A 72,089-nucleotide genomic window follows, 5' to 3' on the forward strand; every position below is an offset into this window, starting at 1 on the left:
GGGAAAGACAACACACAATACAGGCGAGGTCAGGACAACTGGACTAAACCAAAAGCAAAGCAATTTCCTGAATAAACTGAATGCTTCGAAGGCCAGTGAAGCAGGGGCAGGGGTTTGGGGACCATGGTTTCAGGGGACATCTAAGTCAATAAGCATAATAAAATCTATTAAGAAAACATTCTGCATCCCACTTTGGAGAGTGGCATCTGGGGTGTGAAATGCTAGCAAACAGCCATCTAAGATACCTCACTTGGTCTCAACCCACCTGGATCAAAGGAGAATGAAGAACACCAAGGACACAAGGTAATTATGCGCCCAGGAGGCAGAAAGGGCCACATGAACCAGAGACTACATCATCCTGAGACCAGAAGAACTAGATGGTGCCAGGCTGCAACCAGTGACTGCTCTGACAGGGAACACAACAGAAAACCCCTGAGGGAGCAGGAGAGCAGTGGGATGCAGATCCCAAATTTTCATAAAAAGAACAGACTTAATGGTCTGACTAAGACTAGAAGGACCCCGGGGGTCAGGGACCCCAGACCTTTTGTTGGCCCAGGAGAAGAACCATTCCCGAAGCCAACTCTTCAGACAGGGATTGGACTGGACAATGGGTTGAAGAGGGATGCTGGTGAGCAGTGAGTTTCTTGGATCAGGTGGACACTTGAGACTATGTTGGCATCTCCTGCCTGAAGGGGTGATGAGAGGGTAGAGGGGGTTAGAAGCTGGTGGAATGGATACAAAAAGGAAGAGTGGAGGGAGGAAGCAGGCTATCTCATTCGGGGGAGAGCATTTTTTTTTTTAGCAAGGTGTATATAAGTTTTTGTGTGAGAGGCTGACTTGATTTGTAAACTTTCACTTAAAGCACAATAAAAATTTAGAAAAAAAAAGAATTAGATTGGGGAGGCAGGGACAAGATGGCAGAGGAGTCAGACACTTTCTGTGATTCCTCTTACAACAAAGGCCTGAAAAAACAAGTGAATCAATTATATATGTGACAAGCCAAGAGCTCTGAACATCAAAGGCAAAGTTAAGAAATTGGACTATGCAGCAGGGGAGGTAGAGACAGCTCAGAAGCAGCAAGGAGTTGCTGGACCTCACTCAATGGGAACTAGAGTCTTGCAGGCCAGATCCTCCAGTGTGACCATGGCAGGCCTAGCGGTAGAGTCCAAAACGCGTTTTTCACAGTGGGAGAGAGCAAGCGGTACAGAGTCTACTCATGCCTCCAGAATCAGTGAAGGACAGCACTCTTGGCAAAAGATAAGTACATGTGTCAAATTTACCACAAGGACCAAAAAGCACCCCTTTCGAAAGAACCCTCTCCCATTTATCTGATCCCTCCTCCCTCTGCTCCAGCCCCTAGGCCAGCTTCAGTGGTGGCTGCTTTCCATGGGCCTGAGATAGGCCTTGCTGCATTCCCTGAGCTATTCTCCCAGCCTTGGGGAAGGATGGGGAAAAAATAACCTGCCAGCTCCCCTAAACTGGAAACTCAGGGCAGAAGGGCTCCATTGCCCAGGCTCTGGCACAAGCAGTCCATGGACTTAAAAGACTTTCACCTCTACATGGACCTGTGTGGGCCCATTTCAGCAGCTTAGGGCCTCCTTGGCACAGTACAATGATGTCAGTATCTGAGGTCTGACTTCAACTGTTTCACCTGTGTGGTGGAGAGATGGGGTTTTTGACATTTGACACCGCTCTGCCTATTAAGCAGGGTCCTTGCCTACCCACATCAGGGACCTGAGGACTGGTGGCTCCACCCATGCCATGTAGCCACCCATAACAGGGGTCCAAGGACAAGTGGTGCCTCCCAGTCCTTACAGCCAAAACACTGGATGTCCATGGTCCAGCTGCAGAGCCTACCTACCTGTGTGCTCTAGGGAACAGGGATGTGCTTTCCTCACAGACACTCAGGGATAGCTGTCAGCCCCCTGCCTTGCTCATGGCGTGACCCCCTACTACAGCCAGATACCTGTGCCTTCACAAATAACCCCTGCTCCATTAAGAGTGTAGAGCAGAGCCTACACCACACACTTGGTGACTGACTACTTGGATACCTAAGCTGAACCTTGCAAGAACAGTGAATGGACTCCTGGTCTCATATACCTGTGAACAGCTCTAGCCATGTGGTGACAAGACGTTAGAGCTTCAAAGGCACCAATAATAAAAATAGCCCACTTGAGCAGATATTTGCACAAAGCAAGACACTAGGACACAGTAAGCAAACATAAAATAATTTAATACAATAACTTCTGAACGGCTTGGAGGCAACTGTCACTATCAAATCACATAAAGAATCAGACCATGATCACTAAAACAGGCACCAAAAACAAAGAATCAAGGAACCTTCTGGACTAAGATATATTCCTGGAGTTAACAGAGGCAGAATACAAAAGATTAATATACAGAACTCTTCAAGACATCAGGAAGCAAATCAGGCAAAATGCAGAACGAGCTAAAGAACACACAGATAAAGGAGTGGAGGAAATGAAGACGGTTATTCAAGAACATAACGACAAACTTAATAGCCTGCAAGAATCCAAAGAGACAAAAAAACCCAAACCCATTGCCGTCAAGTGAATTCTGACTCATAGTGACCCTATAGGACAGAGTAGAACTGCCCCATAGACTTTCCAAGGAGCATCTGGTGGATTTGAACTGCCAACCCTTTGGTTAGCAGCCATAGCACTTAGCCACTATGCCACCAGGGTTTCCCTGTAGAGAGACAGCAAATAAAAATTCAGAAGATTAACAATAAAATTTCAAAATTAGACAACTCAACAGAAAGTTCTCAGAGCAGAAGTGAGGAAATGGATGTCAGAATAAGTGAGACCGAAGATAAAACACTTGGCACCAATATATTTGAAGAAAAATCAGGTAACCGAATTTTAAAAAATGAAGAAACCCTAAGAATCATGTGGGACTCTATCAAGAGAAATAACCTATGAGTGACTGGAGGACCAGAACGGAGAGGGAAAACAGAAAATACAGAGAAAATAGTTGAATATTTCTTGGCAGAAAACATCCCTGATATCATGAAAGATGAGAAGATATCTATTCAAGATGCTCATCAAACCACACACAAGGTAGATCACAAAAGAAAGTCACTAGGACATATTATAATCAAGCTTCCCAAAACCAAAGATAAAGAGAGAATTTTAAAAGCAGATAGGGAGAAACAAAAAGTCACCTACAAAGGAGAGTCAGTAAGAATAAGCTCAGACTACTCAGCAGAAAACATGCAGGCAAGAAGGCAATTGGATGACATATATAAAGCCTTGAAGAAAAAAAAAAAAATTGTGAGCTAAGAACCAGATACCCAGAAAAACCGACTCTCAAATAGGAAGGTGAAATTAGGACATTTCCAGACAAACAGAAGTTTAGGGAATTTGTGAAAACCAAACCAAAACTACAAGAAATACTAAAGGGAGTCCTCTGGTTAGAAAATCAATAACATCAAATAACAACCCAAGAGTAGAACATAGGACAGAGCAACCAGATGTCCACCCAGATAGAGAAATCACAAAAATAATCAAGATAAAAAATTCTCAAAATATGGAAACAGCAATCTCATTATGTAAAAGATGACAACTTTAATCAATAAAGAGGGACTAAAAAATGGAGTCATAGACCTTCATATGTAGAGGAAGTCAAGGTGATATAAAGAGACAAAAGTTTGGTTTAAGTTTAGAAAAATAGGGATAAATATTAAGGTAAACACAAAGGAAACTAACAATCCTACACATCAAAATAAAATACAAGAAAAACATAAAGTCTCAGCAAAAATAAAATCCACAAAAATGAAAAAGAGGAAAGACAATATATAAAGAAAAACTACTCAGCACAAAAAATGAAATGGAAAAAAGAAACTGTAAACACACTTAAAAAAAATGAGAATGACAACACTAAACTCATACTTATCTATAATTACACTGAATGTAAATGGACTAACTGCATCAATAGACAGACAATGGCAGAAATGGATTTTAAAAAAGATCCATGTATATGCTATTACAAGAGACACACCTTAGACTTAAAGACACAAACTAAAAAGATGGAAAAAAAAAATATCAAGCAAACAACAATCAAAAAATAACAGCAGAGGCAATATTAATTTCTGACAAAATAGATTTTAAAGTTAAATTCACCACAAAGTATAAGGAAGGACACTATATAATGATCAAAGCGTCAATATACCAAGAGGATATAACCATAATAAATATTTGTGTATCCAACAACAGGGTTTCAAGATACATTTAAAAAAAAAAACAAAAAACCTAACACCATTGAAAAGCGAGACAGACAGCTCCACAAAAACAGTAGGAGGCTTCAACACACCACTTTTGCTAAGGAACAGAACATCCAAAAAGAAGCTCAATAAAGACACAGAAGATCTAAGTGCCACAATCAACAAACTTGACCTCACAGACATATACGGAACACTCCCCCCAACAGCAGCCAAGTACACTGTCATTTCCAATGCACATGGAACATTCTCCAGAACGGACCATATATTAGGTCATAAAGCAAGTCTTAACAGAATCCAAAACATCGAAATATTAAGAAGCATCTTCTCCGACCATAAAGCCATAAAAGTAGAAATCAGTAACAGAAAAAGCAAGGAAAAGAAATCAAACACTTGGAAATGGAACACCTTGTTCAAAAACTACTGGTTTATAGAAGAAATTAAGGATAGAATAAAGAAATTCATAGAACCCAGTGAGAACATACTTCCTATCAGAACTTTAGGGCACAGTTAAAGACCCGCTCAGAGGTCACTTTACAACAGCAAATGCATACATACAAAAAGAAGAAAGGGCCAAAATCAGAATTATCCCAATAACTTGAACAAACAGAAAGAGAGCAACTAAAGAAACCCTCGAGCACCAGAAGAAAGCAAATAATACAAATTAGAGCAGAATTAAATGAAAGAGAACAGAAAAGCAATTGAAAGAGTTAAGAAGACCAAAAGCTGGTTCTTTGAAAAGATCAACAAAATCTATAAACCACTGGCCAAACTGACAAAAGAAAAACAGAAAAAGCAAATAACCTGAGTAAGAAATAAGATGGGCAATATCACAACAGACCCAACTGAAATTAAACGAATCATATCAGATTAGTATGAAAAACTGTACTCTAACAAATATGAAAACCTACAGAAAATTGCAAATTTCTAGAAACAGACTAACTACCTAAACTAACACAGAAGTTGAACAAATAAATAAACCTGTAAAAAAAGAAGAGACTGAAAAGGTAATTAAAAAATTCCCAACAACAACAAAAAACACCCTGGCCCTGACAGCTTTGCTGGAGAGTTCTACTAAACTTTCAGAGAAGAGTTAACACCACTACTACTAAAGGTATTTCAGAGCATAGAAAAAGATGGAATACTCCCAAACTCATTCTATGAAGCCTGCATATCCCCGATACCAAAACCAGGTAAAGACACCACAAAAAAAGAAAATCATAGACCTATATCCTGCATAAACATAGATGTAAAAATTCTCAACAAAATTCTAGCCAATAGAATTCAACATATCAAAACATATCAACATATCAAAAACATATCAACATATCAAAAAAATAATTCACCATGACTAAGTGGGATTCATAAAAGGTGCTCAGGGATGGTTCAACATTAGAAAAACAATCAATGTAATTCACCATATAAATAAAACAAAAGACAAGAATCACCTTATCTTATCAACTGACACAGAAAAGGCCTTTGACAAAGTCCAACACCCATTCATGATAAAAACGTTCAGCAAAATAGGAATAGAAGAGAAATTCCTCAGCATAGTAAAGGGCATTTATACAAAGCCAACAGCTAAAAAAAAAAAAAAATTAACATCATCCTAAATGGAGAGAGAGAGTCTGAAAGCATTCACCTTGAGAACTGGAAACAGACAAGATGCCCTTTTCACCACTGTTATTCAACACTGTGCTGGGGTCCTAGCCAGACTGATTAGGCTAGATAAAGAAATAAACGGCATCCAAATTAGTAAGGAAGAAGTAATAGTATCTCTATTTGCAGATAACATGATCTTATACACAGAAAACCCTAAAGAATCCTCAAAAAAAAAAAAAAAACTACTAATAGAAGAGTATCAGATAAACATACAAGATAAACATAAGAAAACATACAAAAATCAGTTGGATTCCTCTACACCAACAAAAAGAACGTTGAAGAGGAAGTCACCAAATCAATACCATTTACAATAGCCCCCAAGGAGATAAAATACTTAGGAATAAATCTAACCAGAGATGTAAAAGATCTATACAGAGAAAACTACAAGACACTACTGCAAGAAACCAAAAGAGGCCTACATAAGTGGAAAAGCATACCTTGCTCATGTATAGGAAGACTCAATATTGTAAAAATGTTTATTCTACCCAAAGCAATCTACAGATACAATGCAATCCCAATTCAAATTCTAATGGCATTTTTTAATGAGATGGAGAAACAAATCACCGACTTCATATGGAAGGGAAAGAGGCCCTGGTAAGTAAAGCATTACTGAAAATGAAGAATAAAGTGGGAGGCCTCACACTACCTAATTTTAGAACCTATTATACTGCCACAGTAGTCAAAACAGCCTGGTACTGGTACAACAACAGACACATAGACCAATGGAACAGAATTGAGAATTCAGACATAAATCCATCCACATATGAGCAGCTGATATTTGACAAAGGCCCAAAGTCTGTTAAATGGGAAAAGACAGTCTTTTTAACAAATGGTGCTGGCATAACTGGATATCCATCTGCAAAAAAACGAAACAAGACCCATACCTCACACCATGCACAAAAACGAACTCAAAATGAATCAAAGACCTAAACATAAAATCTAAAATGGTAAAGATCATGGAAGAAAAAACAGGGACAATGCTAGGAGCCCTAACACATGGCATAAACAGTACACAAAACATTACTAAGAATTTACAAACACCATTAGAGAAACTAGATAACTGGAAGCTCCTAAAAATCAAACATTTATGCTCATCCAAAGATTTTGCCAAAAGAGTAGAAAGATACCTACAGATTGGGAAAAAGTTTTTGACTCCAACAAATCTGACCAGCGTCTGATTTCTAAAATCTACATGACACTGCAAAACCTCAACAACAAAAAGACACATAACCCAATTAAAAAATGGGCAAAGGATATGAACAGGCACTTCACCAAAGACGACCTTCACGCAGCTAACAGATACATGAGGAAATTCTCAAGATCATTAGCCATTAGAGAGATGGGAACAAAAACTACAATGAGATGCCATCTCACCCCAACAAGGCTGTCATTAATCCAAAAAACACAAAAAAACAAACATTGGAGAGGTTGTGGAGAGATTGGAGCACGTGCACACTGCTAATGGGAATGTAAAATGGTACAACCACTTTGGAAATAGATTTCCCGCTTCCACAAAAAGTTAGAAATAGAACTACCATACTATCCAGCAATCCCACTCATTGGAATATATCCTAGAGAATAAGAGCCCTCACAGGAACAGATATATGCACACCCACGTTCATTGCAGCACTGTTTACAATAGCAAAAAGTTGGAAGCAACCATGGTGCCCATTGATGGATGAATGGATAAATAAATTATGGTATAGTCACACAATGGAATACTACGCATCGATAAAGAACAATGATGAATCTGTGAAACATCTCATAACATGGAGGAATCTGGAAGGCATTATGCTGAGTGAAATTAATCACATGCAAAAGGACAAATATTATATGAAACCATTATTATAAAAACCCAAGAAAAAGATTAAACACAGAAGAAAATATTCTTTGATGGTTATGAGGGTGGACAGGGAGGGAGAGGGGTATTCACTAATTAGATAATAGACAAGAGCTACTTTAGGGGAAGGGAAAGACAACACACAATACAGGGGAGGTCAGCACAACTGGACTAAAACCAAAGCAAAGAACTTTTCTGAATACAACCAAACGCTTTGAAGGCCGGAGTAGCAGGGATGGGAGTCTGGGTATCATGGTTTCAGGGGACATCTAGGTCAACTGGCATAACAAAATGCATTAAAAAAAAATGTTCTGCATTACACTTTGGAAGGTGGTGTCTGGGGTCTTAAATGCTAACAAGCAGCCATCTAAGATGCATCAAATGGTCTCAACCAAGATGGAACAAAGGAGAATGAAGAATACTAAAGACAAAAGGTAAATATGAGCCCAAGAGACAGAAAGGGCCACATAAGCCAGAGACTTCATAAGCCTGAAACCAGAAGAACTAGATGGTGCCCAGCTACCACGGCTCACTGCCCTGACAGGGAACACAAGAGAGAACCCCTGATGGAGGGAGGAGGAGAACAATGGGATGCAGACCTCAAATTCTTGTACAAAGACCAGACTTAATGGTCTGACTGAGACTGGAAGGACCCCAGCGGTCATGGCTCCTGGACCCTCTGTTAGCCGAAGACTGGAACCGTTCCTGAAGTCAACTCTTCAGACAGGGATTGGACTGGACTATAAGACAGAAAATGATACTGATAAGGAGTGAGTTTCTTGGCTCAAGCAGACACATGAGACTATGTGGGCAGCTCCTGTCTGGAGGGGCGATGAGAAGACAGAAGACAATAGCAGCTGGTTAAAGGGATGCAGAGAACACAGAGTGGAAAGGAGGAGTATGCTGTCGCATTGGGGGAGAGCAGCTAGGGGTATATAACAAGGTGTGTATAAATTTTTATATGAGATATTGACTTGATTTGTAAACTTACAGTTAAAGCACAACAAATATGAAAAAAAAAATTGGATTGGTTGTTTGAAAAGCAGCTAGTTTCTTGAGTCCAATGATGTCCAAGCACTGACTCAATACTACTTGGTAAAGGTGCTGTAAAGGAGGCTCAGGCCCCAAGTGGGTGATTTGAATAGATGGGGTCTCAGGTGCCCTTCAGCTCCATGATGCTATGATTTAACAATTCTTTTAAACACCTTGCTAAGACATAAGGCCATGCTACATTTTGGGTAGGCCAGTAGGAAGATGGCATGTTCTGACTATAGGGTAATGATTAATGGCAATAAATGTGTCAACATTTTACACATTTCAAACTTTAGTAAAGAAAACCCAAAATATCTAAGTGGTGAAGAAGAAAATACATATTGCCAAGTAGATAAATTTCATATTTAATTAATATGAGGACATAGTAGAAAAAGCATGGTCATCATTCATTCGTCCAACAAATATTACCTAGGACCTACTGTGTTGGACAGTTTTTAAGGAGTGATGAATAAATATTGAAAAAAAAAATATGTCTGCCTTCATAGAGATTTTAGTCTATTGTGACTTGGGAAAGATATCAACAAACAAAATTATTATTTACAAACAAGAAGGTTCTCTGACAATAACTAACCAAGTTGGGAGTGAGGGGAGAAAGTGCCAGTTTTAAGAAGTGGTATTTTAGTTGAGGAGTCCCTGAGCGGTGTACATGGTTAAAGCACTTGGTTCCTAACTGAATGTTTGGAGGTTCTAGTACACCAAGAGCTTCCTTGGAGTAAAGTCCTGAAAACTCAGCTATTGAAAACCCTATGCAGCAGAGTTCTACTCTGACACACACGGGGTTGCCAATGAGTCAGAATCCACTCCACGGCAACGAGTTATTTTAGCTGAGACTTCAAGAAGAAGAAGGATCCAATAATGCAAAAACCAGGGCTGAGCAAAGCATGTAAGAAGGCCCCAAAGAAGAAAAGCACTTGGCAACATCTAGCAACAAAAAAAGGGGGCAGCCATGTGACTAGAGCACTGCGAGCTAAGAGGAGAGTGGACTAAAATGAGGTTACAGAGGAATGGAGAGACAGACTTTAAAGGGTTTTATTCTAAGTGAAATGAGAAGCTACTGAGGTGTGACATAATTCAAGAATAAACCTGCTCCTCGATGCAGAATGGATTGACGACAGCAAGGAAGTTAATAAAAAGAGCGGTCAGGAAACACATAGCCTAGGATGGACATCAGAGTGACCTCAACTAAAAAGGCAACAGTGAGGACAGGGAAAACAAACAGATTTGTCAGTTATGTCCTGAACCACTCTCTTGGGGCCCCAACGTCACCTTCTACAGAGTGGGGTTACTCATCTTAAAGAGTTGTTCTGGGCGTTAGGTGAAACGAGACATGATATGTGCCTGGCGTACGGTAAGCTGCGATAAATTCTCAGTTCTTTATGAATGACTTATTTAAAGTTAATGCTCCCTCCAAGTTTAAAAGAGTGATAGCAATTAACCATACAGTCAGATAAAAACTGACATTCAAATGTGTATATAATTTCTGGAATAACAAAGGAAAGCATTTAAAATTATTATTCATGAAATGTCTAGGATTATAAAAAGGTAAAAGTTATGGAATATTAATTCAATGCCCAATTGATTACAACAGAAAACCAACCAAAAAGGTGGAAATTTCTATTTCAATTGATTTCTACCACATGATAACAAATGTTTGTATGAGGTATGAATTTAAAGGTGGAGAAATGAAAACAACATACTCAGGATAAAATCTCTCCCCCGAGAAATGGACCTTTTGGCTTGAATGCCTGCCTACCCACTTTCCCTCTGTTTCCACTTTTTCTCGATCAGCACACACATACATACACATACTCACACATACACAGAGACGCACATACATACACACACTCACACATACACAGAGACACACAAACACACACAGACACAGAGACATACACACACATATAAACACAGACATACATACACACACATACACACAAACACATACACACATACACACACAGACATACATACATACACACACAACACACATACACACACAACACACATACACACACAGACATACATACACAAATACACACACAGACATATGTACACACAAAAACACACACACACATACACACACACACAGAGCTATTAGCAACCCTGTTTGACATTTGGAAAGAAAGGGCTGACACCAGAGAAGGAGAAAAAGCAAATATATTGCATGGCCTGTATATAATTAAGCATTACTCAAATTCTTTAAACAGAAATTTCAGTACCGTGGAGATTCTTGAAATGTGAAGAGATCAGTGTGACCAACTATAGCCAAGTATCTCTTGCCAAAAATTCAGAGAAAACTTCCACGCAAATGATGAGTAAATAAAAATCTCACTTCAAAATTATATTGTAAATATGTGTTCCTCAGTTCAAGAAATATCAACCCTTTAAAATAGAGCAAAAGAAAACAGGCCAAGTGTGCTGTATAAGATGAGTACACAGAATCTTTATCTCTGAACAATGAAAGGAACTGCACCCAAAGAAGGGGACCCTGGCAACTGAAAGACCCTCCTGTTTTACGTCTTTTCTTCATTCTTGCATATAACTGAAAAGAAGCGCAAACGGTAGGACTTACACTGGGCAGAAAAACTTACTTTTGAGAGTTGCCAGCTAAGTACCCAAATAGATATCCTTTAGTGAAATCTACATACCCTGCTTCCTATTAAAAAAGAAAGAAAGCAAATACAAAACTCTTGATCACAGTAGACTTCCCTATGATGGAAATGTTCACTCCTGCTTTCTGAGTCATTTTTAACCATTAAAAGAAAAACAAAATCAGTTGCCACTGAGTCGATTTCAACGCATGAACCTATATACAGCCCTCCATAGTCTTTTGAGGACAAAATGTGCATGCTTTCAAGGTAGGTGACCTAAGTTAGACATTAGTTTTCAGCAAGCATTTGCGCCTCCCTGGCACTGGGCTGGTGGGGGTTTCCAAGGCAATAGTAGAGTTTAGGTTTTTTGCAGGCAAAATAGAAACTAAACCCATGAACAGACCTATTCAACTTCTCAAGTTCTCCCAGCTGTATTGACCCAAATTCAACAGAGAGCCTGAGTTCCAGAAGAGATTACTTAAAAACTGTTAGGGGTTCTTGCCTTCCTACTAACAAGTGTTATTTTTAAAATGCCCACAATCCTAGATAAAAACACAGACCTCAAAAATTTCATAAACAACCTTAGTCCTTTGGCTACGTCAGCACGGCAATGAAGAAATAATATTGATAGATGTAAGTTAATGTTTTCCAGAGCTTTTCCTATCCATGTTGATTTCCAAAAGGTTTGTTTCTCCAAGAGGAGAAATTTAAACCACTGAATTAGTCACAGTAAGTAAAATTCAACTACATATTTATCTTTAAGTCCATTAGACAGGCAATAATAGAAGAGGATGGAAAAGCACCTTTTACTTGATGTTGGAAAACACTTGTCTAAGACAAACCCAAAATGGGTAAAATTTCAACTCTTAACACCATGGAGTTTTCAATGACTCCTGACTCTGCATACCTTTCTTTTCTTTTTTATTCTTCTTACCTCTCACTTCATTTTTTTATAGTCTGTCCAAAGTTTATACATTTTTTCCCCATTCTCCTTTTGTATTCTTTTCTCCTGATTCTTACATTACACTGCTGGTGGGCTCAGACGTTAAAAAAAAAAAAATCCTGAAATAAACCGTATGCTCTTTTCGATCAGAATATTATTAAGCAATACTTCCGAGCATAGCAAGTTCAATCACACAAGTTCAGTTAGGATTATAATGATGACTCCAAGCTATATCTTCTGAAGCAAATAGTAAATGACCAGTAGTTTGCAGATGAATATGTTCTATTACGTTCTTTCTTAAAAGAAGTCATTAAAGTTTGTCGTCTCTACCCTCCTTCAGTTGTTCGGACAGAACAAGGGGATACTGATTGGTTTAAAGTCAGGAAAGGTGTGTGTCAGGGTTGTATTCTTTCACCATACCTATTCAATCTGTATGCTGAGAAAATAATCTTAGAAGCTGGACTATATGAAGAAGAATGGGGCATCAGGATTGGAGGAAGACTCATTTAACAACCGGCATTATGCAGATGACACAACCTTGCTTGCTGAAAGTAAAGAGGACTTGAAGCACTTGCTAATGAAGATCAAAGACCACAGCCTTCAGTATGGATTACACTTCAACATAAAGAAAACAAAAATCCTCACAACTGGACCAATAAGCAACATCATGATAAATGGAGAAATGATTGAAGTTGTCAAGGATTTAATTTTACTTGGATCCACAGTCAACAACTATGGAAGCAACAATCGAGAAATCAAAAGACGCATTGTATTGGGCAAATCTGCTGCAAAGGACCTCTTTAAAGTGTTGAAAGCAAAGATGTCACCTTGAAGACTAAGGTACACCTGACCCAAGCCATGGTATTTTCAGTCGCATCATATGCATGTGAAAGCTGGACAATGAATAAGGAAGACCAAAGAAGAACTGACGCCTTTGAATTGCGGTGTTGGCGAAGAATATTGAATATACCATGGACTGCCAAAAGAACGAACAAATCTGTCTTGGAAGAAGTGCAACCAGAATGCTCCTTAGAAGCAAGGATGGCAAGACTGCGTCTTACATACTTTGGACATGTTGTCAGGAGGGATCAGCCCTTGGAGAAGGACATCATGCTTGGCAGAGTACAGGGTCAGCAGAAAAGAGGAAGACCCTCAAAGAGGTGGATTGGCACAGTGGCTGCCAATAATGAGCTCAAGCATAACAAGGATTGTAAGGATGGCGCAGGACTGGGCAGTGTTTCGTTCTATTGTGCATAGGTCGCTATGAGTCAGAACCGACTGGACTGCACCTAACAACAACAACAACCCTCCTCCTCAACCCTGCCACAGAGTCCTGTTTGTAGTACGCAGAAGGTCTTTGTAGCTCACCACTTTTTGCATGACTAAATCAAGGGGCTATTGTTAGCAGATGGCCAACTTGCTTAAGGCAAAAAGTGGAATGGATTGTGTTTGTCTTCAGATCCTCCCTTTTATCTTTTTCCTTGTAATAAGCCTGAATTCCAAGAGTCCCATTTTTCCTGTATTTATTCAATAAATATCTACTGAACCCTAACTACGTGTCAGGAAGTATGGTGAGTGCTGTGGGTAAAATCATGACCGAGGCCTTCTCTGACATGGAAACGCCACAGCCTAGGTAGAGAGGCAGGAAAGAAACTGGAAGCGGTTTGATAAGACGTAGGAGATTCTGGGTAGACAGACTGCTGCCCTTCTTAGGCATCTGCCACCCAGAATCTTCTACTTTATTCTTGAATTTCTCCCTGTACTTGTAACCTACCTCTCTATCCTTTTCCTCATTAAGATTTACCTGCCAGTTAATCCCATTTTCCCTCAAGTCTCACCTCTTAGGCAGGTGTCTTGGGAAGCCGACCGCACAGATTAACTCATATTGGATATTAAAGGAGGACAGCAAGTACATCACATCTCTCTTGAATTTTAACAAGTCACTCCATTTGAAAAGAACTGATAGCAAGTGGTGGGAATTTCAAGAACTGGATAGTAAGCTGGTAAAAAAACCAAAAACCCGTTGCCGTTGAGTCGATTCTGACTCATAGTGCCCCTATAGGACAGAGTAGAACCGCCCCATTCGGCTTCCAAGGAATGCCAACCTTTTGGTTAGCAGCCATAGCTTTCAACCACTATACCACCAGGGTTTCCAGTGAGCTGGTAAGAAAAAAAATTTAGACAGACCTTCTCCATCCACCTCAATTGTAACAGGACACAGTTAACTATTCCTTACAAAACTTTCCTCTACATGCCTTGTCATTATTACTATTTTCTAAATAACACAAGCTTGCTACATATTTATTCATTAAGAAAATACATTCAAAATTAATTACCAAGGATTTTATTTTACTTGGATCCACAATCAACACCCATGGAAGCAGCAGTCAAGAAATCAAAAGACGCATTGCATTGGGCAAATCAGCTGCAAAAGACCTCTTTAAAGTGTTGAGGAGCAAAGACGTCACCTTAAAGACTAAGGTGTGCCTGACTGGAGCCATGGTGTTTTCAATTGCCTCATACGCATGCAAAAGCTGGACAACGAATAAGGAACACCGAAGAACAACTGACACCTTTGAATTGTGGTGTTGGCAAAGAATATTGAATATCCCATGGACTGCTGAAAGAACGAACAAATCTGTCTCCGAAGAACTACAATCAGAATGCTCCTCAGAAGCAAGGATGGCAAGACTGCGTCTTACATACTTTGGCCATGTTGTCAGGAGGGATCAGTCCCTGGAGAAGGACATCATGCTTGGTAAAGCAGAGGGTCAGTGAAAAAGAGGAAGACCCTAAAGGAATGGGGTCAAGCAAAGCAACAATTGTGAGGATGGCACAGGACTGGGCAGTGTTTCATTCCATAGTGCACAGGGTCACTACGAGTTGGAACTGACTTGATGGCACCTAACAACAACAACAACAATTGCTACAATAGGGATTATATTGATTAGAAATTATTAAAAAGTTCATTTTATTCTTAGATATTATTAGGACAGTTTCTCTCAAATATATAAAATAGCAAGGGATTTTTTTTTCTCCTAATTGGAAAAGCATGATTCCCACAATAATAGGAATGAAGTGTAACCAGAAACTATATCAAGAAAAATGATTCATGGGGTCACATAATCAAAACTGTACATATTGAGAAAATCTTAGAGATTATTTAGTACAGTGTGCTTCGGAAAAATAATTAAATATCTGTGGACCTGGGTTTCTTCCCTTGTAAAATGAAGGGTTTAAGTAAAAATAAACTTTACATTTGCTTCCAAGCTTGATACATAGGTGAATAGTTTACGTAAATATTTCCTATTACATGAAATTTAACAGACTCTGCAATATCATAATTAGAGAGTCTGGGTAAGTAATAACCCATTGCCGTCGAGTCGATTCCAACTCATAGTAACCCTATAGGACAGAGTAGAACTGCCCCATAGAGTTTCCAAGGAGTGCCTGGCAGATTCGAACTGCTGACCATTTGGTTAGCAGTCGTAGCACTCAACCATTACGCCACTAGGAATAACTAATAGGAACCCTTTTATATTTGTGTCCCCAGTCCTAACATATTGCCTAACCCAAAATAGACATTTAAAAAAATTTAGCTAGTTGGCTAGATGGACTGAAGACAGAATAAACAGGAAAATACACTGATAGAAAAGAATGTGAAGTCAAGGGTATATTCTAACTATCTTAAAATTTTTATCTAGAGACACTGAACACTCAAGAGTGAGTATTTTCACAGATTTCAAGGCTCTATGAAACATTTAATAAATAGTGAAAGGTTACATTTAGGGTCAAGAAACATTTAATAAATAGTGAAAGGTTACATTTAGGGTCAAGGCAAGAAGTTTAAAAATGGGGAAAAATTAAAGTAATATAATTTTTTATGAGAATTATTGCCTCTTACCCACTTTCTATAAATTTAGGCATTTTCGTTGTACTGTGCTTCCTGACAATCAATCCCAAATTACTCCTGGCAGTTTTATATCATTTTGTCTCCAATATATAAATACCTCACTCAGTTCAATGGTACAAACCCCATTTCACCAAAGGTTTCTGGAAAATCATTGTTCTTCAATTCACTGAACATCTTTAAAACTCAATTTCCTCATCTGTAAAACAACACTACCTACCTTACAGAGTTATCCTTGATAATCAGATGGACTTAGTGAATGTCAGAGTATCTTTTTCTACCACCCACCATCATTATCCTTCTACCCAGAGCCAATCTCTTCACTTACGCACTGGATTTTTGTAATATGGGACCTTGTTCTATCAATGACCTTTTCTCTCCTATCTTCAATGTCTTCTTCTCTACTGCCTCTTTACTCTTCACAAGGTGCAAAGCACCCTCGTGCTAACACAAATCTTCCCCCATGCTCCCTCTAATCAACAATTCTCTCCCTTTTCTCAGCTGTGTTCCTTGGTTAAGTAAAGAAACAAACAAAAAAAAAAATCAAAGTATTTATTTTTCTGTATGAGAAATATTTGTGAGTTTTTTAAAGGACAAAAGGAAGAATAAAGGAGAACAACAAAAATCATCTGCAGTCAACCACAGTCATTTCTTTCCACCTATCATACAGATACGCCCTCACTACTATTGAGTGGATTCTGACTCATAGCAACTGTATATGTATACCCAGAAAAAAAAAACCCAGAAGGCTGTGCAAACCTCTGTGGAAGCAGATTACCACCTCTTTCTGCCTCGGAGCCACATGTAGATAAAAAAAAGAAAAAAAAAGCCGTTGCCCTCATGTTGATTTCGACTCATAGCAATCCTACAGGACGGAGTAGAACTGCTCCACAGGGTTTCCCAGGGGCATCTGGTAAACTCGAACTGCCAACCTTTTGGACTATGCCACCAGGGTTTCCAACACAGGTATAGCTATATATAACTAAATTGGATTCACACATCATCGACGGCATTGCATCCTAATATTTTTACCCAACATTTTATTTTATATAACATTGTACTTTAAATAGGATTCAAATGTTGTTTTAATGACGGCATACTGCTCCACACTCCAGTTAGAACACTGGGTTGTTTCAAATTTTTTGCAATTGTAAACGGTTTTGATAAACATGCTTGCACCTAAATCGTTACACATTTGTCTGATTCTTTCCATAACATAAACCCCAAGATTCACTGTTACTGACTAAAATAAGATAAAGGATGTATGTAAGTAGATTTCATCTTTTTTGAAACAAGCTAAACGTCTTTTTCTCTTATGAAGGGAAACGTGTCCTTTTACATTTTTTCTCAAGATGATGTGTAACTGGTGGAATGAGCAAGAAAACAAAATACTTGTGATATATATAAAAAAGAGATAGGTGTATGCTTACAAATTCAAAGAAGAGTAAAAACTTAAAATAAACAAGAACATTTGGCAAATACAAGATAAAAGGTAAAAATCAATAGTAAGAACCAGTTACAAATGGAAACAATCAGTTACAATAGTGACAAAGCATTAAATAAAAAGAATTATATTTAATAAAAAATATACGAGATCTAAACGAAGAAAAGGAGCCTCAGTGGCGCAGTGGTTAAAGCATTTGGCTGGTAACCAAAAGGTCGGTAGTTCAAACTCATCAGCTGCTCCAAGGAAGAAAGACGTGGGAGTCTGCTTCCATAACGATTTACAGCCTTGGAAACCCTATGGGGCAGCTCTACTCTGTCCTGTAGGGTCGCTGTGAGTTGGAAATGACCTGATGGTAACGGGTTCGGTTTTTGGTTTGGTAAATTAAAAAAACTGTAGTCTTTTTGCAGGCAGAAAAAAATAATCCTGAATGAATGGAGGGATAGTCCATATAGCAGGGTGGGAACACTTAATATCATTAAAATGTCATCCATTCCCAAAATAATATATATACTTTATTCAGTTACAATTAGAAGGTCAATGAGGATTTGTGTGTGTGTGTGTTCTGTTTCTTTTTTTTTTTAGCAAACTGGAAAAGGTTATGTCAAAGTTCATATGAAAGAAAAAATTCCATTTAACAGCAGAGGGAAAAGACTAAAGAAGATTAATATACATTATGACTTACATCACAGTGACTCTTATCAAAACAGTATGGCATTAGCTCAGGAATAGACATGTCTACCAGTGGAACAGTTCCCTGGGTGGCATCAACCATGTGTGCTTGACTACTTCCTCACCTAAAGGTTGGCAGTTGGAACCCACCATGGAAGAAGGCCCGGCAATCTGCTCCATAAAGAAGACAGACAGGAAAACCCCATGGAGTGGTTCTACTGTTTATCACAAGGAGTCATCATGAGTCAGAATCGACTCGAGGGCAATAGTTTTTATCAGTGGCGCAGATTATGGATTCTAAAAACACATACAGGTAGTCCCCGACTTATGATGTATTTGAGTTATGACAAACCGAACTTTCGGCCATCTGCTTTTTTTCTGTTTATTTTTTGTACATCTTATCGTTAGTAATTTTACAGTGAACGTATTCGTTGCAGCTTTTTCTAAACTAAATCAAGGGCTCCAGCTGCTTGAAAATATGGACCCAAACTCTGATCGCTTAGCTAGTGTCAATAGGTGGTTCAGGAAGCAGTGAGATATTACCATTAAATAAATGAAGAATAAAAAAAAAAGACCGTACAGACAACTCTCACTAATCCTCTGACTAGGAACGCCATCCCCACTCCCAGGGATAACCCACATGATCCAGAACCTTCCACAAGTGGAGTTATTACCGCAAGTGACAAAATGCCAACGTCGTCTGTATTAATTACCCAGTGCACCTACAAGAGAAATACCACAAGTGGATGGGTTTAACAAATAAGAATTTATTCTCTCACAGTTTGGGAGGCTAAAAGTCCAAATTCAGGGCACCAGCTTGCAGGGAAGGCTTTCTTTCTCTGTCAGCTCTGGAGGAAGGTCCCTGTTGAGCAGGACAGCCCCTTCTCAGCCATGTCCACAGACAGGCCTGTCTATGGCCCTCGGCCTCTTGGCCCCTCAGCCTGGTCTCTGCCCTGCTTGGGCAAGTGTTACAAAGCTCTTTAGCTCCACCGATGTGCCCAGAGATACCCCATTCTGCCAGGAAGCCTCTTGCCTGAAGCACACAGCTCTCTCTCACTCTGTGGCTCAGCTCCCACACCATCTCATGCAGATCTCCCAGTTCTGCTGCCACCTTTTCTCTGCCACCACTTCTCACTGTCTTGCGCCATCTCGAGTGTCACAGCTTTCTCTCTGTGTCTCCTGGTTCTAGGAGGTTCTTAGCACAGAGACCCTGGGTCCAAAGGACGGGCTCCGCTCCCATCTCTTCTTCTTGGTGGTACTGAGGTCCCTATCTGCTTCCTTCTCTCTTCTTTTATCTCTTATAAAAGGTGTGACTCAAGCACAAGGGTAGTAAAGGTGGTGACTGGGGTGAGGGTGGTGATTTCAGTCTCTCCCTCTAGTAAGGCAGTGACTCAACATGCATTCCACCCTAATCTTGCCTTATTAACATGACAGACAACTCACATACCAAATGAGACCATAACCACCGGCACAGAGGCTAGGATCTACAACACGTCACAAAATGGAGGATAATTACATTAGATAACAAAATGGAGGGCAACCACACAATACTGGGAATCATGGTCTAGCCAAGTTGACACATATTTGGGGGGGACACAATTCAATCCATAACATCATCCAACTCTTCTTCATCAGAGTAAATTCTTACGATTTGTGTATTTTTTTATGACAGTAAACCCCACTATGAAGGTATGTATTAACACATATCTGTAAGTTTATATGAAATGTTTCCAACCCCCAAAGACAGAAAAAGATCAAAGTAACAAAGATCCTGATAGTAAAAGGCAAGAATAATGAAAACTAAAAAAAAAAAAAAAAAAAAGAGGTATTTAACTTACATCAAAACCGACTTACGATGGAGTCATCAGAATGGAACTCCATTGTAAGTTAGGAACTACTGTATAAATATAACTAAGAACTTAATATATGATAATGGCAGCGTTTCAATTTAGTGGAAAATGAATGGTTTATTTAATCAGTGGTACAACATAATGTGCTATGTCTCTGGGGGGAAAAAAAAAAGTCAAGCCAGACTTCTACCACATGTCACACACAAAAAGAAATTTCAGAATGTAAGACCTCAAATACAAACGCATCAACAGAAAACTGAGGAGACTATGGAAGAAAGGGAGCCCTGGCGGTGCAGCAGTGGATAAAAGCTAGGCTGCTAACCAAAAGGTCGGCAGTTCAAATCTACCAGCCACTCCTTGGAAACCTTATGGGGAGGTTTAACTCTGTCCTATAGGGTCACTATGAGTCAGAATTGACTCGACAGCAGTGGGTGTGGTTTGGTTTGGTGTAAGGTCGCTATGAGTTGGAATCAACACAAAGGCAATGGGGTTTTTAGGCAAGGCACCTTTTTAGGCAAGGCAGGAAACCTAGATGCCTTAGTAGAAAACAGACATACTTGAATACATCAAAAGTTAAAAATTTTATATCGTAAAAGATATATAAAACCAAAGAACAAAAGAAAAACTAGGAGAAATCATGTCCCAACCATATCACAGGCAAGGGTTACTATCTCTAATATGAAAAGAGTGCCTATTAGTAAAATTCATTCAACTTAATATTAAAAATATGTCAAAGGACAGAAGCAGGTTACTCACAAATGCAAATTTCCACAATATGAAAAGATATTCAGCCTACTAGAAGCATAGGGATGTAAATTAAAATAAGATACAAGTTTCCCCTATGAGAGGGGGAAAACATTAGAAAAAAATAGTGGGACTTGCCTTACCAGATGTCAAAACTTAACAAAGAGTTATTCTAATAGCTGGTGAGAAGTCAGACAGGCAGGCACTCTTCAACAGTTAATTGCTACAATCTTTCTGAAAAATAGTATGGTAGCACTTATTAAGATTTAAAATACACATTTCCTTTGTTTTTCAATCAGCAATCCTATTTGGAGTATCCACCTTGGGGGCAGTTCTACTCTGTCGTATAGGGTTCCTACGAGTCGCAATTGACTTGAGGGCAATGGGTTTGGCTTGTTTTTTTTTAGGATCCTTCCATTACTAGCCTACCACTTAACCATCAGAGCCACCTAGAGACTTTCACCCACCTCTTAAATCAACGGTTCTTAATTAGATAGAGATTTTGCCTCTTCTTATTCAACACATTCTCCTCTGGTAATCTCTCCCCATGAGCTCAACTACCAGTGTACTGAAGGCTCCAAAATATCTCTCTTCACCTTTGACCTCTCTCCTGAGCTTCAAACTCCTGTGCTCAAATTCTTCTTGACTATATCCTCGGAGGTGTCATGCAGTCACCTCAGACGCTATGAATAAAAACACACTATTCTTACCTCTCAAAGCCAGGTACTATGACAATATCCCCCAATCTGTTAACAGGACAGCCATACTCTGAATGACCTAGGCTGTAAACCTGGATCCATCCTTGTCATGGATTGAATTGTGTCCCCCAAAAAATATGTGTCAACTTGGTTAGGCCATGATTCCCAGTATTCTGTGGTTGTCCTCCATTTTGTGATTATAATTTTATGTTAAGAGGATCAGGGTAGGATTGTGACACCACCCTTACTCAGGTCACCTCCCTGATCCAAGGTAGAGGGAGTTTCCCTGGGGTGTGGCCTGCACCACCTTTTATCTCTTTTATCAAGAGATAAAAGGAAAGCGAAGCAAGCAGAGAATTGGGGACCTCATGCCACCAAGAAAGCAGCACCAGGAGCAGAGTGCATCCTTTGGACACAGGGTCCCTGCGCCTGAGAAGCTCTTCAACCAGGGGAAGATTGAGGACAAGGACCTTCCTCCAGAGCCGACAGAGAGAGAAAGCCTTCCCCTGGAGCCAGTGCCCTGAATTTGGACTTGTAACCTACTAGACTGTGAGAAAATAAATTTCTCTCTGTGAAATTCTGTTATGGCAGCATTAGATGACTAAGACAATCCTAAACTACTTTTTCCTGGACTCCTCTTATATTCCTACACCCAAACCATCAATGTTGTTGCTGCTGTTTGCTGCCCTGGAGTCTGCCCAACTCGTGACGAGCCCATACACAACTGAAGGAAATACTGCCTGCTCCTGTGTTATCCCCACAATCTACTGACAATGAGACCATGACGATCTGTAGGGCTGTCTGGTTGACTTCCAGAAGTGGATTACCAGACCTTTCGTCCTAGTCTGTCTTAATCTGGAAGCTCTGCTAAAACCTGTTCAGCATGATAATAACATGCAAGTCTCCCCTGAGCAGGAAACCCTGGTGGTGTAGTAATTAAGTGCTACGGCTGCTAACCAAAAGGTTGGCAGTTCCAATCCACCAGGTGCTCCTTAGAAACTCTATGGGGCAGTTTTACTCTGTCCTATAGGGTCGCTAGGAGTCGGAATCGACTCAACGGCAGTGGGTTTGGTTTTTTTGTTTCTTGCCTGAGGAAGGGGTGGTGGTGGCATATGAGGTGCACTGGCCAGGGATAAAACCAGACCTCTCTCCCACATGGAAGGGGAGGATTTTACCACTGAAACACCATGTCCGAGCCATCAGTAAGCTCTGCTAATTTTACTTCCTGTGCCAGCTAAGATTGTCACAGTCATGTGATCCACTTAGGACTTAGGAAACAAATGACACCACATCATTCTCCGGCTTAGGACCCTTAATGGAAGAAAAAATGAGAAAAACTTACAAACGCATCCAAGACAGTATTTTAAAATTAAGCTAATACAATAAACTCGGGCAATTTTAATCAAGTAAGATGAAGTAGAACGCATAAATATACAAAATAAAGAATAAGAAAGGTGATACAAATATCAGAAAAGATTAAAATATGTGAGAATATGATGTACAAACATGTACTAATAAAATTGAGAGAGCAATGAAAGGCATGTCACTCTGGGAGAATAGAAATTTTAAAAACTGACTCTGTAAGCAGAACATTTGAACAAACCAAAACCAAAAACCATACCCACTGCCGTTGAGGCAATTCCAACTCATAACAACCCTATCAGACAGGGTAGAACTGCCCCACAGAGTTTCCAAGAAGCACCTGGTGGATTCGAACTGCAGACCTTTTGGTTAGCAACCGTAGCTCTTAACCACTACACCACCAGGGTTTCCTTGAACAAACCAGTAAAAACAAGAAAAAATTATTAATTACAAAAATGTTTCAGAAACAGATAGTTTGAAGGGTGAAGTCTACTAAACTTTCAAGAGTCAAAATAAACCCACACTGTAATGACTACTTCTTCTTACAGTATGGTAAAACAAAACAAACCAAAAAAAAGAAAAACTGATGCAAGGTTCATTTTCTGAGGCTAGCAAAACCCTGATGGTACACCTTCGCCATCTACTATATGAAGCTATTGAGCACTTAAAAAGTGGCTAATCTGAACCGAGATGGACTGAAAGTGTAAAACACACACCAGACATTGAAGACTTTGTACGAACAAATCCAAAATATCTCAATAATATTTTATATTGATTCCATATTGAAATGATAATATTTTGGCTCTATGGATTCAAGTAAATTATATTACAAAAAAATAATTTTCTCTGTTTCTCTTTACTTTGGTAAATGTGGCTACTAGAAAGTTTTACATGATATGTTACATAGGTGGCTCACATTCATTTCTATTGGACAGCGCTGCCATATACCATCTCACAGATAAGGACACAAAACTCTTAAATAAAATTGTAGCAAGTTAAATATGGATATATTAGAAATAATTCAGGATGACCAAGAAGCTGAAAATGGTTTGCCATTAGGATAGCTATTAATATCATGTATCACGCCATTATGATAAAGGAGAAAAACAGGAATTTTCACGTCTTGAAAAGGCATCTGATCAAAATCAACCATTATTCTTAATTTTAAAATAAAAACTGTTAAGAAACTATAAAAAAATTTCTTTAAACATGATGAAGAATATCTACCTAAAAATAGTTACCATTGAGCTTGATAGTGAAAAACACTAGAGGTACTCCTACTGAAGTCAAGAGAAAGACAGAAACACCTGCTAGCAACACTACAAAATAAAACAAAACAACCACAACCAAAATGCAAAGGATTAACAGGGGAAAGTAGACAGAATTACTATTGTTCAAGAAGATAACCGTTTACATGAGAAATCCAAGATAATAAACCTGAGAAACTATTAGGGCTTACAAGAGACCTCAGTAAGTTGCCTTATATATACAAAATATATATACAAAAAAAAAGCTTTTTTACTATACCAAGAATAATCAGTTAAATATATAATAGAAAAAGTCTATTCCTATCAGTGATAACAAACAAAAAGTATAGAGAAATGAACACAAGAAATTTATGTAAACGTGAAAAAAATAAAAAACTTACTAACGATTGTTCAAATATAACTTGAATATATTAAGATATTTTCCAGGCAGAAAATCTATATGTCAATTCTCCCCAAAACAATTCATAAATTTAATGCAACCCCTCTTAGCGTTCTAATGAAACTGGTGGACTTGATTAAATTATTCTAAAGTTCTTATGGAAGATTAAATAGATAACACTAGCCAATAATCTTTTTAAAGGAGAATAATAAAATGGAACTGATATTACCAAATTTAAACTGTATTTTAAAAGCCACAATAATTAAAGTAGCCTAGTCCTGGTTTAGTCCGGGTAAAGAATACAAAGACTGACAGAAATGAAAAGAAAGATAGAAAGGCTGGAAACTGAATACAAAGGCAGGAAGTAAACCCATTTGTAAATTAAGTATTTAGCACATGATAAAGAATGCATTTTAAATCAGCAAGGAAAACATAGATTTTTTCAATTGATGGTGCTGGGACAACTGGTTAAATATTTAGAACAGAGTAAATTTAGAGCCTAGCTCACACTGTATATCAAAATAAAATTCCAGATGGTTTAAAGAGTTATATGTAAACATGAAACCATAAAAGAACTGGAAGCAAATACAGGAGAATTTTAAATCTGATCTTGGGCTGGAGATGGTCTTTCTAAAGCATAAAAGCAAAGGCAGATGCTGTAAAGGAAAAAAATACATAATAATTTTTAAAAAATAGTAGATTCGATCACATAAAAAATACAAAGGTCTATGTATCAAAAACAAACAAGACAAAGAACAAATTTAGAAAAAAATATTTATAATGTATAATAGAATATCCTGTAGCAGTTAAAAACCATGTTCCATGAAAAGTAATTAAAGACCTAGAAAAAATGATTAGCATATACTGCTAAAGAAAGATTTAAAAGCAGTATATATATTACAGTCTCAACTTTGTAAAATATATGTGTGTTTGGGTAAAATGGATCCCTACACATATCACGTTGTTTCTGACCTCCACACTTTTACTGATGCAGGTTCCTCTGTCCAAAGGGATCTCCCCTCCCTCATTGTCTAACCACTTGCCGTGGGGTCCATTCCAACTCATGGCAACCCCAGCGTGTCAGGGTACAACTGTGCTCCACAGGGTTTTCAGTGGCTGATTTTTTGCAAGTCGATTGCCAGGTCTTTCTTCTGGAGTGCATCTGGATAGACTAGAACCTCCAACACTGTGGTTCGCAGCCAACGGCATTTACCATTTTACCATGCAGGGCCTCATGGTCTAGCCATGTCTTATTCATCTTCAAGGATCCTGTTGGAGATCCCTTCCTTCCAGAAGTTTTCCTTGAATTATCAGGCTGGAATATGTGATTTTTTTTTTTGCCCATAGCACACTGCTGCACACCATCAAATTAGTACTACATAATATTAACATTATTTGCTCGCATGTATTATCACACTCGTATGATTAAAGTTCCTCAACAGAAAGTGCCATATTTTATTTCTCTCCGCACTTCCAGTGCCTCATCCTCTATCTGTCACGCTGTATATATTACAAAAAACATTGCTTTGAATTAGTGTTGAAATAACAGCTGTCTTCTAATCAGGATTGTCCTAAAACGGAGCGAATGTCAACAGGGAAGCCAGGATCACACAGTATAAGAAGACTGAAGAAAACAGAGCTCCTAATAAGCATTCATTCCATCCCACGTTCCAAGACCTACCAAAAGCTTCCTTCCAGGTTCCACTCATTGAGTCACCCAAGAATTTCCCAGTTCTGTACTCGTCTTTCCAAAAATATAAAGACATATCTCACTTACAGACTGTGTCCCACAATTTATCACTTAAATTTTTGTCATTTAATTATGTCTCAGTAAGGAGTCTTTTCTCCTTGATCAGGTTTTCAACTCTTGTAGCAAAGAGGCCATGCCTTCTTCTAGTTCGCTGTCTTCTACAAGGTTTCTGGCTCAACAACTTAGTACTTGAATAAATATTTAATACACACTTATTTTTTTATTGTATTTTTAGCTTTGAATTATTTTCTGGGTTTATATACACGCTTCACTTCATAGCACACATGGAGGGTCCACCTCCATTTCCTCCTTTCTCTATCACCACCCCAGAATGGTGGCTATGGACTGAGTATTACAGAAATACTCACACTTTCTGAGTAAACCCACCTTGTATGGAATCAGAACAGCTGCAGCTGTGCTCTGCTGGCTGTGCCAATCCACAGGCTTTCCCAGTTTTCATGAACTAGGGGAGGGAATGTTGCTACACACTTCTGGGATGAGTCAACGGAGATACCGTAAGTGAGCTTCCCTCCGCAACAGAAAGTACCATTTTTATTAATAAGTACTCAGTGTAGGTCTTCTTAAGCTAAAACATGAGATGAAACACTAGTGGAGATTTTTGTTTGTTAGTCAAAACATTTTTCTACACATAGCTAAGTACACTCAACATCGAAAATCACACCGTGCCATTCAATGCTAAAGTCAACTTAGTGCCACGTTACTTGATATATTCCAAGGATTTTCCTTAAGCTTTCTGACCTCCCCTACACAGAAAATAAAATGGTTAGATTTAAATTATTTAGTGCCAAGTAGAAAAGTCAGCCTTTTCTCCTTCTTCTGCCTTTGTTTCACAAAACCGTTATCAGACATGCCAGGCAAACAACTAAAAACAAAAAATTACATGGTGCAGTTAATTGAAAAACTGCTTTTGCTGCACACAGAAATTGACACTAAGTGCTGTATTAGCAGGAAATCAGTGATTTTCAATTGACATGGCACAGGAAATCATTTAGTGTCAATTGATATTAAATGGGCAAAATTGTACTGAATTAGTACAAAATGATTTGGTGGGAAGAAATGTGCTTCCATTAGGTGACTTGATATTAAGTGGGCTCAAATGTGGTAAGTTTTGGAGGTCACTAGTCAACAAAAATCAGGGCATGCTATCCAACCCTGAGTACATTAGACTGGTTGCTTTTACCACCCTTATCAAAAGATAAATTAGTGTCATATTATCATGACAAAACTGTCTTCCAATGAGCTTTCAAAGGAAATGTAAAATTCGAATTATTTAAATGAGTTAAATTAACCAGTGGTAAGAATCACGACTTCTTGGAACCATTTGGTGGCCATAATCCTTTCAAAAGATATGTTTTAGAGAATTGTTGGCATGAAATAAAAGGCAAAATAATAGCATCTGTTTTATGTAATACGGTCCAGCTTGAGTTCTCTCTATAAAATGGCCTTGACAGTATGCACACAGGACATTATTGGCTGAGTGAGTGATATCATCGGGTATTATGAAGAACTCACTTTGTAGGTCTTTAAAGAAACCCATGTTTTTAAACCTAAGTAATGGGGAAAGAGAAGTACAGAAGGCATGGGAGGGTGAAGGTTAACTGCAAAGAGAACTCTTTATAGTATTCAGTTACTACAGTGAGACCACATTGCATAAAATCGTGTAGATAAATGCTGGGGCAGAAATGGGGATTTGTAAAGGATCCAAAAGGAAACTATAAAACTCACTTGTTATTAATACTATTAAAAAAAAAAAAACTCGAAGCAACCCAAAATAAGCTCGGGTTCTTCAGTGAAAGAACCTCCAACAACACGAGAGCTGCAGGCGGGACCCTCTGTAAGGGACAGGCGAGCACAGATTCGCACGGGTAACACACACAAACTTTATTTAGTTACGATAATTACTATTTACAATGCTCACCATTCCTCATAAAATGTCACAATTATTTCTTTTAATGACCTTAGAAACAAAGATCATGAGATGAAGAAAACTGACCCAAGTGTTAAATGTAGTAAGCGGGAGACCAGATGTTAAGCCTACATCGAGGTGACTCCCAAGTCAAGGATTTTAACTTGGTAAGTAGGACTTTCAAAATTGGAACATAGTTGGTAGTTAAAAAAAAAAAAAAAAAATCCTCTTGAAAGAATATCTAAAGCCAAAACTGTTCTAACACATAACTGGAGCTGTGTACATGCCTAATGGGCTGTAGGGACAAGAATGAAAATATTGGCTAAATTAATCTGAACTGGGGTGGGGAGAGTTAAGTACAAGTGTGAAGATATTGGCTAAATTAATCTGGACTGGGGTGAAGGGACTTGAGCAGTGGTTGATCGTGAATATTACTATCAAAAATACTTTACTGAGATGTAGCTATTCATTTAAGTCTTGTTTTAAGTGTTATTATTTTTTTTTAATAAACAAATCCACTAGAAGCATTTATTCTTTGTGGTTTTAATACAGAGAATTCTATTTGAATTTCTAAGCAGCACAAATAAATTGAAAATCATGGTTAAATAACTCAGTCACCCTTTATCCTAACGAAAGAAAACGTAGCTATTCAAACAATGAAGTTACACCCCGGTGCCATCAGGATCTCACCAAGTTATGTTTATAAAAAGAAACAAGGAGCTTTTCAGAGTTAAATTTCCAATCTCAAGCCTCTTTATGATGATAAGTGTCACAGGTTCAAAGACTTAAAAGGAAAATTCATCCACATTTTGAAGATACTTACAAACGTAGTCAACAATCTTCAATAACAAAGCTTGATCCTCATTATTGCGTATATAAGTGCAAACACAAAACAAGCTGAAAACTGGGCTGGTGATACAGGCTTTACACTCTACATTGGAAAGATTAAAAAAATTACAAATAAGTAGATCAAAACTCAACCAGTCTGATCAATATACTTAACTACATACACTTATTCAGAAAATTATTAAATATTCAAGAAAGTAAGGAATGAAAATAACATACATTACTTGTTCAATGGACTAAACTTGGTCCAGTGAACTTATCTCAATACATAATTTACTATATAAATAACACTTTTCCTTGAATTTTTATTATAAAGCTAAAGGCATATTTCACTGAAGCAACTCTGTCTCTAAACATAAAGAATGCATCCAATCTTACAGAAATCACAAATTTCACTGGAATTAGATATTTTTGACACATTATCAGCATTGTTGTGCTAATTCCAATAAAATCCTAAAAATACTGAAAGTTAAATTATATCGTACTTCTAAAATCTACCAATATTTGCTTAAGACATCTGCAATACCAAAGTGGCACGATCCAAAGATGCAACATTTTAATACAACATTTTCACTGGCTTTTGGTCACTGTATCTTGTTTATATCTAAATCACACAATTTTTTCACTCTTGTTTAATTTTTTTCTTTGTATTCTCTCCGTTTCCTAGTGATTACTTGCTTCTTCTCTGACATCATTACTAGATAGTATCTCAGCAACCTGTCACTGTATCCTTGGATAGGAAGAGATAGCATCTCCAGCAAGGTCAATATGAGTCAACTTCATGATAAACCACCCCCCCACCCCCCCCCCAAAAAAAACAGATTAAATCTTAAACTGTGGTAACAGAATAACAGTATCTAGAATGACAGAAATGACAGTCCCACACTCATCAGCAATGGTCAGATGACATGATCGATATTGTGATACAGAATGACCCAGAAACACTATAATGTTCTGAGAAAGAGGACAATGAAGGTAGCCAATCCAGAACTCATAACATACAAGGAAGAGTTGAAAGAATTAAAGGTGTTGCATATTGACTACTTATGGGATTGGGCCAATAATTGGGGTGGGAAAGGTTTCAAATGCCTGCAAACTTCTAGTTAGATTTACTCTGTATGGTCTCAAGGGATGTACTAGAATAACGGGTTCAAAACGGTAGATGTAGATATCAACTCAAAGTAAAAAGCATCTTACCATAAGACTTCACAGAGGAAGTGATATTTGGGCCAGGTTTTGAGAGATTAACAGGATTTCACCAGATAGTGACTATAAGGAGACTTCGACTGTTTACAGGAAAAGTAGGCAGTTGGATGAGATTACCCCCCCAAAAAATTATATTAAAAAAGAGCATTTTTACCATATTTTTCTGTGATTCTTCTCAAAGCTAAGAACTGAAATACTGTATCTTGCTGAGCTGTAAATATTTTTCTGATACTGCCTAGAACTGAAGTTATCAGCCAACTATTGTCTGATTTTTATTAGCGAAATATTAAAAAGTTGTTCTTTTTCCCAATTTAATAAATAGTCTTTGCAAAGTCTCTGTTTTTCAAAATTTGTTGTTCCTCATTTCAAGTGATATGGTCTGATAAAATGCTGAATGAATGGCTGAATCATTCATTCAAAACACATTATTCTTCCAGATCCTAACATGTGCCAAGGATTGCAAGGTGGCAGACAAAAATAGAATCAGAGACAGACCATCTGCTTATAATGTTGGGGTAAGCCAACACACAAGAAAAATAATCATTTTATAATTCACTGGGTCTTATTTTAGAGGTATGCGCGCTGGAAGAACAACAGAATAGTGTTTAACTTTCCCAGGAGAATCAGGGAAGACTTCACAGAGGAAGTGATATTTAAGCCAGGTTTTGAGAGATTAACAAGATTTCGCTAGATAGTAAGAAAGAAAGAATGGCACTTTAGGCAGAGAAGGCAATGCGTGCTCAGTGACTTGGAAGTACGCAGTGTGTCTAGAAGAAATGGGGAGACATTGTAAAAGGCTGAAGTATAAGGCATAAAAGAAGAATGAAAAGAAATCTGACGAAGAAGATTTGGTTAAATATCTGAGGTCAATAGAAGACACGCTAAGGTGTTTGGGTTTACCTCGAGCACAAAGGGAAGATATTTTCAAGCAAAGGTGTGACATGGTCAGATTTGAATTATAGAGAATTTCTGGGTAACAGTGTGAGAACTGACTTCTGTCAAAGATGTTTTTATATGTTTTTTAAACAGCTTTGCTTCTGAAACATGCTGAGGAAGGAACTGAATCCTCTAGCTACTGGTTTCAGCAAGGGTAAGTTAATGGACTCCAGATGGCAACATGTTTTGTTGTTAGGTTTTGTCCAGTGGATCCCAACTCAACGAATCCAGGTGACAGAGCAGAACTGCCCTATAGACTGTAATCTTTACAGAAGCAGATCATCAGGTCTTTCTCCCATGGAGCCACTGGGTGAGTTTAAACCACCAACCTTTCAGTGAGCAGCCGAGCACATAACAAATGTGTCACCAGGGCTCCTTAGATGGTAGAATTACATATTGCCGTTGAGTCCATTCTGAGTCCTAGTGGTCCTACAGGACAGAGCAGAACTGTCCCATAGAGTTTCCATGAAGCACCTGGTGGATTCCAACTGGACAACCTTTCAGTTGGCAGCTGTAGCTTTTAACCACTATGCCATAAAAAAAAATGCCATAATATATAGAGCCCCTATTTTCAAGAAGGTCTGAGCTTGTAGGTCAGAATTGACTCAATGGTAACTGTTGTTTGTTTTTGACCTGGAGTTCCTGGGTGGTGTAAATGGTTAACATGCTCAGCTGCCTTTCAAGTCCACCCAAAAGTACCTCAAAAGAAAGATCTACTTCTGAAAAATCAGCCACTGAAAACCTTATGGAGGGGTCAAGATGGCAGAGTAGTCAGATGCATCCGGTGATCCCTCTTACAACAAAGACCCAAAAAAAACACGTAAAACAATTATATATATGATGAGCTAGGAGCCCTGAACATCAAAGGCAAAGTTAGGGAATCGGACTAAATGGCAGGGGGAGGGAGAGACAGTTCAAAAGCAGTGAGGAACTGCCAAACCTGACTCAGCAGGAACCAGTGCCCCTTAGACACTAGCCCCTGTAGTGACCACAGCAGGGCTGGCAGTAGTATTCAGGACACAGTTTTCTCAGGGAGAGACACTGAGCCACATAGTCTACTCGCACCTCTGGAACCAGAGAAGAACAGTGCTTTCAGCAAAACCTAAGTACTTGCTTTTATTTTACAGTACCCCCAGCCCCCAAGCTGGCTTCAGTGACTGTTGATTTCCCTGGGCCTAAGACAGGTCCTGCTGCATGCTCTGAGCCATTTGTCCAGCCTTGGAAAGGGAATACATTAATAATTGGAGGAAAAGATAATCTGCCACTTCCACAAAGCTGGGGAGCTCAGGACAGAAGTGGATCCTGTCCAAGAACAAACTGTCTGTGGACTTTGAACACCTTTCACCCCTGTATGGACCTGTGTGGGCCCATTTCAGGAGACTAGGCCCTTGTTACTACAACAGTGTATGTACTTGAGGTCTGACTTCAACTGTTTCAGCTGTGCAGTGGAGAGGTGGGTTTTGGATGTCTGACACCACTTTGCCTATTAAACAGGGTCCTCATCTATCCAAATCAGAGGCCTGAGGACTGGTGGCTCCACCCATATCACCTAGCCACCTATGACAGGGGTCCAAGGATAGGTGGTGTCTCCCAGGCCTTACAACAAAAAGCATTGGGTGTCCGTGGTCTGACTGCAGAACCCACCCACCTATGCGCTCTAGGGAACAGGGATACACTTTCCTCACAGACATGTGGGGGATGGTTGTCAGCCCCCCGCTGCAACAAGATATCTGTGCCTACACCAATCACCCCTGCCCCTCTAAGACTGTAGGACTGAGCCTGTACCACACACTTGATGACCAACTACCTAGACACCTGAGCTGAATCCATACAATAAAGTGAAAGTACTCCTAGGCTCATACACCTGGTAACAACTCTAGCCATCTGGTGACAAGATGCTAGAGCTGCAAAGGAACAAATAATCATGTTAGCTCACTCAAGCAGCCTATTTGGGCATATCAAAATAAAACAAAGCAAGAAGCTAGAATACAGTAAGCAAACATAAAATGAATTAATACTATAATTTACAGATGGCTCAGAGAAAACAGTCAGTATCAATTCACATAAAGAAGCAGGCCACGATTGCTTCAACAAGCTCTCAAAACAAAGAATCAAGGAATCTTCCAGATGAAGATATTTGCCTGGAATTACTAGATGTAGAATACAAAATATTAATACACAGAACCCTTCAAGAGATCAGGAAGGAGATCAGGCAAACCGCAGAACAAGCCAAGGAACACACATATAAAGCAGTTGAAGAAATTAAAAAGGTTATTCAAGAACATAATGAAAAATTTCATGGGCTCCAAGAATCCACAAGAAGACAACAATCAAAAATTCAGATGATCAACAATAATATTACTAAATTAGACAACTCAATAGAAAGTGGAGAAGCAGAATTGAGGAAATGGAAGACAGAATTAGTGAAACTAAAGATAAACACTTGTCAACAATATAGTCAAAGAAAAATCAGATAAAAGAATTAAAAAAAATGAAGAAACCCTAAGAATCATGTGGGACTAGATCAAGAGAAATAACCAACAAGTGACTGGAGTACCGGAACAGAGAGGGAGAGCAGAAAATACAGAGAGAATTGTTAAAGATTTGTTGGCAGAAAACATCCCTGATATCGTGAATGAGAAGATATCTATCATCAAACTCCACGTAAGGTAGATCTCAAAAGAAAGTTACCAAGACATATTATAATCAAACATGCCTAAACCAAAAATAAAGAGAGAGTTTTAAGAGTGCTTAAAACTCACCTACAAAGAAGACTCAATAAGAATCAGCTCAGACTACTCAGCAGAAACCACATAGGCAAGAAGACAATGGGGTAACTTACATAAAGCACTGAAGGAAAAAAAATGCCAGCCAAGAATCAAATATGCAGCAAAACTGTCTCTCAAATATGAAGATGAATTTGCCCATTTCCAGATAAACAGAAGTTTAGGGAAGTCACAAAAAACAATCCAAAACTACCAGAAATACTAAAGGGAGCTCCCTGGTTAGAAAATCAGTAATATCAGGTATCAACCCAAGACTAGAACACAGGACAGAGCACCCAGATGTCAACCCAGACAGAGAAATCACAAAAATAAATCAAGATTAAAAAACGCTCAAACAAGGAAACAGTGATATCATTATGTAAAAGACGGCAACGTTAAAACAATAAAGAGGGACTAAAAAATGTAGTCATAGATCTTTCATATGGATAGGAAGTCAAGGTGATATAAAGAAATAAAAGTCAGGTTTAAATCAGAAAAATAGCGGTAAATATTAAGGTGACCACAAAGGAGACTAACAATCTTACACATCAAAATACAAGAAAAACATAAAGACTCAGCAAAAACAAAATCAACAACAACGAATAGCAGGAAAAGACAATATGTAAACATACACTACTCACCACAAAAAAATTAAGTGGAAAAAAGAAACTGTCAACAACACACAAAAAAGACATCAAAATAACAGCACTAAACTCATGCCTACGCTTAATTATGCTGAATGTAAATGGACTAAATGCACCAACAAATAGACATAGAGTGGCAGAATGGATTAAAAAAACACGATCCATCTATAAGCTGCCTACAAGAGACACACCTTAGACTTAAAGACACAAACAAACTAAAACTCAAAGGATGGAATAAAATATATCAAGCAAACAACAATCAAAAAAGAGCTGGAATGGCAATATTAATTTCTGACAAAATAGACTTTAAAGTTAAATCCACCACAAAGAATAAGGAAGTACACTATATATGATTAAAGGGACAATGTACCAGGAGGATACAACCATATTAAATATTTATGCACCCAATGACAGGTCTTCAAGATACATAAAATGAACTCTAACGGCATTGAAAAGTGAGGTAGACAGCTCCACAATAATGGTAGAAGACTTCAACACACCACTTTTGATGAAAGACACAACATCCAGAAAGAAGCTCAATAAAGACATGGAAGATCTAAATGCAACAATCAACCAATTTGACCTCAGACATATACTGAACACTCCACCCAACTGTAACCAAGTATACTTACTTTTCCAATGCACATGGAACATTCTCTAGAATAGGCCACATACTAGGTCATAAAGCAAGCCTTAACAGAATCCAAAACATTGAAATATTACAAAGCATCTTCTCTGACTGTAAATGCAAAAAAGTAGAAATCAATAACAGAAAAAGGAGGGAAAAGAAACCAAACACTTGGAAACTGAACAACACCCTGCTCAAAAAAGACTGGGTTACAGAAGAAATTAAGGATGGAATAAAGAAATTCATAGAATCCAACAAGGACGAAAACACTTCCTATTAGGACCTTTAGGGCACCGCAAAAGCAGTGCTCAGAGGTCAAATTATAGCAATAAATGCAACATCCAGAAAAAAAAGGGGGGGGGGCTAAAATCAAAGAATTATCCCTACAACTTAAACTAATAAAGAGCAACAAAAGAAACCCTCAGGCACCAGAAGAAAGCAAATAATAAAAATTAGATCACAATTAAATGAAATAGAGAAAAGAAAATATAAAGAGCTAACAAGGCCAAAGGCTGGTTCTTTGAAAAAAATCAACAAAATCGATAAACCACTGGCCAAAATGACAAAAGAAAAACAGAAGGTGAAGCAAATAACCCAAATAAGAAATGAGATTGGTGATATCACAAGAGACCCAACTGAAATTAAAAGAATCATAACAAATTACTATGAAAAATTGTGCTCTAACAAATCTGAAAACCTTGAAGAAATTAATGAATTTCTAGAAATACACTACCTACCTAAACTAATACAAACAGAGGTAGGACAAATAAATAAACCTATAACAAAAGAAGAGATTGAAAAGGAAATTTAAAAACTCCCAACAAAAAAAAAGCCCTGGCCCTGACAGCTTCACTGAAGAGTTCCACCAAACTCTTAGAGAAGAGTTAACACCACTACTACTAAAGGTATTTCAGAACATAGAAAAGGATAGAATACATGCAAACTCATCCTATGAAGCTGGCATATCCCTGATACCAAAACCAGGTAAAGACACCACAAAAAAAGAAAATTATAGACCTATATCTCTCATAAACTTAGATGCAAAATTCTCAACAAAATTCTAGCCAATAGAATTCAACAACAAATCAAAAAAAAAAAAAATCCACCATGACCAAGTGGGTTTCATACCAGGTAGGCAGGGATGGTTCAACATTAGAAAAACAATTAATATAATTCATCATAGAAATAAAACAAAAGACAAGAATCACATGATCTTATCCATTGATGCAGAAAAGCCATTTGACAAAGTCCAACACACATTCATGATAAAAACTCTCTGCAAAATACGAATACAAGGGAAATTCCTCAACATAATAAAGGGCATTTATACAAAGGCCAACAGCCAACATCATCCCAAATGGAGACAGTCTGAAAGCATTCCCCCTGAGACTGGGAACCAGACAAGGATGCCCTTTATCACCACTCTTATTCAACATTGTGCTGGAGGTCCTAGCCAGAGCAATTAGGCTAGAAAAAGAAACTGAGGGCGTCCAAATTGGTAAGGAAGAAGTAAAAGTATCTCTATTTGCAGATGACATGATCTTATACACAGAAAGTCCTAAAAAGTCCTCAAGAAAACTACTGGAACTAACAGAAGAGTTCAGCAAAGTATCAGGATACAGGATGTCTATAGATACAATGCAATTCCTATCCAAGTTCCAATGACATTTCTTCATGAGATGGAGAAACAAATCACCGACTTCATACGGAAGGGAAAGAGGCCCTAGATGAGTAAAGCATTACTGAAAAAGAAGAACAAAGTAGAAGGCCTCACACTACCTGATTTTAGAACAGTTATACTGCCACAGTAGTCAAAACAGCCTTGTACTGGTACAACAACAGACACATAGACCAATGGAACAGAATTGAGAATTCAGACATAAATCCATCCACATAAGAGCAGCTGGTACTTGACAAAGCCCCAAAGCAGGTTAAATGGGGAAAAGACAAATGGTGCTGGAATAACTAGATATCCATCTGCAAAAAAATGAAACAAGACCCATACCTCACACCATGCACAAAAACTAACTCAAAATGGATCAAAGACTTAAATATAAAATCTAAAGTAATCAAGATCATGGAAGAGAAAATAAGGACAACGCTAGGATCCCTAATACATAGCATAAACAGTATAAAGAACATTACTAACCATGCACAAAGACCAGAAGAGAAACTAGATAACTGGAAAAAAAAAAAAAAAGAAAAGCTCCTAAAAATCAAACACTTATGTTCTTCCAAAGACTTACTAAAAGAGTAAAAAGATTACCTACAGACCGCGAAAAAGGTTTTAGCTATGACATTTCCGATCAGCGTCTGATCTCTAATATCTACATGATACTGCAAAAACTCAACAACAAAAAGATAAATAACCCAATTAAAAAATGTGCAAAGGATATGAACAGACACTTCACCAAAGAAGACATTCAGGCAGCTAACAGATACATGAGGAAGTGCTCAGGATCATTAGCCATTAGAAAAATGCAAATCAAAACTGCAAAGAGATACCATCTCACTCCAACGAGGCTGGCATTAAATCCAAAAAACACAAAATAATAAATGTTGGAGAGGTTGTAAAGAGGCTGGAACACTTACACACTGCTGGTGGGAATGTAAAATGGGTACAACCACTTTGGAAATCGATTTGGTGTTTCCCTATAAAGCTAGAAATAGAACTACCATGCGATCCAGCAATCCCACTCCTTGGAATATATCCTAGAGAAATAAGAGCCTTTACACGAACAGATGTATGCACACCCATGTTCACTCCAGCACCGTTCACAATAGTGAAAACATGGAAGCAACCAAGGTGCCCATCAACGGATGAATGGATAAATAAATTATGATATATTCATACAATGGAATACTATGCATTGATAAAGAACGATGATGAATCCATGAAACATTTCATAGCACGGAAGAATCTGGAAGGCATTATGCTGAATGAAATTAGTCAGTTGTAAAAGGGAAAATATTTTATGAGGCCACTATTATAAGAACTAAAGAAATAGTTTAAACATAGAAGAAAACATTCTTTGATGGTTATGAGGGTCAAGAGGAAGGGAGGGAGAGGGGCATTCACTAATTAGATGCTAGACAAGAACTATTTTAGGTAAAGGGAAAGACAACACACAATACAGAAGAGGTCAGCATAAGTAGGCTAAATACAGAAAAGGTCAGCACAACTGGACTAAACCAAAAGCAAAGCAGTGTCCTGAACACAACCGAATGCTTCAAAAGCCAGGGTAGTAGTGGCAGAGGTCTGGGGACCACATTTTCAGGGGCATCTAGGTCAACTGGCAAAATAAAATCTATTAAGAAAACATTCTGCATCCGCTTTGGTGAGTGGCATCTGAGGTCTTAAACACTAGCAAGTGGCCATGTGAGATGTATCAATGGGTCTCAACCCACCTGGAGCAGAGGCAAATGAAGAACACCAAAGACATAAGGTAATTATGAGCCCAAGAGACAGAAAGGGCCACATAAATCAGAGACTACATCAGCCTGAGACCAGAAGAACTAGATGGTGCCCGGGTACCCCCCTCCCCATTACCGCCCTCACAGGGAACACAACAGAGAATCCTTGAAGGAGCAGGAGAGCAGTGGGATGCAGACCTCAAATTCTCGTAAGAAGACCAGACTTAATGGTCTGACTGAGACTAGGAGGAGTCCAGAGGTCATAGTCCCCAGACCTTCTGTTAGCCCAAGACTGGAACCATTCCCAAAGCCAACTCTTCAGACAGGGATTGGACTGGATTATAAAACAGAAAATGATACTGGTGAGGGGTGAGCTTCTTGCCTCAAGTAGACACATGAGATTCTATGGGCAGCTCCTATCTGGAGGGGAGATGAGAAGGCAGAGGGGGACAGTAGCTGGCTGAATGGACGCAGGGAATACAGGATGGAGAGGAGTGTGCTGTCTCATTAGAGGGAGAGCAACTAGGAGTATATAGCAAAGTGTATATAAATTTTTGTATGACCTGATTTGTAAGCTTTCACTTAAAGCACAAAAACAAAAACAAAAAAAACCTATGGAGCACATTTATACTCTGACATGTATGGGATCACCATGAGTCAAAGATGAGTCAATGGCAACTTTTTTGTTTTGTTTTGTTATGTTTTTACCTTAGTTGCATTATTAAGAGTTCCCATTAAACGAGTGGGGGCTACTTGGACAGACTGGCATGAAATTTAACAGGAACAAGCGTTTTTAAACAGTTAAAGACCAGTTTGGTACATACTGGAGAAAAGACAGTTAAGAAAGATAAAAATACAACCATGGGTTCAATGGGCTTTTAAACTTGTCTTTCAGAAGTTTCCACTTATTTTGAAAAAATAATAATACATATATGTGAATCACACCTAAGGTTAGTAAAGGTATTTCAGATTCATCATCTCTCCTCTCTGCCTTGAACCCCGTCATGACCACAGGAAAACATTACCATCACCACTTTACCAGGAAGGTTCGTAATCAATTGAATTTCTTGTACAGTTTATACACTAAAAACAAAAAAACCAAACCCAGTTCCGTTGAGTTGATTCCGACTCATAGCGATCCTATAGGACAGAGTAGAACTGCCCCGTAGAGATTCTAAGGAGCGCCTGGCAGATTCGAACTGCCGATCCTTTGGTTGGTAGCTGTAGCACTTAACCACTATGCCACTAGGATTTCTTATACACTAGTTTTTTTTTTTTTTTAGAGTTAGTAAATAATCATGCCAAAATCAAACGTCTACTTTTCAAATTATAAGTCCAGTCCTTTCTTAGTTCCTTTTGTCATGTTCCACAAGTGAAAAAAATTAAGAACAGGACCCAGTTAAGACAAGGAGATGACAGAACCACATCACCCAATGCCACTCTGTGAAAAATGAAGAGGAAGAGAATACGAACACTTTACATTGGCTTGCACATTCATTAAATGCATGCTTTCCTGACAATTAGTTTGGAAGAATTCATATACCAAAGAAAATTATGACCCATATTCAGGGTCACCAGGAATTTACCTTGAAGAAGCTCTTTACATTTTGTTTGTTTGTTTAGGTTGATATTTTGTTGACCAAATGACTAGCAAGAAATGCAGAGAGGACCTAAAAATTATAATTTGGGACCTAAAAGTTCCAAAGGACTATAAATCCCTCATGGAGAAATTAATACTCCTTGCCCTACATCATCAGATCTTTAAAATTAGGCAAAAAAAAAAAAAAAAATTCTGAGTACTCAACAGTGAAATTATTTATTTAGTAACATGGAAAGTCTCCCTCCATCTATTTCTTAAAAGGAAGTAGTTATAATGACCCTGCCTGGATTATAAGAATAAAGAATTTTTTCTTTTCTCAGAGAATTTATTCTAGCAGACTAGAGGTACCTCTTGATTCTGTTTCTCCTCCACGCCTTGTAGGCAGCCAAGAGCTCAGTCCCTCGCAAGTTACCTTTACTGGCTAGTTGATAATCTCTGACAAAACAGACTACCCAAAACCCACTGTCGTCGAGTCGATTCCGACTCATAGCGACCCTATAGGACAGAGTAGAACTGACCGATAGCGATTCCAAGGAGTGCCCAGCGGATTCGAACTGCTGACTTCTTGGTTAGTAACGGTACCACTTAACCACTACGCCACCAGGGTTTCCAGACAGACTACCGTAGACTGAAACTGGCCATTCAACTGTTATGTAGCTAGAAAGAAGGCAGAAGTCTCCAGTAGGCTATAGGGAAATTTGGGGTATACAGAGAAGTTGAAAAAGAGTAATTGACACCAGCAGAGTCTCTTTTTAAGCTCGACTTAGTGTCCCAAGTACTTAAAAATCTATGGCCATATACTCTACCCCATCAATGAAGGAAAAATCAATTTTGAAACATTTCGTTCACTTTTTATAAAAGCAAAACCATGTTAAGGTCCATATGCAAGGCCTAGCCAATGGATCATTTCATTTGAAAATTAGCAGCTGAAGCCTAACCAAATGCAGAGGAAATCTCCATTTCCATCTTGAAAAAGAACAGAGTTGATCTTTTTGAGTGCAACAACGAGTCTAGAAATAAAGGAACCAGTATATTTTCATAGAGTTAAAAAAAAAAAAAAAACACACATTTATTGAGTACATGGGAAAACAAATATTCTCTCTCCCTGTCCCCCGAATCCTTTTTTTGTTTGACCTCGAATGGCCTACTTGCTAAGTTACAAACTGCCAGCTTCAGTGTATGTTCCCACACATGTGCAACAGACATTTCATATTTTCCCCTTTGGATTAAAAACTAAAGTTACATTTCACAATGAACGCTAAGCTTGTTAGGTAAGATTCACTTAAACCTAGAAAAAGGAATTTGTGTTTTGGATTTCCTACGCATTTGAAACATGTCCATGCGATCTTTACCAAGATCTTTTCCATGTTTTATCGTCATCCAATGATTTTTCAGACAAGAACAAAAAAGCATGTAAAGGAGGACTAATATCTTTGATCGCGTTTCAATTCCAAGTTAAAGCTAAGAATTTTTGTTTGTTTGTTTTAACACGAAAGGACAAAAATAATTTTTTGAAAAAATATCTCAGTAAATTTTTCCATTAACTTCTATCTTTAGAAATTCTGGTTTGCCCAGTTTGGGGCTTTCTAAAAATGTATGCTCTTTTTCCTTGCCTGAATCCTGAAAATACTGTTTCTATTGATAATATTTCAAACAGTCTTAAATCATGAATTCTCTAAAATATCAGAATAAGTCACATCTCATATATGTTAAATTTAAAAGTAAATATTAACGTTCAAAATATATCCTCTGTGAAAGTTTATAACATCTTTAAATGAATTTTAAAAAAGTAGTTGGAACCAGAAATGAATATATCATCTGCATTCATGGTCAAAAAGAACATTTCAAGATCTATCCTGAAGTACAACGATGTCAGTGATAGGATACTATCCATATGCCTACAAGGAAGACCAGTTAGTTAATATGACTATTATTCAAATTTATGCACCAAACACTACGGCCACAGATGAAGAAATTGAAGATTTTTACAAGCTTCTGCAGCCTGAAATTGATCCAACGTGGAATCAGGATGCATTGATAAAAAACTAGTGATTGGAATGCAGAAGTTGGAAACACAGAAGAAGGATCTGTATTTGGAAAATATGGCCTTTGTGACAGAAACAATGCTGGAGATCGCATGATAGAATCTTGCAAGGCCGAGGACTTCTTCATTGCAAATACCTTTTTTACCAACATATATGGTGACTATACATGTGGACCTCACCAGATGGAATGCACAGGAATCAGATCGACTAACTATGAGGAAAGAAACGAAGGCAAAGCTCAGTATCATCAGTCAGATCAAGGCCAGTGACCAACTGTGGAATGGACCATCAATTGCTCATATGCAAGTTCAAGTTGAAACTGAAGAAAATTAGAACAAGTCGATGAGTACCAAAGTATGACCCTGGGTATATCCCACCTGAATTTAGAGACCATCTCAAGAATAGATTTGATGTGCTGAACACTAATGACCAAAGACCAGACAAATTGTAGAATGACACCAAGGACATCATACATGAAGAAAGCAAGAGGTCATTGAAATGACAAGAAAGGAAGAAAAGACCAAAATGGATGTCAGAAGAGACTCTGAAACTTGCTCTTGAACATTGAGTAGCTAAACCAAAAGGAAGAAAATGATGAAAGGAAAGAACTGAACAGAAAATTTCAAAGGGTGGCTCGAGAAGACAAAGTATTATAATGACATCTGCAAAGAGCTGGAGATAGAAAACCAAAAGGGAAGAACACACTCAGCTTTTCTCAAGCAGAAAGAACTGAAAAAAAAAATTCAAGCCTTGAGTTGCAATAGTGAAGGATTCCATGGGGAAAATATTAAACGATGCAGGAGGCATCAAAAGAAGATGGAAAGAATACAGAGTCATTACACCAAAAAGAATTGGTTGACATTCAACCATTTCAAGAGGCAGCATATGATCAGAAAGCGATGGTACTGAAGGAAGAAGTTCAAGCTGCACTGAAGGCATTGGTGAAAAAACAACCCTTCAGGAATTGACAGAGTATCAACTGAGATGTTTCAACCAACAGATGAAGCATTGGAAGTGCCCACTTGTCTATCTCAGGAGATTTGGAAATCAGCTACCTGGTTAACTGACTGAAAGAGATCTATATTTATGCCTGTTCCCAAGAAAGGAGATCCAACCAAATGTGGAAATTATCGAACAATATCATTAATATCACACACAAGTAAAATTTTGCTGAAGATCATTCAAAAGCGACTGCCGCAGTACATCGACAGGTAACTGCCAGAAATTCAGGTTAGATTCAGAAGAGGATGTGGAACCAGCGATATCATTGCTGATGTCAGATGGATCCTGGCTGAAAGCAGAGAACACCAGAAGGATGTTTACCTGTATTTTATTGACTATGCAAAGGCATTCTACTGTGTGGATCATAACAAATTATGGATAACATTGTGAAGAATGGGAATCCCAGAATACTTAATCGTGCTCAGGAGGAACTTGTACATAGATCAAGAGGCAGTTGTTTGAACAGAACAAGGGGATACTGCAAGTTTTAAAGTCAGGGAAGGTCTGCATCAGGGTTGTATCCTTTCACCATACCTGTTCAATCTGTATCCTGAGCAGATAATCTGAGAGGCTGGACTGTATGAAGAAGGAGGGGCATCAAGACTGGAGGAAGATTTATTAACAACCTGTGTTACGCAGATGGCACAACCTTGCTTGCTGAAGGTGAAGAGGACTTGAAGCACTTACTGATGAAGCTCAAAGACCACAGCCTTCAGTATGGATTACACCTCAACATAAAGAAAACAAAAATCCTCACAACTGGGCCAATAGGCAACATCATGATAAATGGAAAAAAGATTGAAGTTGTCAAGGATTTCATTTACTTGGATCCACAATCAACACCCATGGAAGCAGCAGTTAATAAATCAAGAGACGCATTGCACTGGAGAAGTCTACTGCGAAAGACCTCTTGGAAGTGTTGAAAAGCAAAGATGTCACCTTGAAGATTAACGTGTGCCTGACCTAAGCCATGATATTTTCAATCGCATCTTACGCATGTGAAAGCTGGACAATGAATAAGGAAGGTGGAAGAAGAATTGACATTTTGGAATTGTGATGTTGGCGAAGAATATCAAATATGCCATGGACTGCCAAAACAACAAACAAATCTGTCTTGGAAGAAGTACAACCAGAATGTTGCTTAAAAGCAAGGGTGGCGAAACTGCATCTTACATACTTTGGACATGTTACCAGGAGGGATCAGTCCCTGGAGAAGGACATCATGCTTGGCAGAGTACAGGGTCAGCAGAAAAGAGGAAGATCCTCAGCAAGGTGAATTGACACAGTGGCTGCAACAATGAGCTTAAGCATATGGATGATTGTTAGCTCTGCGAAGGACCAGGTAGTGTTTTGTTGTGTAGTACATAGGGTTGTTATGAGTCGGAATTGACAGCACCTAACAACAACCACCACAACAACCTAGGAGTAGAGTTTTGAGACACAAAGTTTTACTCTGCACTTTCTTTGTCCCTTTTTTCCTCTTCTATCATTCCTACCTCCTTGCATTCTTAAGCCCTTTATTTGAGGATTCCAGGAGAGGTTTCACATTATCTAAGACTAACTCTTGGTATTCTTGCTTCCAGCCAATCTAGATTCATCCCTTCTTATACCCTAATGAGAAAAAAAAAAAAAAAATGCCTTAGTCCATAAAGCTGATTTTGATTTATAGGAGCAAATATTATTTCTAGGTACCACAATATTTTTTTCTCCAAGCTTCAGACCTCAAATGAGAGGTTCAAGTTTGATGTGGCTCAGTCCTATTACCTGGTATATCTGAAAGGCAAAATGATGATAGTACAGAAAAGGGGGGAGAAAAAAAAAACAGTTAAACCAGATGATATTGGTTTCTGGACTTGAATGAGTATTCATTACAATTTTGTAAAAAATGAAATTATTTGCTCATTCCCCAGATCAGTGATTTTCAATCCTGGCTAATCCTAAGAATCACTTGGAGAGCATTTAAAATACACCAATTCCAAAGCCCCACCCCCATACCAATTACATCGCAATCAGCAGTGCCAAGTTTAAAGCTTACCTATGGCAGCTTTTTTTTTCTTTTTTGTGAATATCTTAGCAGGCTGTTTTTAACCTACCCGAGTCTCAGATTCCTTAGGTCCAAAATGGATATGATAACTGCATATTGTGGATATTGTGAGGATGAAAGCACCAGGAGCAGTGGCTGGCTGATAGCACCCACTCACACATTGGTGGTGGTGGTGCTATGGGAGAGCTTTTGCAGCTCTGCAGGAGTTAAGCCAGTCACTGCTACAGAAGGGAAACGGTGCGCCTGTGAATAGGAAGAAAGGACATTCTTCCAGCATCAACCTTAGCAAGCAGTGAGCTATGAGACCAGGAAAGAAAGCAGCAAATCCTACTTGGGCTTCCTGTGATAGAAGTTAGGCTCAATGAAGTGCCCGCAAGCCACATGCAGGACCACAGAAGGCTCAAAAAAAAAAAAAAAAACAACCAAACTCGTTGCCGTGGAGTCGATTCCAACTCATAGCAACCCTATAGGACAGAGTAGAAGTGCCCCATAGAGTTTCCAAGGAGCGCCTGGTGGATTTGAACTGCTGGTCCTCTGGTTAGCAGCTGTAGCACTTAACCACTACGCCACCAGGGTTTCCACAGAAGGCTCAGTGGTGATTTTTCTTTGGTCTATATAATTTTTCTCCAGTGGTTGGACTTTCTACAATAAGCATACATCATCTTATGATGTACAGGGTCAGCGGAAAAGAGAAAAACCCTCAACAAAGTGGACTGACGCAGCGGCTGCCACAAGGGGCTCAAGCATAACAATGATTATAAGGATAGTGCAGGACCAGGGAATGTTTCATTCTGTTGTGCATAGGGTCGCTATGAGTCGGAATCAGCTCAACCTAACATCTTATGATAAGTAAAAACAATAGAGCTACTTTCATTTGAATTAAACACATAAAAAATTAAACACATAAAAATACGGAGAAACTACTTTTTTCTAAATTTATACCTGTACAGGGTACTTTGTCTACTGATTCCGGTCTCACTGTCTTGATTGTCCCTACACTTCCTTAAGGGGAAAAAAATATATGGCAGGTGACTAAAATGTAATGAATCCTGCCAAATTCATGGCGTTCTGGGGCTCTCCAGAAAAGCACTAATAGGGACGAGCTTTAGAATAGAAGTAATAACTACATAGAGGGGAAGGGGATAGAAACATGAGATCTAACCCTTCCTTTCAAGAAATGAAGGACAAAAATCTTCAGGATAGAGGTTCTTTCTTGTTCTTACCCCCTAAATTTAAACTATGATCTGAATCTTTTACTCTACACCCTCTTTATCCTCATATTTTAAGACCGTAAGATTGTTTCTCATACTATCAGAATCCACTAGGCCACCTGAGGAGAATTCAACAAACATGTGGACTACTGATTCCAGTTGGAAGGACACTATTGCTTGCAGTCGTTCATCAGTGTATCTCCATTCGGCTCAATGATGAGTTGTTCAAGCTATAGATCAGGTTCAACGTGCAGAAATTTTTTTTTTTTTTTACTTTTCCCTTCTACTGAATCATAAACATCATGATTTACAATTATAAATCTTTGGGATGAGAAGCAAGTTGGAGACGGTTCTGTCAAATAGTTCTATATACTTTGCAATAAACATTTGCCCAGAGATTACGGAGTGGTTTCTCATTGAAGACCATCGTCAATATGTGTCAGATGCTAAGTCAACAATTATAAGCCATTCAAACCTATAAAGGTTAAGATGTAGGGGAATTGAGTCTTAATCCATCCTGTGGTAAGATTCAGTCCTATAAAGTTGTTAGAAGAAAAATCCTTTCTTCATTCTCTGCACCTGGAAATTGTCTTTAAATGGGCTCAATAAGATAGCATCAATTTCTTGCCCCCAAAATAAAGAAACACATCAAATGTTGAGGCAAGAGACAAATTCTCAGTGATCATGGAGCCATTTCCACCAGGGGCTGTATTCTAAAGAAAGCCTGCTATCTTCATCCTCAACCAAAAATCATTTGGCCCTAAATTAATAGGTTAATCTTACTTAAGAACTGTAAGTCATTATAGGCATTATAAATATTATAAAGAAATATTTCTCTCATCTCTCATTCATACTTGCCAGTTCAATCTATGACTTGGCTTTCAGGGGACACTATTTTTATTCATATAACAACAACTCTTCTTGCTATGGGCAAGGCTGATTCCCCATACTATAACAATGACACCTTTTCAGGCAACATCACAGCTCAGAAAATAATTGTTAAAAACAAGCAAACACAGATCTCTATCATAGAGTATGGGTTTTAGCGATAAGCAGAAAAAAAGTTATCAAGCATTTCTCTCTCAGATATTCACCACACAAATGCCAAGAGCTGATTTAGACCTTCCAACTTAAAACTGAATTAATTACCTGCTAGCACATACATTAGATGGTATCTGTTTTTTTCCACAATGTATTAATATGCTGATATAATGCAAAATCCAAATATGGTTTGATAAAATAATTTCATCAACAGTGTTTTCTGCTTTCTTCCTGAGCATATTTGTCATGAACTTCGTGCTCGGTTTACCAGTTTTGAGGTGATCACGTGCATTATTTGTATCTGTTTTTTCCGTGAGGAGTACGAGCCTAAATGAAGCCTTTGTAGTTCTGATCTTTTCACCTTTGGCTACAAAAGTCATCAATTTTGTACCAGAAACCATTAAAAATGACAAAAGAGCCTCAATACCTTCCTTCGACTTTGACAAAGTTTGAGAAAAGACAACACGCAAGGAACTAGGAGGCCAAAAGAGCTGTTGGTATTCATCACTGTGCTTTTCAACACTTGTGCGTTCACTTTTTCCGGGCACATGTTAAATTTACATTCTATATTGCTGCAGGATACTATTTACCATTTATATTTACAATATTATCCTGAATAATTTAAAAAGTTCACCAATAGTTTTCTATTTCAACAAACCTGTTTTTAACTACTGAATTTTTGTAAATCTGGGACTATAACAGAAAAGTGATAGTTAACAATGGAAAACTTAACAAATGGAAGCAATCTTCAAGTGATATAAAAATACAGTAGCCAAGAAAATCATGTATTCTACCCTATGAACTAATCGGTATTTGAGATACTGTCTTTTCAGGATATATTTGATCTTTAAGGTCAAAAAATTAAGAAAACTACAATTCATCTTATGTTTTTAAGCTTGTGAAATGTATGTGAAAAAAAATATTTCCTTGCTTTTCGTTTTGTTTTGTTTTGTTTTTCCTCTAAAACTGCCAAAAGTCAAATTGCCAGGTCTACAGGCAACAATTAGGGAAATACTGTCAGAAATGACAAGCCAGAAGTCTGAGTTAGGACAGGTGGGACAGCAAAGGCAGGTCCTTCTTACAAATAAGAAAACTGCTCTCAGTAAGTAATTTGAAAAACTTTGAAGGATAGCAGCCTAAGCACATCCTACACGATCCTCCTGGCCTTCGTCTGTGACTGAGAAACATGCTTCATCCAAGCCTCTGATTATGAAACATTGTGAAAGAAAACACCAGCCATAATCACATTCAATGGCTCTCTCAAGTAATAAAACTCAGATGCACAGTCCGCTCTGTTTAAACGTGGACTTCCTTGGTATAAAATCGCTTGGCTGGCATCTGAAAAGCATCTTCTTTGGAGCAACAGCTCAAACAAACCAGCAAAACACAGAATACCACGCTGTAGACATGCCGTAGGTTTTCTTTTTAAAAGTTCATTTTATTTTTACAGCAAACTCATGCGTGTGCGGAAACCCTGGTGGTGTAGTGTGTAAGCGCTATGGCTGCTAACCATGAGGTTGGCAGTTCGAATCTGCCAGGCGCTCCTTGGAAACTCTATGGGGCAGTTCTACTCTGTCCTACAGGGTCACTATGAGTCGGAATTGACTCGAGGGCAGTGGGTTTGGTTTTGGGTTTTTTCATGAATGTGTGTGGCATTTTAAGATACAAATCCTTAGGCAATGTCCCGTATTCTAATGGCATGTGTGTCAGTCACAGTACCATAACCTCTTTAAGTGATTTGCAACATGAGAGACCTGGGAAGGTTTGGAGGTAGAACTGAGAGGAATAAAACATAGATTTGCAATAAGGGTTCTTGCAAAACCTATAGGTACTTTCTCGCTTTATATCACCTTTCATCAGTTCTTCATTTTTCTTCTATTGTACTATTTAGGTAATTTCTGAAGTGGTAATTACTTTGTTTTATTCATAAAGAAAGGGGCACTGTAAGAGGTTCCACTTGTGGGAACACCAGACATTTCTGCCCCAAATATAGGTCTTCTGTAGGCTTGTGTGGTGGATAAATATGACATAAAGAAGCTACCTCCTACACTTTCTGTGAACAATTTGCTTTATCTAACTATATAATACAAGCAAAATTTCCTTGGGGGGGGAAGTATCCAAAAGTACACAATATGACTTATTTTCTCTAGTAATTAAGTTCTGGAGTATCTTCTGATCTATGGTTGGAATTATTATATTTTGTAGGAAACACTTAGGTGTGTCTAAATGTTGCCATAATTTACTCAACACAAATAAGGCTTTTTCATGGTTTAATTGGTGGTAAACAGCTTACTCTGTTGTGAAGTTAAACTTTACGTATGGTAGAATGGAGTATTTACAAGGTTTGTTACCTACGCAGTAACCTGGAATAGTGGTAATTGCCTGATCCCAGTGGCAGTAATTATTAATAGCCAGTAAAATTTTTTATGTCAAAGAGCAATTTTCTTATCTGGAGTACATCTACACACACACACACACACACACACACACACCCCTATTCTTTCTATTTTAATTAGCAGTATTTTATTTGGCTAAAATAGAAAAGTTCCCACAGAAGCCTGTGCAATACCCTATTTTGAGACGATCCCAAGGCTTACCTACTCAATATGGTGTAAATTCCATGCCAGAGTGAGGGCCTTGGGTTCATATGACTTATACATATAAGTCATCATAATTATTATAATAATATCTCAACAGAAGTATCTGTCATTTCAGGTAAGATAAATAATCTTGGCCGAATTAAACAAATGTAGAGATGATTATTACTGTGTACATTTCAAACCAACTCTAAGCTTCACAAAATGAATCAAATTCACAATTGCTACTGGCAGAGAGTCTACGTATTCAGGACTACCATAAAGGTCATCCATCAGTGTTCTCGCACACACAGGAAGTGAAACCAATCATCTGTCCTCTGTTTATAAAGACGTGACTACTTTTTATTTTTCATTTACATTTAACAGAGTATCTCTTAAACACTTCCACCTTAGATGGTAGACTTTGGATGATCTACAAAAGAGTATTTACTAAAGAAATGTACCTAAAAAGGGATTCGTAGTAATGCACCCATCTTCAAGCTTACCTCTACAACTGAATATTTCACAAGTCCACACACTCTCGCCTGCAGACTTCATTCTAGCCAGACTGAACTATCTGCAGACCTGCGTCCTCTTTTTTTTTTTTTTTTAAGTCTCCATACTTTGTAACAAGCTGGTTTCTCTTCCTACAATACACTTAACACCTCTACCTCTGGCTACTTCTTACTCACCTTTCCAGTGCCATCTTAGCCATCATGGCCTATGGGAAACCTTCCCCTTCCATATGCCAGTATACATCTCTGCAGTAACTTACTTCAATAGCATTTACCACACAGTATTGGAGATGCCCAGTTACTTGACTGTCTTCATACTATATGTTCCTCAAGGATAAGGATTACACGGTGATTATTCTTCTATCTTTAGCACTTAAACAAATAGCAGGTAGTCACTAAATATAGCATATTCCAGAATATAAAGCAAACTATTTTACTATTCACTCAATATTATGTCTCAGAAAAGAGGGGACAGCTTATAAACAAGTTCACACGAATGTTTTCATATTATAAGGCACACTCTCAATTACTTTATTTTAAACCACAAAATGCTGTTTGGGAAAGATACTAGCTAGAAATGACCTCAGTTGGTATTGGTTTTGGATGTTCTTAGTGTCCATTCTGACAGAATTGGGAAAAATGGAGGCAAAAAAAAAAAAACATAATACAAAGTTTAGTGTTTATTCCTGGCAAATTGTATTCACAATTTCAAATATTAGATGACAAGCTAAATAAGACTTTCAAAGATCACTAAGAAAAGCAAAAGATGATTCGGGTACATGATGGAGGTCAAAAACATATACCTAAGGGATAATCATTAAAAATAATTCCCACAGGGTTATGCACATGGTATTTGTGTTCCATGGTAAAATGTTAAGTGATAGTATCATACATGGATTCAAAGCAGGCTGTAGCTCAAATAACTTGGATGAAACTGATATACCTTGGAAAAAAATACCAATTGAAAAATAAGTATGTGAAGAATCTGAATAAAATTGTTTCATGAAATAGAAGATTTTTAAAATAATAATAAATTAAAATGTTTTATATGGCATTATTTCTAATTGTGTGTGTGTAAAGAAATCAGTAAGTATTATAAGTAAACATTTATGTATTTCATCCAAATCTCCCCAAATACCTTTTTTTTTTTTTTGATAAAATAAGGAATCCACTGATTTAAAATCCGAGTTACCCTACTTGGGAGTACATATGTAATTTGATAAATGTGTGATTAAATGAGGGATGCCCCGGTGGGGCAGCGAAGCAGCTGGCTACTAACCCAAAGGTGAGCAGCTCAAATCCACACGATGCTCCGTGGGAGAAGGTTGTGGCAGTCCGCTCTGGGAAAGATCACAGCCTTGGAAGCCCTAGGGGGCAGCTCTCCTCTGTCCTACAGGGTCGCTGAGAGTTGGAACTGACTCGACACCAGTGAGGGTGATTAAATCAGTCTGAATGAAGTAACCTTTCTCTTGGTTTTCTCTTATAAGTCAAAGCTAGTATTACATTATAAAACAATTTTATGTAAAAACAATGTAACTCTAGTCTCAAGATGCTTCATAAACCCCTTTTTCATGAGTCGAATTCCAGCAAGTTCCTTTTCCAATTATCATAAATTTGGAATTAGTGGTATCTTCACAGATGAGGCTTCACCAGAATTTGATAAATGATACCAGAGCTTTCTAAAGGTGGAAGTACCCAGCCCCAGTACTATCTTTTGTACTAAAGAAATACAGAGTCGAAGAGACAAAATTAAAATTATGCTCTTCTATTAAATGAAAATTCATCATCTTTCCTCCTATGAAGTTTAACTTAAAGCCAAATAAATTTTCTGTTAGGAAGAATCTTGTCAAGCTCTCATTCCTACCACTGATTATCCTAAACAAACAAAACACAAAATTTAATTCAGCAAAAAAAATCTTAAATTTAAATTATTGAGCATTTTATTATAATTTTGAGGTGTATTGCATTTTTCATTATAAAACTGTAAGTCCTATAATAGGACATTTTTAAAATGTTCAAAAGTGGAGATTTCAGAAAAAACAGTAGTTCAGAATCCCACCACTGCAAAACAAGCACTGTGAATGTTTTGGTGTTTGAATTGTTTTTAGTTATTACTAAGAATAAGCTTCATTCTTTTCTTGAGTTTCTAATTATTTTTTTTAAACTTTGTCATTAATAAATCCCTCTGGTTATTGAATATTTTTACCGAGGTAAAATCCACAATAAAGGCTAATCTGAATGCTGAAAACTGTGCCCCTGGTTCTCCCATTTGGGCTACCCACTTTTCACTTCCCATACTATATTTGTAAAAAGAAAAAAAAAAGCTATCCTCAAATATTAAAATCATCCAAACGACAATATGCTCACGTCATGAGAGGTACACGGGAAGTGACACCAATCGTGTCTCCTATCTCACTCTGGGACAAGAGTTCATCTGAGTGGAATAAGTGAGATGACCTGTACAAGAATTAAATTTATATTTCTTTTAAGAATCTTTCATTTATTTTGTTGTTGTTGAGATACACGGACAAACACAAATGAACTCAACAGTTTCTATATGTACAATCTGGTGACACTGATTATATTCTTTAAGTGGTGTAACCATTCTCACCCCCCTTTTCTGAGTTGTTCCTCTCCCAATAACATAAACTCGCTGTCCCCTAATATTTCTATCTAATCTTTTCAGTTGCTGTTGTCAATTTGATCCCATAGAGATAGTTCTTAAAAGAGCATAATGCTCAATGCAGACATTTTTTACTAGTTAAGCTAAACTATTGTTTGCCATCATTACTGAACATTTTAATCAAAGATTCTATAGAAGAATCCTGATCAAAAGGGGGGAAAATATAGATCAGAATTTTGGATTCTCATGGATTCCAGACTTTCTGGAGCCATAATGACTGGATGAACTTCTGAAACTATTGCCCTGAGATAATCTTTAAACCTTAAACCAAAAATATTCCCTGAAGTATTTTCTTTTAATGAATGCTTACGGTTGAATTTGGATAAGTTAAATACAGGCATATGATGAGATTCCACTATATTTCATCCTAACTTTCATTGTGATATATTTTTATTCTAGAGTTCAAGAATTTCCATATTGTAAGCTGAGAATCATTTTGCTACTCTGCTTAAATTCTCTCAAATACCTTGTGAACCAGTCCATTCATACTTAAATTCTGAATCAAACTTCTAAGAGATACACTATAATAACAGCAACAAAAACGAATAGAGAAAAAAGGGATGCAAATAGAATGTAACAATGTATCCATAAGATGATATGTTTCAAAGTTTCAATCTGGTTTAGTGTCTATTAAGTTTGGTATTATACTGCAAAGAACACCATATTTCTCATCAAGTACTAATTATTGTAGTTTCAATTAAACTGGGGTTTTGAATTATTTTTAATTAAATTTTTTAGTTATTTAAATTAGTTCTTACTTAGTTGGCACCATCATAGCCCACTGTCTCCCATTAGTCAATATGTCCTTTATAAAATTAAAGATTCAAAATTTTAGCACGGGGGGCACTGAAATATACAATGTTCTTCAAATACTCAAGACAGAAAACCTGTAACTCAAATGAAGAAACATATAGAAAGAACTCCGAGGGAAAATATTTCTTATTAAGATAAAAATATCAAACAATCTGTTCATAATGAGCAAAGAAAAGCATCATCTCAACTTTCAATATAACTGTATTATTTTTCATTTGTCTTTCCAAGGAAGGAATGAAGTAACAAATAGGAGTCACATAGTTTAACTCTCCTTTAAGCACTGTTAATTTAATCTTGACAAGTGGAATCATAGCAAGCTTGTCAATTTCTTATACAATCCCCTGACATTAAAAATGAAGAACCTAGACTTAGAGAGATTATATGGATTGCCTAAAACCCTTGCAGTAGCAGCGTTAGAACTCCAGCCCAGATACGTTTCTCCCACTACATCATATTCTATTTCCATTCTCTCCGGGCTAAGTTCACAAGGTTCAAGGGAAAATTAATATTATATAATTAATTATCTGCCCAAACAGAATGTTGTTTCAGGTCTCAATTGTCATGCATATTAACAACTACCTGAATAATTCAAAATTAATTGATTTGACACTCTGATCTAAACAAAACCTAAAACAAACAAAAAAGCAAGGAATGGCTCTCTTAGACGGATTATTAATATCACTACACATTTCTGAAAGTAACACGTCTTGAAATCTCTTATGCTCGATACTTTTCACAGGCAGTAATTTTACCCTTTTTATTGCTTTATAAGCATCGGAAAAATATAGCAACTAATTATAGGGACTATATAGGGTTTTCCGCAGTTTTCATACTGGTTCACGTTGAAGGTCTTCAACCTCAGGTCTGAGCTCTTGCAGAAGCCAGACCTTTTACAGGAGTGCATGCTTTTCCCGACAACGCTCAACTATTCCGGGGCCCTTCAGATCAGAACTATGTACACAGCACAGGTTCTGGATATTTGGCCTCCTTTTTCCTATTACTAATACTAATAGGTAATTTTAACTGTAACAAATTTTTGCTGTCTCTCTGTAGCTCAGTCTCTCTCTCTCCTTCTCTCTCGTATCACTTGCCTTAGAGGAAGGCAGCTGCCATGTCAGAAGGACGCTCAGGTAGCCCTAAGCGGCTCATGTGGTGAGAAGATGAGACTTCTACCAAGAGAAGTCTCCTTCCACTAGTAGCCTCTTTTCAATGCCACGTGAGTGCACCATCCTAGAGGCAGATCCTCCAGCTTCCAGATGACCACTGCCCTAACTGACATCTTGATTGCAACATCACAAGAGACTCTGAGCTAAAAACCACCCAGCTCAGCAGATCTCAAATTCCTAACCCACAGCAACTGCAAGATAATAAATTTTCATTGTTTTAATATGCTTAGTTCTGGGTAATTTGTTGTATAACAATAGGTAGCTAACACCTACTACGAGATAGATAGACAGTAGGTAAGTTACCTACCTCTCTCAATCTGTTTCTTCACTGTTACAAGATAACTGAGATATTAATATCTAACCTATAGCATCATTGTAAAGATTAAAAATCTAAAAACACCTTGCCTATCAAACATGAAAATCTCAGTAAATGCTATTTACTTCTTCTGCAGTAATAGTATAATAATATAACCTTATCTTTGTTAATCACAGAAATTTGCCTTACTCCATAAGTTTTGCTAGCTCATGTTTACAGTACTTCATTAACTAAATGGGTGATATTCATACACTAAAAGAAGCACAAAGAATTAAAGATTTAATTATAGAAAATAAAACAATATATGTACTAGAAGAAAATACCAAGAAAAATTTTATAGACTATGATAGGAGAATTTTCGTTAGCATAATGCCAATATAAGAAACCATAAAAGTAAATACCGAGAGATATAGCTTCATAAAAATGGAAAATATTTATAGAATAAATGATTGTATGTAAAATGACAAACCAGTGAAAATGTACTCTATAAATGATAAAGAGCAAATATGCTTAAAATAGTCTTACAGAATAATGAGATGTATGTGTGAGTATGCATGTGCTAAGAGCTAGTATAAGACAAAGTTCTTAGAGCAAAATTGAAAAAAAAAAAAACAGCCAAGTAAGTGAATAGGAATTTTACAAAACAAAATTTCAAGTTATTAGTAAACATATAAAGAGATGCTCAAAAGATAAAGGGAAAGACAACAACAAAATATCAGTGAGGGACCTTTGTTATCTAGCTTAGATTGAAAATATTTAGTATTGATGAAGGCATAGAGAAACTAACACCCCGCTAAGAGAGGGTAAACCGTTGCAGGATTTCTGAAAAGCACCCTGGCACGTAAGTCATACCAGAATCTTATGTGTCTCCCTTGACCTGGCAATGATTTTATGCTAAATATTCACTCAAGTGCACAGTCATGTACAATGAAATGCATGCTCCTTGAAGGACAAATATGACTTATATTGCTGGGTTGGTTTTTTGATTTGTTTTAGTGTACAGAACGGTATTTTTGTATATTGCCATTTTTGTTTTTGAAATTGTCTTCCCCTCAAAAATATAAAAAGATATAGGGATCTATCAATAATGGCTGTCTGTGGGTATGAGGAGAGCTACTGGGGGATCCTCAGTTTATAGCCATGTAATTAAATCATAAAGCCACCTGGCTCTTTCATAGTCAAATCTTTTACCTTCTCAATTGTATGGCATATTATTTACATTGTGGTAACTAATATTTCTTTACAGGATGTTCACAATGAAACCTGAAAAGAGAAAAAGTAAGAAGGAGGAAAATAAGTTTTCCTCTTTTACTTCACAGTACAATTTGAAATGAGAGTTAGCTACCATAACAACAACAGAGGCTTGTGTCTAGTGCTTCAAAGAGTTTGGTTCATTTTGTTGGAACATTTCTTGAGCTTATCTATTCCAGAATTTGTGCTTTATAAATACTCTATTGGGAATAAAAATAATCCATATACTCCAATTACTTGGACAGAATTTTCAAGATCATTATAGAATCACAGACTTAAATAACACCCAGCTCCCCTCCTGTCTGCCTTCCCCAACACTTCGGTAGATAGGCCGCTGTTGCAACTGCCATCTTCAGTCATCTTCAACAGAACGAGCATCAGCAACAGAGGTTTGTCTCTTGATGTGGACGATAAATTTGTTTTACATTTTGCAGCCCACTTTGGAGAGTGGCGTCCAGGGTCTTAAACGAGAGCAAGCAGCCATCTAAGATGCATCAATTTGTCTCAACCCACCTGGGGCAAAGGAGAAGGAAGAACACCAAAGACAACAGGTAATTATGAACCCAAGAGACAGAAAGGGCCACATAAGTCTGAGACTCCATCAACCTGAGACCAGAAGAACTAGATGGTGCCCGGCTACAACTGATGACTGTCCTGACAGCAAACACAACAGAGAATCCCTGAAGGAGCAGGACAGCAGTGGGATGCAGACCTCAAATTCTCGTAAAAAAGACTAGACTTAATGGTCTGAGACTAGTAGGACCCCGGAGGTCACGGTGCTCAGACCTACTCTTAGCCTAAGACAGGAACCATTCCCAAACCCAACTCTTCAGACAGGGATTAGACTGGACTATAAGATAGAAAATACCAGTGAGGAGTGAGCTTCTTGGATCAAGTAGACGCATGAGACTATGCGGGCAGCACCTGCCTGGAGGGGAGATGAGAAGGCAGAGGGGGACAGAAGTTGGCTGAATGGACACAAAAATACAGGGTGGATGAAGTGTGCTGTCTCATCAGGGGGAGAGCAACTAGGAGTATATAAAAAATTGTATGAAAGACTGACTTGACTTGTAAACTTTCACTTAAAGCAGAATAAAAATTTTTTTAAGTTTGTTTTTATAAACTCTACAATTACATTCCTTCTTTAAAAAATCAGTTTTGAGGCAGGGCCAAGATGGCGGACTAGGTGGACGCTACCGTGGATCCCTCTTGCAACAAAGACCGGGAAAAACAAGTGAATCGATCACATACATAACAATCTACGAACCCTGAACAACAAACACAGATTTAGAGACGGAGAACGAACAAATATGGGGAGGCAGCGATTGTTTTCAGAGCCTGGAGCCAGCGTACCAGTCAGGCGGCTTCATTAACATCCGAATAGCCTGAGCCAGAGGGAGAACTCTGATAGGGATCTGACTGCATTTTTTTTTAGCGGATTTTCTGGAAAAACTAGTTTCCCAGTGATGGCTTGGAGACAGCAGTCCATATCAAACCACATAAAGAAGCAGACCATGACAGCTGCTCCAACCCCTCAAACAAAAGAATCAAAATCTTTCCCAAATGAAGATACAATCCTGGAAATTATCAGTTACAGAATATAAAAAACTAATTTACAGAATGCTTCAAGACATCACAAACGAAATAAGGCAAACTGCAGAAAAAACCAAGGAACACACTGATAAAACTGTTGAAGAACTCAAAAAGATTATTCAAGAACATAGTGGAAAAATTAATAAGTTGCAAGAATCCATAGAGAGACAGCATGTAGAAATCCAAAAGATTAACAATAAAATTACAGAATTAGACAACGCAATAGGAAGTCAGAGGAGCAGACTCGAGCAATTAGAATGCAGACTGGGACATCTGGAGGACCAGGGAATCAACACCAACATAGCTGAAAAAAAATCAGATAAAAGAATTTAAAAAAAATGAAGAAACCCTAAGGATCATGTGGGACTCTATCAAGAAGGATAACTGGCGGGTGATTGGAGGCCCAGAACAGGGAGGGGGGACAGAAAACACAGAGAAAATAGTTGAAGAACTCCTGACACAAAACTTCCCTGACATCATGAAAGACGAAAGGATATCTATCCAAGATGCTCATCGAACCCCATTTAAGATTGATACAAAAAGAAAAACACCAAGACATATTATCATCAAACTCGCCAAAACCAAAGATAAGTAAAAAATTTTAAAAGCAGCCAGGGAGAAAAGAAAGGTTTCCTTCAAGGGAGAATCAATAAGAATAAGTTCAGACTACTCAGCAGAAACCATGCAGGCAAGAAGGGAATGGGACGACATATACAGAGCACTGAAGGAGAAAAACTGCCAGCCAAGGATCATATATCCAGCAAAACTCTCTCTGAAATATGAAGGCGAAATTAAGATATTTACAGACAAACACAAGTTTAGAGAATTTGCAAAAACCAAACCAAAGCTACGAGAAATACTAAAGGATATTGTTTGGTCAGAAAACCAATAATATCAGATACCAGCACAATACAAGGTCACAAAACAGAATGTCCTGATATCAACTCAAATAGGGAAATCACAAAAACAAACAAATTAAGATTAATTAAAAAAAAAATAAAGAAAAATAACAATACACATAACAGGGAATCATGGAAGTCAATAGGTAAAAGATCACAATAATCAAAAAGAGGGACTAAATACAGGAGGCATTGAACTGCCAGATGGAGAGTGATACAAGGCGATATAGAATGATACAAGTTAGCTTTTTACTTAGAAAAAGAGGGGTAAATAATAAGGTAACCACAAAAAGGTATAACAACTCCATAACTCAAGATAAAAGCCAAGAAAAACGTAACGACTCAACTAACATAAAGTCAAACACTATGAAAATGAGGATCTCACAATTTACTAAGAAAAACGCCTCAGCACAAAAAAGTATGTGGAAAAATGAAATTGCAAACAACACACATGAAAAGGCATCAAAATGACAACACTAAAAACTTATTTATCTATAATTACGCTGAATGTAAATGGACTAAATGCATCAATAAAGAGACAGAGAGTCATGGACTGGATAAAGAAACACGATCCATCTATATGCTGCCTACAAGAGACACACCTTAGACTTAGAGACACAAACAAACTAAAACTCAAAGGATGGAAAAAAATATATCAAGCAAACAATAAGCAAAAAAGAAGAGGAGTAGCAATATTAATTTCTGACAAAACAGACTTTAGACTTAAATCCACCACAAAGGATAAAGAAGGACACTACATGATGATAAAAGGGACAATTGATCAGGAAGACATAACCATATTAAATATTTATGCACCCAATGACAGGGCTGCAAGATACATAAATCAAATTTTAACAGAATTGAAAAGTGAGATAGACACCTCCACAATTATAGTAGGAGACTTCAACACACCACTTTCGGAGGACAGGACATCCAGTAAGAAGCTCAATAGAGACACGGAAGACCTACTTAACAACAATCAACAAACTTGACCTCATTGACTTATACAGAACTCTCCACCCAACTGCTGCAAAGTATACTTTTTTTTCTAGCACACATGGAACATTCTCTAGAATAGACCACATATTAGGTCATAAAACAAACCTTTGCAGAGTCCAAAACATCGAAATATTACAAAGCATCTTCTCAGACCACAAGGCAATAAAACTAGAGATCAATAACAGAAAAACTAGGGAAAAGAAATCAAATACTTGGAAAATGAACAATACCCTTCTGAAAAAAGACTGGGTTATAGAAGACATCAAGGAGGGAATAAGGAAATTCATAGAATGCAACGAGAATGAAAATACTTCCTATCAAAACCTCTGGGACACAGCAAAAGCAGTGCTCAGAGGCCAATTTATATCGATAAATGCACACATACAAAAAGAAGAAAGAGCCAAAATCAGAGACCTGTCCCTACAACTTGAACAAATAGAAAGTGAGCAACAAAAGAACCCATCAGGCACCAGAAGAAAACAAATAATAAAAATCAGAGCTGAACTAAATGAATTAGAGAACAGAAAAACAATTGAAAGAATTAACAAAGCCAAAAGCTGGTTCTTTGAAAAAATTAACAAAATTGATAAACCATTGGGCAGACTGACTAAAGAAATACAGGAAAGGAAACAAATAACCTGAATAAGAAACGAGAAGGACCACATCACAACAGAACCAAATGAAATTAAAAGAATCATTTCAGATTATTACGAAAAATTGTACTCTAACAAATTTGAAAACCTAGAAGAAATGGATGAATTCTTGGAAAAACACTACCTACCTAAACTAACACATTCAGAAGCAGAACAACTAAATAGACCCATAACAAAAAAAGAGATTGAAACAGTAATCAAAAAAACTTCCAACAAAAAAAAGCCCTGGCCCGGACGGCTTCACTGCAGAGTTCTACCAAACTTTCAGAGAAGAGTTAACACCACTACTACTGAAGGTATTTCAAAGCATAGAAAATGACGGAATACTACCCAACTCATTCTATGAAGCCACCATCTCCCTGATACCAAAACCAGGTAAAGACATCACAAAAAAAGAAAATTACAGACCTATATTCCTCATGAACATAGATGGGAAAATCCTCAACAAAATTCTAGCCAACAGAATCCAACAACACATCAAAAAAATAATTCACCATGATCAAGTGGGATTTATACCAGGTATGCAAGGCTGGTTTAATATCAGAAAAACCATTAATGTAATCCATCACACAAATAAAACAAAAGATAAAAACCACAAGGCTGGTTTAATATCAGAAAAACCATTAATGTAATCCATCACACAAATAAAACAAAAGATAAAAACCACATGATCTTATCAATTGATGCAGAAAAGGCATTTGACAAAGTTCAACACCCATTTATGATAAAAACTCTTACCAAAATAGTAATTAAAGGAAAATTCCTCAACATAATAAAGGGCATCTATGCAAAGCCAACAGCCAATATCACTCTAAATGGAGAGAACCTGAAAGCATTTCCCTTGAGAACGGGAACCAGACAAGGATGCCCTTTATCACCGCTCTTATTCAACATCGTACTTGAAGTCCTAGCCAGGGCAATTAGGCTAGACAAAGAAATAAAGGGTATCCGGATTGGCAAGGAGGAAGTAAAATTATCACTATTTGCAGATGACATGATCTTATACACAGAAAACCCTAAGGAATCCTCCAGAAAACTACTGAAACTAATAGAAGAGTTTGGCAGAGTCTCAGGTTATAAAATCACTTGGATTCCTTTACATCAACAAAAAGAACACCGAAGAGGAAATAACCAAACCAATACCATTCACAGTAGCCCCCAAGAAGATAAGATACTTAGGAATAAATCTTACCAAGGATGTAAAAGACCTATACAAAGAAAACTGCAAAGCTCTACTACAAGAAATTCAAAAGGACATACTTAAGTGGAAAAACATACCCTGCTCATGGATAGGAAGACTTAACATAGTAAAAATGTCTATTCTACCAAAAGCCATCTATACATACAATGCACTTCCGATCCAAATTCCAATGACACTTTTTAAAGTGATGGAGAAACAAATCACCAATTTCATATGGAAGGGAAAGAAGCCCCGGATAAGCAAAGCACTACTGAAAAAGAAGAAGAAAGTGGGAGGCCTCACTCTACCTGATTTCAGAACCTATTATACAGCCACAGTAGTCAAAACAGCCTGGTACTGGTACAACAACAGGCACATAGACCAATGGAACAGAATTGAGAACCCAGATATAAATCCATCCACATACGAGCAGCTGATATGTGACAAAGGACCAGTGTCAGTAAATTGGGGAAAAGATAGTCTTTTTAACAAATGGTGCTGGCATAACTGGATATCCATTTGCAAAAGAATGAAATAGGACCCATATCTCACACCATGCACAAAAACTAACTCCAAGTGGATCAAAGACCTAAACATAAAGACTAAAACGATAAAGATCATGGAAGAAAAAATTGGGACAACCCTAGGAGCCCTAATACAAGGCATAAACAGAATACAAAACATTACCAAAAATGATGAAGAGAAACCCGATAACTGGGAGCTCCTAAAAATCAAACATCTATGCTCATCTAAAGACTTCACCAAAAGAGTAAGAAGACCACCTACAGACTGGGAAAGAATTTTCAGCTATGACATCTCAGACCAGCGCCTGATCTCTAAAATCTACATGATTCTGTCAGAACTCAACCACAAAAAGACAAACAACCCTATCAAGAAGTGGGCAAAAGATATGAACACAAATTTCACTAAAGAAGATATTCAGGCAGCCAACAGATACATGAGAAAATGCTCTCGATCATTAGCCATTAGAGAAATGCAAATTAAAACTACGATGAGATTCCATCTCACTCCAAGAAGGCTGGCATTAATCCAAAAAACACAAAATAATAAATGTTGGAGAGGCTGCGGAGAAATTGGAACTCTCATACACTGCTGGTGGGAATGTAAAATGGTACAACCACTTTGGAAATCTATCTGGCATTATCTTAAACAGTTAGAAATAGAACTACCATACAACCCAGAAATCCCACTCCTCGGAATATACCCTAGAGATACAAGAGCCTTCACACAAACAGATATATGCACACCCATGTTTATTGCAGCTCTGTTTACAATAGCAAAAAGCTGGAAGCAACCCAGGTGTCCATCAACGGATGAATGGGTAAATAAATTGTGGTATATTCACACAATGGAATACTACGCATCCATAAAGAACAGTGACGAATCTGTGAAACATTTCATAACATGGAGGAACCTGGAAGGCATTATGCTGAGCGAAATGAGTCAGAGGCAAAAGGACAAATATTGTATAAGACCACTATTATAAGATCTTGAGAAATAGTAAAAACTGAGAAGAACACATACTTTTGTGGTTACGAAGGGGGGAGGGAGGGAGGGAGGGAGAGGGTTTTTTATTGATTAATCAGTAGATAAGAACTGCTTTGGGTGAAGGGAAAGACAACACTCAATACATGGAAGGTCAGCTCAACTGGACTGGACTAAAAGCAAAAAAGTTTCCGGGATAAAATGAATGCTTCAAAGGTCAGCGGAGCAGGGGCGGGGGTCTGGGGAAAATGGTTTGAGGGGACTTCTATGACAATTGGCAAAATAATTCTATTATGAAAACATTCTGCATCCCACTTTGAAATGTGGCATCTGGGGTCTTAAATGCTAACAAGCGGCCATCTAAGATGCATCAATTGGTCTCAACCCACCTGGAGCAAAGGAAAATGAAGAACACCAAGGTCACACGGCAACTAGGAGCCCAAGAGACAAAAAGGGCCACATGAACCAGAGACCTACATCATCCTGAGACCAGAAGAACTAGTTGGTGCCCGGCCACAATCGATGACTGCCCTGACAGGGAGCACAACAGAGAACTCCTGAGGGAACAGGAGATCAGTGAGATGCAGACCCCAAATTCTCATAAAAAGACCATACTTAATGGTCTGACTGAGACTAGAGGAATCCCGGCGGCCATGCTCCCCAGACCTTCAGTTGACACAGGACAGGAACCATCCCCGAAGACAACTCATCAGGCATGAAAGGGACTGGTCAGCGGGTGGGAGAGAGATGCTGATGAAGTGTGAGCTAATTATATCAGGTGGACACTTGAGAGTGTGTTGGCAGCTCTTGTCTTGAGGGGGGATGGGAGGATAGAGAGAGAGGGAAGCTGGCAAAATTGTCACGAAAGGAGAGACTGAAAGGGCTGACTCAATAGGGGAAGAGCAGGTGGGAGTACGGAGTAAGATGTATGTAAACTTATATGTGACAGACTGATTGGATTTGTAAACGTTCACTTGAAGCTTAATAAAAGTTAATAAAAAAAAAAAGAAGCTTTGAAAAAAAATCAGTTTTATTGAGGTATAATTTACATACATTACAATGCATTCATTTTGAGTGTACAGTTCAGTGTATTTCAAGAAATGTATATGCACGCTTAACCACCAACATGACCAAGGTATAAAACAGAACATCCCAATCACTGCAAACAGGTTTCCTGGACCCCTTCCCATTCAATCCTCCATCCCAACTCTTCACCCCAAACAACCACTGAAGTGCTCCCTGTCACTAAAGATACCTAGTCTAGAAAGTTATATAAATGAAATCATACAATACAGTCTAGCTTCTTTTATACAGTACAATGCTTTCTAAGTTCGTGCATATGACTTTTACTGCTGAGCAGTATAACATTATATAAAAAAAAAAAAACATTATATAACTATACCACAATTTATCTATCCATTCAACTGACGAAGGATATTTGCATCTATGTCAGTTGTTGAGCTACTATGAATAAATAAAAAAGCCATTATTAATTTTCATGTGCAAGTTTTTCAGGTGGGAATGTGTTCATTTCTCTTGGGCAAATACTTAAGGAGACAATTTGCTGGATCAGATGGCAAGTATATTAGAAATAGCCAAACTTTCCAGAGTGGTCATACCATTTTCATTTTCATCGGTAATGAGTAAGAGTTCCAGTTCCTCCATATCTTTTTCCACACTCGGCATTGTGAGAATTTTTCATTTTAGCTACTCTATTAAGTAGATATTTTTTATTAAGTAGATATTAGCATCTCTTTATGGTTTTAATTTGTATTTTCCTGATAATGAAAACGTTGATCATCTTTTTCAGTACTTATTGACCGCTCCTGTATCTTCTTTTATGAAGGGCCCAAACATTTTGTTCATTTTTATTCCATTGTTTGCCTTCCTATTTATTGGGTAAAAGATTCTTTACAAATTCTTGGTACAAATTCTTTGCCAGATAATACATGTACTGCAAATATTTTCCTCCAGTATGTGGCTTACCTTTTCATTTTTCAAAGAGCCAATTTTTTTTTTTATTTTGATGAAATCTATTTCATCCTTTTTGTTGTTTTGTTTTGTTTTATGGCTCATGCATTTGGTATTCTGCCTCAGAAGGTTTGACCACCTGAAGGTTGCAAATATTTTCTAAGTTTTATTCTAGTTTTTCGTTTCTTTGTTTTAACTTTTATATTTAGACCTATGATCTATGTGGAGTTAAATTTAGTGTATAATGTGACGTAAGGGTTAAGGTTCATTTTTCTCCATAAAGACATCCAGTTGTACCAGTACCATTTATTAGGAAGACTTTGCTTTCCCCGCTGAATTTTCTTGGCACCTTTGTAAAAAAACCACCAATCATATATATGTGGATCTATTTCTGGGTTCTCTAATCTCATGCATTGGTCTATATGTCTATCTTTAGGCCAGAACCACTCTATCTAGATTACTGCAGCTTTAAAATAAGTCATAAATCAGGTAACGTAAGCCCTTCTATTTTGTTCTTCATTTTTTAAATTATGGTAGTTACTCTAGGTTATTTATATTTTCAAATAAATTTTAGAAACAGCTTGTCAATTTTTATAAAAGGTTTGTTGTGATTTCAACTGGAATTGCATTGATTTTCTAGATCATTTTGTGAAAAAAATGCATCTTTGACAATATTGAGTCTCTCCATATATTTAGATTTTTTTTAATTGTACTTTACATAAAGGATTACAGAGCAAACTAGCTTCTCATTAAACAATACGCATATTGTTTTGTGCCATTGGTTGCCAACCCCATGACATGACAACACTCTCCCCTTCTCCACCTTAGGTTCCCCATTGCCAGCTTTCCTGTTCCCTCCTGCCTTCTTGTCCTTCCCCTGGGCCGGTGTGGCCATTTAGTCTCGCTTTGTTTTATGGGCCTGTCTAATCTTCAGCGGCAGGGTGAACCTCAGTAGAAACTTCATCGCTGAGCTAAAAGGGTATCCAGGGTCCATACTCTCAGGGTTTCTCCAGTCTCTGTCGGACCACTAACTGGTTTTTGTTTGTTTGTTTGTTGAGTTAGAATTTTGTTCTATATTTTTCTGCAGCTTTGTTCCGGACCCTCTACTGTGATCCCTGTCAGAGCAGACGGTGGTGGTAGCCGGGCACCATCTAGTTGTGCTGGACTCAGTCTGGTGGAGGCTGTAGTAGTTGTGGTCCATTTGGACTAATCTTGGACTGATCTTCCCCTTGTGTCTTTGGTTTTCTTCATTCTCCCTTAGTCCACACAGGGTGACATCAGTGAGGTATCTTAGATGGCCACTCATAAGCTTATAAGACCCCAGACGCTACTCATCAACATAGAATGTGGCACATTTTCTTTATAACCTATGTTATGCCAAAGAATTAGATGTTCCCAGAGACAATGGTCCCCACAGCCCTCAGCCCAGTAATTTGGTCTCTCAAGGAGTTTGGATGTGTCTGTGGAGCTTCCATGACCTTGCCTTCATCGAGTTGTTCTAGCTTCCCCAGTATTGCGTGCTGTCTTACCCTTCAACAAAGTTACCACTTCTCTATGGTCTATTTAGTGTTTTTCCCTTCTCACCCTCCCTTCCCTCTTAATCAAAGATTGTTTCTTTTTGTGTGTAAATCTTTTCATGAGTTTTTATAGTAGCAGTCTCCTACAATATTTGTCCTTTTGTGATTTACTTATTTCACTCAGCATAATGCCCTCCAGATTTATCCATGCTGTGAGATGCTTCACAAATTCACTGTGTATATGTATCATAGTTTGTCTATCCATTCATCTGTTGATGGGCATCTAGGTTGTTTTCATCTTTTTGCTATTGTGGACAATGCTGAAATGAACATAGTTATGTATATGTCTATTCGTGTGATGGCTCTTATTTCTCTAGGATAGATTTCTAGGAGTGAAATGGCTGAATCATGTGGTATTTCTATTTCTAGCTTTCTAAGGAAGCGCTATACCATTTTCCAAAATGGTTGTACCATTTCGCATTCCCACCAGCAGGGCATAAGAGTTCCAACCTGCCCACAGCCTCTTCAACATTTTTTATTTAGTTTTTTTCATTCATGCCAGTAATGCCTGGGTGAGATGGTACCTCCCTGTGGTTTTCATTTGCATTTCTCTAATGGCTAGTGATCGTGAGCATTTCCTCATGTGTCTCTTAGGCACCTGTATGTCTTCTTTGGTGAAGTTGTCTGTTCATTTCCTTTACCCATGTCTTAATTGGATTATTTGTCTTTTTGTTGTAGAGGGGTTGGATATTCCTGTAGATTTTAGAGACTAGAACTTTGTTGGATTTGTCATAGCCAAATATTTTGTCCCAGTCTGTAGGTTCTCTTTTTACAGTTTTGGTGAAGTCTTTTGATGAGCCTAAGTGTTTAATTTTTAGAAGATCCCAGTTATCTAGCTTATCTTCTAGAGTTTGTGTGTTGTCAGTTATGGTTTGTATCCTGTTAATGCCATGCATTAGGACCTCTGGCATTGATCCTATTTTTTCTTCTATGATCTTTATAGTTTTCAGTTTATATTTAGGTCCTTGATCCATTTTGAATTAGATTTTGTGCATGGTGTATGGTATGGGTCCTGTTTCTTTTTTTTTTTTTTTGCAGATGGACATCCAGTTTTGTCGGCACCATTTGTTAAAAAGACTGTCTTTTCCCCCATTTGATGGACTTTGGGCCTCTGTCAAAGATCAGGTGACCATAGGTGGATGGATTTACATCTGGGTTCTCAATTCAGTTCCACTGGTCAATGTATGTGTCATTGTACCAGTACCAGACTATTTTGTCTACAGTAGCTGTACAGTAGGTTCTGAGGTCAGGTAGTGCAAGTCCTCCTACTTTATTCTTCTTCTTCAATAGTACTTTACTTTTCTGGGGCCTCTTCCCTTTCCATATAAAGTTAATGTTTGTCTTTTCATCTCTTTAAGGAATGTTGTTGGTTATTGGACTGCGATTGCATTGTATTTGTAGATTGCTTTCGATAGAACTGACATTTTCACAATGTTGAGTCTACCTATCCATGAGCATGGTATGTTTTTTCCATTTATGTAGATCTCTTTTGGTTTCTTGCAGTAGTGTTTTGTAGTTTTCTTTGTATAGGTCTTTTACATCCCTGATTAGAATTCTTCCCAAGTATTTTATTTTTTTAGGGGCTTTTTGTTTTTCTGATTTCCTTTTTGTTGTTCTCTTTATCAGTGTATAGGAACCCAACTGATTTTTGTATGTTCATCTTGTACCCCTTGCTCTGCTGAATCTTTCCATTAGTTCTAGTAGTTTTCTCGCAGAGTCTTTTGAGTTTTCTATGTATAGAATCACATCATCAACAAATAGGGGCAGTTTTACTTCTTCATTACCAGTTTGGATGCCCTTTATTTCTTTTTCTAGTCTTATTGCTCTAGCTAGGACTTCCAACACAATGTTAAATAGAAATGGTGATAAAGGGCATTCTTGCCTTGTTCCTCTTCTCAAGGGAAATGTTTTCAGCCTCTCTCTATTAAGAATGATGTTGGTTGTTGGTTTTGTATAAAAAAACAAAACCAAACCCACTGCCGTCGAGTCGATTCCGACTCATAGTGACCCTATAGGACAGAGTAGAACTGCCCCGTAGAGTTTCCAAGGAGCGCCTGGTAGACTTGAACTGCTGACTTCTTGGTTAGCAGCCGTAGCACTTAACCACTACGCCACCAGGGTTTCCTGGTTTTGTATAGATGCTTTTTATTATGTTGAGGAATTTCCCTTCTATACTTATCGTATTGAGAGTTTTGATAAGGAATGTGTGTTGGACTTTGTCGAATGCCTTTTCTGTTTCTACTGAGATGATCATGTGATTCTTCTACTTATGTGGTAGATTACGTTGATTGAGTTTCTAATGTTGAACCATCCTTGCATGCCTGGTATGAATCTTACTTGGTTGTGGTGTATTATTTTTTTGATATGATGCTGAATTCTATTGGCTAGAATTTTGTGGAGAATTTTTGCATCTATATTTATGAGAGATATTGGTCTGTAATTTTCTTTTTTTGTGGTATCTTTGCCTGGCTTTGGCATCAGGGTTATGCTGGCTTCACAGAATGAATTCAGAAGTATCCCTTTCTTTTCTACGCTCTGAAATAGTTTGAGCAGTAATGGTGTAAGCTCTTTTCTGAATGTTTGATAGAATTCTCCAGTGAAGTCATCTGGGCCAGAGCTTTTTATTTTTTTAATTTTATTTATTTTGTTGTTGAGAATATACACAGCAAAACAAACACCAATTCATCAGTTTCTACATGTACAATTCAGTGACATTGACTACATTCTTTGAGTTGTGCCACTATTCTCACCCTCCTTCTCTGAGTTGTTCCTTCCATATTAACATAAACTCACTGCTCCCTAAAGGTTCCTATTTAATCTTTCCAGTTGCCGGTATTGACTTAATCACATCAATGGTTTCTTAAAAGAGCATAATGCCCAAGGCAGACATTTTTTACTAGTTAAGCTAAACCTTTGTTTGGTTTTAAGAAGTCTTCAGGGAATATATTTGGTTTAAAGTTTAAAGATTACCTCAGGGCAATAATTTCAGGGGTTCATCCAGCCTCCATGGCTCCAGAAAGTCTGGATTTTATAACAATTTGAAATTCTGTCTGGAGCTTTTTTTTGTTGGAAACTTTTTAAAATTATCTTTTCAATCTCTTCTCTTGTTATGCATCTATTCATATTTTCAACATCAGTTTGTGTTAGCTTGGGTATGCAGTGTGTTCCTAGAAATTCACCCATTTCCTCTAGGTTTTCAAATTTTTTCAGAGTATAGTTTTTCATAGTACTCTGTTATTATCCTTTTTATTTCAGTTGAGTCTGTTGTAATGTCCCCTGTTTCATTTCTTATTTGGATTACTTGAGTCCTCTCCTGTTTTTCTTTTGTCAGTTTGGTCAGTGGTTTGTTGATTTTGTTGATCCTTTCGAATAACCAACTTTTAGTTTTGTTGATTCTTCCCATTGTTTTTCTATTCTCTATTTCATTTATTTCTGCTCTGATTTTTATTATTTCCTTTCTTCTGGTGGCTGTGGGCTTCTTTTGCTGTTCTCTTTCTATGTGTTTGAGCTGTGTAGCTAATGTGTTGGTTCTGTCCCTTCTTTTTAATGTGTGCATCTATTGCTATAAATTGACCTCTGAGCACTGCCTTTGCTGTGTCCCAAAGGTTTTGGTATGATGTGTTTTCATTCTTGTTTGATTCTAGGAATTTTTTTATTCCATCTGTGACTTCTTCTCTTATCCAGTGGTTTTTAAGCATGGTGTTATTCAGTTACCATGAAACTTATTTTTTTCCTTGCTTTTCCTGATATTAATTTCTACCTTGATGACATTGTGATCAGAAAAGATGCTTTGTAGTATCTTAGTGTTCGGAATTTTGTTGAGGGTTGTTTTGTGGCCTAAGTTGTGGTCTATTCTGGAGAACATTCCATGTGCATTGGAAAAGAATGTGGAGTTGGCAGGTGTTGCGTGGAGTGTTCTCTATATGTCTATGAGGTCAAGTTGACTGTGTCCTTTAGATCTTCCATATCTTCATTGAGTTTCTTTTTAGATGTTCTGTCCTTTACTGAGAGTAGTGTGTTGAAGTCTCCTACTTTTATTGTGGAACTGTCAATTTCTCCTTTCAGTGCTGTTAAGAGTCTGTTTTACGTATTTTGGAGCCCAGTCATTGGCGCACAGATATTTGTTATGGTTATGTCTTTAATCATTACATAATGCCCTTGTCTTTTATGGTGGATTTTGTTTTAAAGTCTATTTTATCTGAGCTCAGTATTGCCACTCCTGCTCTTTTTTGGTGGCAGTTTGTTTGATATGTTTTTTCCCCATCCTTTGATGTTTAATAAATGTCTTTGTTTCTAAGGTGTGCCTTTGTAGACAGCATAGTGATGGATCCTGTTTTTTTTTTTTTTTTAATCCATTCTGTCACTGTCTTTTAATGGGTGCACTTAGGCCATTTACATTCAGTTTAATTATTGATAGGTGTGAGTTTATCGCTGTCATTTTGTAGTGGTTTTTTTTGTGATGCTCATGTTTCCTTTGTACCTCTTACTCTCCTGCACTGAATTCCTTTTGTTTGTGGATTTTTTTTCCATTTCTTTTGTTTTTCTAGATTTTGTATTTACTGAGACTTTATGATTTTCTTCTTTATTTTGATGAGTAGTTTTGTTAACTTTCTTTGTGGTTACCTTGAAATTTACCCTTATCTTCCTAAGTTTGAACCAGTCTTTTATTACTTGGT

Source organism: Elephas maximus, chromosome 1 (assembly GCF_024166365.1).
Source record: "Elephas maximus indicus isolate mEleMax1 chromosome 1, mEleMax1 primary haplotype, whole genome shotgun sequence".
NCBI lineage: Eukaryota > Metazoa > Chordata > Mammalia > Proboscidea > Elephantidae > Elephas > Elephas maximus.